Source organism: Elephantulus edwardii, unplaced genomic scaffold (assembly GCF_000299155.1).
Source record: "Elephantulus edwardii isolate Elephantulus edwardi_28Jun2011 unplaced genomic scaffold, EleEdw1.0 scaffold00168, whole genome shotgun sequence".
NCBI lineage: Eukaryota > Metazoa > Chordata > Mammalia > Macroscelidea > Macroscelididae > Elephantulus > Elephantulus edwardii.
In genome coordinates this window covers 5,538,545-5,591,730 of record NW_006399918.1, presented here as the reverse complement: position 1 = coordinate 5,591,730, position 53,186 = coordinate 5,538,545, and the positions used below count along the sequence as shown (strand labels likewise).

General features: G+C 45.0%; 1 protein-coding gene across 2 annotated transcripts; it reads right to left on the bottom strand.

Annotated features, from left to right (window-relative positions):
- Positions 1-7,844: 7,844 nt before the first annotated feature.
- Positions 7,845-41,018, bottom strand: VANGL2 (VANGL planar cell polarity protein 2). Of its 2 annotated transcripts, XM_006895471.1 has the most exons (8): positions 40,739-41,018; positions 21,996-22,256; positions 21,759-21,879; positions 17,001-17,608; positions 15,761-15,897; positions 15,128-15,263; positions 9,352-9,583; positions 7,845-8,590 (listed from the first exon to the last, which is right to left on the bottom strand). In XM_006895471.1, exons 2-8 carry the CDS (start codon positions 22,064-22,066, stop codon positions 8,330-8,332), a joined length of 1,566 nt encoding a protein of 521 aa, XP_006895533.1. In that variant the 5' UTR covers positions 22,067-22,256; positions 40,739-41,018; the 3' UTR covers positions 7,845-8,329. The 2 variants fall into 2 exon arrangements, with proteins under 2 accessions (XP_006895533.1, XP_006895534.1); XM_006895472.1 differs by lacking the exon at positions 40,739-41,018 and having other exon boundaries at positions 8,330-8,590; positions 15,128-15,256; positions 15,757-15,897; positions 21,996-22,066.
- Positions 41,019-53,186: the final 12,168 nt, after the last annotated feature.

The window sequence follows — 53,186 nt, the reverse complement described above, 5'->3', positions numbered from 1 at the left end:
AAAAAAAAAAGAATCTTTGATTTCTTGACATTGAGTTGCAATCCATACCAAAGGCTGCATTCCTTGATCTTTTGCAACAAGTGCTTCAAGACCTCCTCACGTTCAGCAAGTAAGGGAGTAATAATTTATTATACGTTCAGCAAGTAAGGGAGTAATAATTTTTTTATTATTAACTTTAATGAATGTTTACAGAGGCTTTGGATTTCCATTCATTCATTGTTGCATTTTTCTCCCTGCCCCACTCTCCCCCCAGTTCGCTCTTCTCTTTGAAAAGTAAAAGAAAAATTATTTTATTGTTATACAATCCCCCCTGTACACTCCACTATGCAGCCTTCATTCTGTATCCTTGTTATGATAATAATACCTAATCATATATCGCTTTTAAACAGTTCTCTCCCGTATGCATTGTTTATACCCTTTTTCTCAGTCTCCTCCAAACCCCAATATCAGTCCCATTTTACAGCAGTGGCACTATGCAATATTTGCCCTTTTGTGACTGAGATATTTCACTCAGCATAATGTCCTCCAGGGTCACCATTTTGTATACTATTTCATGAATTCTTTGTTTTTCAATGCAGCATAATATTCCACTGTGTGAATATACCAGAGCTTCTATATCCAGTCACTTGTTGATGGGCACTTAGCTTTTTTTCCAACTCTTTGCTATTGTGAACAAATCTGCAATAAACTCGGGTGTGTGTATAGCTGCTTGGTGGCGGTTATGGTTTCTTTGGGGTATATTTCCAGTAGTGGAATTGCTGGGTCAAATTCTATTTCTATTTGCAACTTTTTGAGAAAGTGCCATACAGCCTTCCATAGAGGAAGGGAGTAATAATTGCAGAAGCATGCTGGGCTGAAAACATAGTCATAGTAAGTCAAAAAGTTGCTTAGAAATGAAGAAATAAAGCAAAACTATACCCATATACGCCTGTTTACAAAAAGGACAGAGCTATGAGAACAAAGGATTTGGTTCCAAAGAACTAAGGGTGCTTTTGTTTAGTTTTTAATAGAAAGATTGAGTACAATTTTAAAGGGAGGAGAAGCAGAAATATCATCTCTATTGAGGATTTGTTTGGTTCGGTTTGGTTTGTTATCTTTTCTATATACATCTTAAGGTATATTTTTATTGTGATGAGTGAAGCTTTACAAAATAGCATGGTTTTAGTGGCAAGAAGCTGCACTGCAATCCCAGAGGTACGCAGTTTGAATCCACCAGATGCTCTGATGAAGAAGAAGGGACAATCTCCTCCTGTACCAGTCAGATCCGATTTGACAGACAGTACACACACACAAAATAATAAATTTTTTAAAAAAAAACCTTTTAAGGCAAGCCCTGGTGGCCTAGTGGCAAGAAGCTGCAATTGCAATCTCAGAGATTCACGGTTCAAATCCACCAGATGCTCTGCTGGAGAAGGAGGAACAATCTCCTCCTGTACCAGTCAGATCTGATTTGACGGTACACACAAAAAATAATGAAATAAAATAAATTTTTTAAAAAACAGAATGGTTTTTAATTCAATCATTCAAATATATTTTGTCTGATAGCATTAATTATAGTAACAATGTAATCATACTTTTTCCACTTCCTTCTTGTAATTAGGAATTACTCGCTATATACCAGAGAGCTGGACAATGACTAGGGATGATAGAAGGAGAATTGATACCTTTGAGCTGTGGTGCTGGAGAAGAGTATTGAATGTACCATGGACTGCTAACGAAACAAACAGGTTCATCCTGGAGAGGGTTAAACCAGGCTGCTCCTTGGAGGCAAGGATTCTGGGGCTTCGTCTGACATACTTTGGGCATGTTGCAAGGTGGGATCAGTCCTTGGAGAGGGATGTCACGCTTGGGAGGGTAGAGGGACAGCATACAAGAGGAAGACCCTCGACGAGGTGGATTGATTCAGCCAGTGGGATAATGGGGATAGGTGTGTCATAGACAATAAGATTAGTAAGAGAGTAGGGTTTAAGGCTGTTGTACATAGGGTCGCTGTGAATCACAGGAAACTCAATGGCACATAACAACATACTCTTTGTCGAGGGAGCTCTGATGGCCCTTGTGGCAAAATGCTGCCCTGCAATCCCAAAGATGATTAAAATCCACCAGCTGCTCCATGGGAGGAGGGACAATCTCCTCCTATGCAGTTAACTGTCCCTGAAAACCAGCCATAGGGTCCACCATGGGTTGACTGGGTTTGATAGCACACAGTAACAACATACTTTCTAGCCTATTCCTTCCTGCTTTTTCAAGGTTTTATCCTTGGCTAGATGCTGTTCTTTTGACCTTATAAAGTTGCTTAAAAGGAATGACTGTCTCCCTAGTGTTACTGTTCACCTGTTAGGCATGTCTATTGTTTGAAAGTTGACTCATTGAGTTTAGGAGTTTATTGCTGGTGTTGTTTATTCATTCATTAACAAAAATTGTTCTTGAGAACCAACTCTATTTGAAGAACTGGTGTAAATTTTAGGGACAATTGGATAATAAAGTTCCTCCCCACATTTATCCCTTTTGGATTTTTAAGTGATCTCTTTGGAATTTTGTCAGTGCTGGTCTCTTTCAATCGTTTCTTATGCATCTGAAAACTGGACAATGAATACAGATGATAATAGAAGAATTGATGCCTTTAAAATGCAATGTTGGAGAAGTGTAGTGAATATCTCATGGCCTGCCAAAAGAACAAACAACTCTGTCTTAGAAGAAGTGCATCCAGGGTGCTCCTAGAGGCAAGGATGGTGAAACTTCATCTCATACACTTTGAGCATGTTGTCAAGAGGGGCCAGTCCTTGAAAAAGGGCATTATGCTGAAAATGGTAGAGTGTTAGAGAGGAAATGGATTGACCTGGTGACTAACAACGGACTCGAGTGTGTTGGTGATAATGAGGATAGCGCAAGTTAGGGCAAGGTGCAGATCTGTTCATAGGATCATTATGAGTCATAGTCAATTCAATGGCACCTACCAACAATATGCAGATTATAAGAGACGATTTGGCCTGTGGTCTCCTGTAGACTGGGTGTTCCTCCAGGACATGGACCAACGCTCTCTCATCTTTCATGTCTCAGTTGTACCAATTGCCACTGAATCAATTCTAATTCATGGCAACCCCATCTGTAGGTCAGAGGAGAACTGAAAACCACAGGGTTTTCAATGGCCGATTTTATCATCAGCTTGCAAGCATCTCTTCTCTTGAGAGACTTCCAGGTGAACTCACATTGTCATCTGTTTGAACAGCAGTTGAGTGAAATGAAACCTTTGCATCACTCAGTACAACATTCTCAGGGTCTGAGAAAGTTTGAGATAAGATAGAGAATGTTTGTTTTTAATCTTAGAAGACTGTTTTCTGTTTGTTCTGTTATAAGCACTGCAGTTGTTTCTGTTTTTGTTGTGTACCATAGAGTCAGAACCAAACCATAGCTGACCAAGTGGGTTTTCAGAGGCTGTTAATCGCACAAAAGATCACCCATTCTTCTCCCAGCACAGAGCAGCTGGTGCCCTCAAACTACATGCTTTCGGGTTTGCAGCACAGCTTCTTGCCACTAGGCCACCAGAGTTCCAAATAAGCACTGAAGTACCCACACAGTAATTTTTCAATTGTGATTTGAATGAAAGTTTACAGAACAAGTTGATTTTCCCTTCAATCACTCATCCACATCTTGTTTTATTGCATTACATACATGCATACAATATCTACCTTTTAACAGAAATCTTCCCAATTCTTCTCTGTGATTCTTCTGTCCATTAATTTTCTATCCTACTCCTTCTCACCTTCTAAGTTTTATTTCTGGGAAAACATTGCCCTTTTTAACTTTATCCTACGGTGTGAGTACCTCCTTGGTGTTACTGTTCACCATACACAGGCCTGTCTGATATTTGGTTGAAAATTTAACCCCAGAGGCAGTCCAAGCTCAAGGGTGACAGAGAACATAGCCTCAAGGAGTCTACCAATCCCTATCAGATAACGAAGTCTAAATTACTTTTAGTTTTGTTCCCCATTTTTTCCCCACTCTGTCTAGGACCTTCTCCTGTGATGTGGTCAGCAGTGGTCACCAGGATCCATCTAGTTCTGGTCTCAGAGTCCTGGAAGTTGAGCTTCAAATAGTTCATTAATCCTTCAGACTAATGAAAACAATTTCATTTTGAACAAAATGTTGTTTTTGCTACAATGTTCTTCTGCATAGTGTCTAAAGGGTCAGATATAATGATACACATATTTAAAAAGAAGACATGTTTCCCGATTTTTTTCCTAATGAAATGTGATGTTCTGAGTTCCTAGATGATCTGTATCTGTCTTTTCTTTCAGCTGGAGACTTAAATCATCAACTGTGTCCCCTGAGAAACAACTGCCTCTCTGAAACTGCTACAGGTTTTTCTGTCCTAGAGACCCCCTCCTCCATTCCCACTTCTCACCTTGAGTTACACAGTCAGGAGTCATTCCAACTGTGCCAGAAAATCTACACACAAAGTAATCCTCCCTTCTTCCTTATCCTTACAACCACCACAGGTAGCAGCAATGTGATTTCTTGCCTTCTTCTGGTTTTGTCTCTTCTCTGAATTAGGGTTCAGAATAAGCAATTTCCTTTTGCATCTGACACCTGCTGCTAACAGGGCCAGAGGAGCTTAAGAGCAATGACAGGCTTACACCGCCCCCTGCTGGCCCATCCGCTCCCTGAACAAAGTGTTTACTCACTCGGCCCTTTCTCTTCCCATTTCTACCTTCTCTGCTCCCACTCCCGTGACAAGAGCAAAGCAAATGAATGCCCCCACAAAAGTCAAATGTCTTTATTTTATATAAAAAAAATTTGTACAGTTTTAGTTCCTATGTTTAAGAAAAAAAACCAACCTAAATTTGCCATCATTTTTAGATTCACTGCAAACTGTAAAAACAAGCTTTTTATATATTAAAAAAAAAATTTTTTTACATTTTACAATTTTCTACATGCATGCACAAGGTCTCAACTCTGTAACCCAAAAAAGAGGAAAACAAAATCTAGATCCAACAGTGGAAAGTTCTACATTTACAATCTCACTTGGAGGGGACTGGGGCTGGGGAAACCAACACAAAACAGTAACACCCTTCCTTTTGCGCACGGAAGGACAACTCACAACAATCACACACCAGGATTGAATCCATCAGCAGATACTGCCCTATGGGGAGGGCAGAGGAAGGAAAAGAAGGACTAACAGACACCAGGAGGAGCCCAACGGACAAGGAGAGAAGCAGAAAGCCTGGGCAGCCATTGTCTCAGAAGAGACGGTCCCAAGGATCCTGATGTCTCATCCCAGGTGTTGTTCCCAGGACTGCAGCAGGAATACCGAAGGGAGGAGTTGGGGATGGAGGAGAATAGGAAGAAAAGCAAAGGCTGCAGATGGAAATATAAAAGAATAAGTAGCAAGAACACAAACGGCTGGTTAGGGAGAAGAGAACTGGTGGCGGCAGCGGCAGAGTGGCGAGGTAGGTGAAGGATTGAGGCACAGTGTCCTGGTGTGGAGGGGTGGAGGGCGGGCTGGCCACAGAAATAGGTAAGAAGGCCTAGCTAGATGTCGTGGGATGGACTAGGATGCTTTATAGTCATAGAAAACAGAAGCCCGGCCACACCAGCCCCTACAGCAATATGGGGCCCAGGCTGCAACTGGTGAACACACCCTCCAACCTGAACTGAGGCCCCGGTGGAAGAAGAAGATGTAAGCAGTGGGACAGGCAAAATGGGGAAACTCTGCTCAGAGGGCCTGAGTCCGCTGCCCGCCCCACAGTAGTTCACAGCATGAAGACAACTCCTCATGTAGGAGACGTAAAAGACAAACACACACCCGCACACTTGACAGGTCATCCTGACACTTGAACAAACAATAATAATAATAATAACAAGGGGAGACAAAGATACCACAGTTCTGACACAAAGGACCAAACACTACCATTCTCAGTCACAGCCCTTAGTGCTTAGAGAGATCCTTGGGGGAAGCAATTTTTGTCATAGGAAAAAGGAATGAAAAAGTCACAGTGATTAAAAACATGGCAGGTTCTTAAAATTAACACTCTCCCGCCCCTAACCCAGGGCAGCCAATAAGACCCCAAACATATTCCCGCTCCCCCCAACAACCGACTCTTCAAACTACCCTACACTCAGCTCCTGCCTCAATCACCATCCAGGTCCCATTTTCCAGGATAGTGAGGTATTTATAAATGTGACCCAAAGGGCCTCCACTGAAACCAGGTTTTCAAAGAGAAGAAAATAAAGCCTTCCCAGGAACTCCAGAACAGAAGGTATTTCACATAAACCCTGCCTACGGCAGCCTACAACCTTCCCCACAGGGACAAGGCAGTCAGTGGCTGAGAGGGCCAGTAAGTATTGGAGGGCATGCAGGGGCCTTTTCTGAAAGAGTAGCAGATAAACCCTTATCAGGACTGGGCTGGTCATCCCCAGGGCTATCACGACAGTGAGGTCTCCCCAGGGAGAGGTCAGTGGGCATGTACTTTGCAGGGCAAGGACCAGTGACCTCCACGGGGGAAAGGAGGGACTATCAAGGGTGTTGTGAGAGTTCAGAAGACTGACCTGGTAATGTGCTTCTGTAAGGATTCAACTCAACAAACTCATCGCCAACAATTCAGAACCGACTCATGGCTGACCCACTGTCAGGTTTCCCAGGCTGACAATCACAAGGGAAATGACCCATCTTCCCCCTCCCGTCCCCACCCCCCCAACCCCCAGCATCTGGTGGATTTGAACCACGAGAGGTGCGGTCTCTGGGTTAGCAGCACAACTCCCTAAGGACTGCGCCATCACAATCAAGAAAATCCTGCGGAGAAGTTCTACTACAAACACTTGAGGCCAGTAGAAGTCAAAAGCAACCTGGTAACAAGCCTGTTGCTTTGCGCGTTTGTTTGGCCCAGGTGCAGGCTCCACCATGGCCGTCAGAGGCAGTCCTGACTGAACGAATTCTAGCTGAGGAAAGATGAGAGCTGCTTCATGCTGGTCCCCTTGGCTCAAGCCACCTAATTTAAAGGTATCTGGGCTCACTCACAACATATTTAGAAGGCTTGTAGATGTTCCCCCCAAAAAAGAGCCCTAAACTATCAACAAAATGGAATCAGTACAGAAAATCAGGAAGCTAAACCGGGAGAGGGGCTGAGCGCCCACAAAAGGCAGCAATCCTGGTCCCTTACCTCAAACAGGGAGAGGCCAAAGAACCAGGCAGGGAGAGTACAGGAGGGGACCCTGGACCCAGGAAAGGAAAGCCCTGAGGCAAAGAACTGGATTTAAGGCAGGGGATGAGGAGGGGCTGCCAGCTCCTCTTCCACAAAGAGATGAGGGCTCCATCTCTGGAGCCAAGAGGAGAGACGGCGGGTGTGGGGCGTCTGGAGAGGGAAAGGAAAACACTTGTGTAAGACCACGGTGGTTGAGTCAGGGTCTGCTGCCACTAAGTCTGTGTGGCAGGTCACCCTTCACTGGGAAGGATGAGGGTAGGTTCAGAAGGCGGGGGCCAGCAATGTCCACAGCGTTCTTCTCAGACCCCAGAGTTACACAAGCTGAAGGAAGGTATCTTTCTCTAAGGCCCAGAAAAGTGGTTAGAGGGGTTCTGCCTGCTAGCCTTTGGTCGCTGGTGACCACACAAATCAGAAAAGAAAAGTGGAGATTTTAAGGGTTAAAGAAGGCTCTTCCCTTATAAGTAGATGCGAATAGAGAAGGAGGCTCTAATAGACAGAAGTAAATAACCTTGGGAGGGAGAATCCTAACTCTGGGGCAAGGTGGGAGAACATAGGAGCACCCCTGCCACAAGATCTCACGGTTTGTAATGGTCGGGGTGAGCAGGCAGGATAAAGCATCATTTCACCCTCCCTCTGGAGCACGGGGTAGCGGCTGCCCTGCAGGGGGTTTGGCACAGTGGTTCTCTGGAGTCCTGTCCTTGTCCCTCAGGGAAAAACTTGCAGGGGCTATGGGAAAGAACTTCTATAAGAACCTGTGTTTGTGAGTGGGGTCTCAGAAAGGAGATGGTACAATTGGGAGGGCCCTGCCCTTTCAGAAGAGACTGACAATTGGACAAAGGGAATGGAAGGAGATGGTGAGAGGCACTGATTCCTGCAGGGCCTGGAGGGATATAAAAGTGAAGGGGGGAAAGAAGCAGGACTTCTCAGGTACTGCTGGCAGCAGGATGGTCTCTCAGGGTTCACATCGGGGTAAAGCAAGGAACAAGATGGGGGTAAGTTAATTCAAGTAAAAAAACAAGAGCAAGAGGAAGAAAGGCAGCAGGAATGTGGCCAGGCCTGAAGACAAGCCCCTCCCGCCACCCTCAGGAGCCCCCCCAGAGTCTCCCCCTCCCCCTCCTGCTGCACAGTCACACGGAGGTCTCCGACTGCAACCTCATAACAAACTTGTGCGACTTGGGATCCACAAATTCCTCGGAGAGTTTGAAGAACGGGACCTTCTTGGTGCTGACCACCAGGCTGAAGTCCTGGCGCTTTAAGAGGAAGACGATGCCATCCTTGAGGCCGTTGGTCACTGGCTCCTCGCTTACCAGGGTCCACTGTTTGGCCAGCCAGCGCTCCTTGTGGTATTGAATGGTGGGTCCCGCCGCCAGGTAGCGCTCCAGGAAGGCCTGAGGAGAGGAGAAGGGGCTACATGGGATTTTCTCCCCCCATCCCATTACCTTTCATGCCCTGGGGACACGGCTTATAAAGCCAAACAAGATGTCCCAGCTTATTCTGTGTATATGATGTAAAATTAGAATGTCAGATCTCCTCTTTAGATTCTGGTTTAATGAATGAAGAAGCTGGGTCCCACAGAAGGGATGTGGCTCCATGAGACAGGACTGGAGCTCAGCCTTCCTGAACTCTTCACCCCATATCCACTATGCTATGACCACCCCACCCCTCGGTCAGGCCCTTTCGACTTCTTCCTCTTTTGCCAAACTTTTGGGATACTATACCTCTAGTGTGGCTATTGTCAAGCTCTAGTTAGCACCAGAAGGAAACCAAAGATGACATTGTTAAATTGCAATTAAGTCACCTGTTCAGAAAGGGTGGCTTGGGGAAAGCAATTCTAGCAAGCTGGCAACAAAGCTGGGAAATGAGCAACCATTTCAAGTGAAGAAAGATTGTCTGGTGGAGGTAAAGGTGGGATTCTGAATCTGGTAAGGAATACTGACATCTCAGCGCTCTTAGAGATAAGGCATCAGTCTCCTCCATCCCGCCAAGAATCCACCTGAGAACTTTCTCCCATACGGAAATTCTATGTTGGAATAGGGAAGAGCAGAGATAATAATGAGGAGGTGAAGAGACAAAGACTTGAAAGAATAAGGGAACTGGAAGGGGCAGAGCCGCAGAAAGAGAAAGGATGGTGGGGGCAGACCGAACCTACCTTGGGTGTCATGTCATGTGTGATGCAGAACTCAAGGTGCTGCAGGATGCTCTCCATGGTGTGGTAAGGCTGCTGCTTGGTGGTCCGAAGGTACTTCTGCATGGCACGGGCCATGGATGCAAAGATGGCCTGGGCTGCCTCCCGGGGGTCCATCACCTCCCTGGGGTTCTTCTGCTCCTCTTCCTGCAGCCGCTTAATGTGAGTGAAGGCCTCCTCCACTGCCACCACAAGCCTGGGGGAGAGGGGGGGTTCTGAACACTCACTTCTCCTTTTCCCTCCAAGCCTTGGCCCTCCAGCAGCCTGAGCAAGGCCAGGTCTCTACGCTAGCCCCTGAAACACACACAATAAGCTGATCTAGCGCCAAAAGTTGGACCCTTAAGGATGTGTGTGTGTGTGTGTGTGTGTGTGCACGCATGTGTATATGTGTCCATCCTGAAAGACAAGAAACATCTGTCAAGCTCAGTGACCCTAGCCCAGGGTCTCAAAGAGAATAAACTTGGTGTCAGATGCAGAGATCACTAGAAACTGACTGTGGGAAAGACTGAGCAAATAAAACAACCTTCTTACATCAGATCCCAGGGAGCTCTGATGGCTTAGTGGTAAGGAGCTATGCTGCCAATCCAAAGGCACACAGTTCAAATCCACCAGCTGCTCCATAGGAGAAAGATGGGCAATCTCCTCCCATGCGGTTTACTGCCTTTAAAATATTGCTGGAGGGTCAGCTATACGTCAGTTCAAACTCAACGGTATACCATCACAACGACATCAGATTCCAGAATCAGTCCTCCACCTGAATCCTGACTGAATGAAGATGGATCTCCTTTGTTCTATTTCTCTTGGCTAAAACTAACAAATGTGAAGGTATCTGGGCTCCCTGATAACATATATTAGAAATCCAGTGAATGTTCCCCAAAATAAGCCCTAAACTATCAACTAATTGGAGTTGGTATAGAAAGTCAGGAAGCTAAACAGGGTGAGGTGCTGAGTGCCCACAAAAGGCAGCAATCCTGGTCCCTTACCCCAAAGAGGGGAAGGCCAGAATACAGAAAATCAGGCAGAGAGATACAGAAGGGGCCCCTGGACCCAGGAAAGGAAAGTCCTTCAGCAAAGAACTGGATTTAAGGCAGGGGATGATGAGGGGATGCAAGTTTCTTAAGATGAAAAAGACATTAATAAAGTTACACCAAAATGACACATTTTTTCAACATAACAGCACAGACAACAAGGAGTTTCTATTTAGACTATATGTAGAATCCACTACAAGTCAAGAGAATGATAAGAACTCTGTAGAAAAAAAACAGGCAAAGGAGGTGAACAGCCAGGTCACAAGAAGCCCAGCTACCAAAATTAGGAAGCAGTCACTTGCTAAACATAAGAGATAAAAGATTAGGAGGTACTACTTTTGCATCTTTGGACATGTTGTCAGAATGGGTCAGTTCTCAGAAAAAGATATAATGCTGGGGAAAGTAGAGGGTCAGAGAAAGAGAAGACTCTCAACAAGATGGGTTGGCATAGTGACTGTCACAATGAACTCGAGCGTGTCAGAGATCCTAAGGATGGCACAGGACAGGACAAGATCCCAATCTCTGCTTCACATGAGTCTTAGTCTACTTAATGGCACATAACAACAAATTATGCATCAAAATGAAAAAATTAGGAATGTGTTTATAATCCACATATTCTTGATGAGTCTAGGGGGAACAGTTTCTGAAACACCATCAGCATTTGGATGCAACAAACTGGGTATAAATACGAGTGTATGTCAAAACAGAGTAGACAACCGTGAATTACAAAGGAAAAAGCAGTATATTTACTTTTAAACATACAAACAAACGATATTGAGTTTGTAGGATACACAGAAGTTTCAAGGAATCAAACACTGGCAAGGGTACCTAAAATCAGGGGATCGAATTAAAGGGGAGATTGAAGACGATTGTTGGGAGAAGATTAAACAGCAGAGAAGCAGCCAGTAGTGTACTGAGAACCAAGGAAGCGTGATGATTCTGGCTCTCTGCACTTGTGGCCCAAAGACACAAAGTCCACCAGGACCAACAGCAGAACAAGCTTGAGACGGTAGGGCAAGGACAGAATGAGTCCTGTACGACCCTCACTCAAACCAAACTCATTGTCATTGAGGCAATCCCAATTCATAATGACCCTTTAGCAAAAGAACTGTTCCATGAGGTATCTAAAGCTGCAGATCTGAATAGACACAGACTGTCCCCTCAATGCAGTTAGTGCATCCCAACCACGGGACTTTTCAATTAGCAACACAACACTAAACTCACTGCAGCACTACAGCTCCTTTTCCATATGCCCAAGAACCCAGAAACCGAGGACCCTGTCATCAATTAGCCTGGACTAGGGTTTTTTTTTTCTGCTTCAACAATAAATTCACTTTTATTTTATTTTTTATTCTTTTAAATATGTTACTGGAAGCGGGAGTGGCATCCACTTCCATAATAGCTTGCCTCCGGAAAACCTATGAAACTGGAGAGAGGATGAAAGGCACCCAAGCGTCGAGGACTCTCCTTCATAGGGTCGCTATGAGTTGCCTGCGACTCGACGGCACTTAACAACAACAACAAATATGTTACAATTAATTACATTAAGTGGTATCGCCAAATAATTTTTAGAGTAGTTAGTGAAACTATTACTTTCCCATATGCCCAAGAACCGAGAAACAGTGGACCCTGAGAACATCAATTAGCCTGGACTAGGTTTTTTTTTTCCCTGCTTCAACAATAAATTCACTTTTATTTTATTTTATTATTATTTTAGTTTAGTTTTTATTCTTTTAAATATGTTATAATTAATTACATTAAGTGGTATCGCCAAATAATTTTAGAGTAGTTAGCGAAACTGTTACTGTGAGGACTAGGATATGTCTGACCCAAGTCATGATATTTTCAGTTGTCTCATAAACATGTGAAAACTGGACACCTCTGAATGATGGTAAAGAATGTGGAAAGCACCACAGGCTGTCAGAAGAACAAACAAATACATCTTGGAAGAAGTACAGCCAGCGTGTTCCTTAGAAAGAATGGTGAGACTGCATCTCACATATTTTGGGTATGTTGTTGTCGAGTCAGAACTGACCCACTGAGTCAGAACAGATCCACAGCTGTTCCTCCAGCAGGTTTTCAGAGGCAGTAAGTCACACAGGAGGAGACTGCCCATCCTTCACCTGCACAGAAGTCGGTGGATTTGAACCACGTGCCTTTGGAATTGCAGCACAACTTCTTTATCAGTAGGCCACCAGAGTTCCCAGGATATGTTATTAGAAGGGACAATGCATGGTTCATAAAGCAGAGGGTCAGTGGGGAAAAAAAAAGATTCTCAACCAGATAACTGACACAACAGGTGCAACAAGGAGCTCAAACATAGTCATGAGGATGGTGCAGGACCTGGCAGGATTCCATCATTCCATCAGTCACTATGAGGCCGAAACTAATGGCATCAAATGTTGCTGGTGTTGTTAACTGTCATTGAGTCGTAGACAACTCATAGAGACTCTATGAATTAAAAACCTGCACACTTGTATAACTTTCATTGTTTCTCCAAGTTCATAGGGTTTCCGGAGGCAAGCCATTTCGGAAGTGGATGCCACTCCTGCTTCCAAGCTTGTTTTAATCAGGAAGCTCCAACAAACACTGTCCACCATGGTTAACCATTAACGCATTTGACACACCAGTGTCACAGTGTTTAGCATCACAGCAACTAGGAGTTGCTAGCAAATGGACAGACCTGTGCTATACCACCTAGAAGAATGTTTGACCAAAAATTATTAAAACTAGGCCTAAAGGCTGCAGATTAAAATCACCCACCTTTGGCTTGGTGGCATAACTTTCTCTCCACTAGGTCAACAGAGCTCTCTCTATGTTGTTGTTATTGTTGTTTAGTGTCATTGAGTCATAGATGACTCATAGCAACTCTATGAGTAAAAATCCCAAGTGGTGTAGCAAATGGTTAACACTCTCAGCTATTAACCAAAAAGTTAAATGTTCAAGTCAAGAAGTGCCTTGAAATAAAAGCCTGAATATCCACTTCTGAAAAAGTAAGGCATATAACACCCCAAGGAGTACAGTTCTATTCTGACATGCATGGGGTTGCCAAGAGATGGAATCAACTTGATAACAGACTGAGCAAATGCATGTCTTTGCAACTGGTTGAGCAAAAACATGTATTTGTGAATGTTCTCTTGTTTATATTTTTCTTCCTGTGTGTTTCTCAGTCAAGTTCCTTTTGAAAAGACTCCTGAATTCCAGGTGAACCAAGAGGAAATGTTTCCTCTCTGTTATAATTAATGCCATGAGAGAAGGAAAATCACTCTTTAGGGGCCAACAAGGTGATGGTAGCACAGGAAACCAAAAGACCTTGGTCAGAGCAGAAGATAGTGGGCCAAGGGAGAACCTGATTTCTTCCCAAGAGGGCCATTTCTATGACAGTGGAATATGCGCTATAATGTCACCACAGAAATGGGGTTGTGATCTCTGATCTACTGCAGAGACAACAGCCATGTGTAAGAACAAGATAAAGACCATCCTTCCTCCTGGGAGTAGAGGCAGAGGGAAGGGTGGGCAAGAAGGTCCCTGAGCAGAAAGTAAATGATGCACTCTGCTCCTTGCTGTGGAAATCTCAGTAGACTAAGGTAAGGATTTATCACCAGAAAAATCCTTCAGACATGACTCAAGAGTGCAAGATAGTGTGAGCCAAGAGAGAGAAATGAGGATAGCATTTAAAAGTTTGTCATGACATGAGTCCTCAGCTCATTTCCTTTGAGTTGGTTCTGACTCATAGCTGATGCTCCAGCAGGTTTCCAAGGCTGTCAGTCACACAGGAGGAGGTCTTTCTCCCTTAGAAAAGTTGGTAGATTCAAATAGCCTGAAAAAGCACAGCCACTGAGATAACAGCACAAATCTCTAAAGTCTAAACCACGAGGGCTGCCTACATGGGTACCCGTTGTTGCTGATTCTTCAGCAGGTTTTCAGAGGCAGTAAATTGCATGGGAGGAGATTGCCCATCATTCTCCCACTGAACAGCCGGTGGATTTGAACTGCTTATGTCCAGGACTGTAGTTTAGCTTCTTACCTCTAGGCCACCAGAGCGGGCAGGATGTCTAGTGTCACCTTACTCCCTGCTGCTGCAGGTGAGACTCACATCTCTTTACTGGACTCTTAACACACTATGTAGACAGAATTCTAAAGATGTTCCTCTCAAGACTCTCAGCCCCTGGTTATTCGACCAACTGTTCTACATATTGTTGTAAAGGGATTTTGCAGATGTCATTTAAGTCCCAAGTCAGTTGACCTTAGATACAGAAGATTGTCCCAACGGGCCTGATCTAATTACACAAGCCCTTTAAAAGCAGAGCTTTCTCCAGCTGGTGACATAAAAAGAAGTCATGTTCTTGCTGGCCAGAAAGGAAAAGCGAGCTACCATGCTGTGGATTACATATGAGGGTCCTGTGCCAAGAACTGAATTCTCAAACCACAACAAACTTGGAAGAGGACACCCCCAACTCAGAGAAGACTGTCTGTGAAATCTGAACAGAGGATCTCGTTACCTAGAATGCTTGCAACTGTGATATAATAAATATGTGTTGTTTTACCGCCCCTCTGGGTAACTGGCAACAACAGAAAGCTAACATGCACACATCCCCCACCACTCACATCACTGTCTTTCTATTTTCAGCAGTTACCCACACTTCCCCTCCCCAGCCTGTTCCCACCACACATGGCCCCCACAGCAGCCCGTCCTGCTCCCCAGCACTCACCTGGCCCTGCGCTTGCGCACCCTCCGCTCGTGCTCAGCCTCCTCGTAGTAGTACTCATTGTGGCTGTTGTCCCGCCTCCGGGCTGCTGCGGCAATCACAGCCCGGGACTGGCCCGTGGAGTTGTTGGTGCTGTTTTCTGCACAGGAGCAGGGTAGAAAGAGGAGGGTCATATCAGAGCATGGCCTCACTTCCCACACAGGAATTCTGGGGATAGTAATCTGACAAGTGCCATGTCCAGAGAAGGCTGTTCCTACCACCCACAATACCTCCCATTCCATCCCTCCTGGCCACTTCTGGGAGTGGCTCATGGGAAAGCAATGAAGAAGGATGAGTCCGCACAGGTTCCTCCCTGGTTCAGGAGACTCTTTGGTGGCCAAATGGCTTAGGACCAGGACTGAGGAGCAAACATGGGAGCTGAATTGGGAGATACATCATAGGATAAAGGGAAAGCAAATGAACCAGCAACCTAAGACCAGCCCCATGGAGAAAAGGGAAATGACAGAACAGAGGGTTTGGGACATGGACCAGAAAAAAGAGGAAAGCAAGGGAAGAGGGGGAAGAGAACTGAGATGAGGTGGCTTGGAGTCCTGCTTGGGGAGACACCAGGAGGGGCGGAGGAGCAGGGCCGCTCACCCTCTCCGAGGGAGTACACCTTGAAGCCAGACACTTTCTTGGCCAGGACGGACTTGGGCAGGTTGAGGAGGGCAGGGTTGTAGACAGGGAAGTCATGGTAATACTTCTCCAGGATCCACACTGCCACGCGCTGAATGCTGTGGGGGAGATGGCGGGAAGGGGAGGGAGAAGGGACAAACAAGGAGTACAGGGGAAGGGATACATCAGGGCAGGTTGGTAGGTCAGGAAAGGACACAGGACAGGGACAAGCTGCTTCCAAGAAACCTGGCTCAGGGCCTGAGGTCTACTTACCAAGCTCCCAACATGACCCTTCCCCAGGGCTGAGCCTGCTAGTCCTTTCTTACTGAAGCCCAGAGGATAAAGGGCATTGGGCTGGGCTCCCAGCCACAGGTCATTTCATGCCTATATCCAATGTCTTCTACACACCTACCCCAAGATTCTACAGGTCCTAAGAGACGGTACTGAAACTCTGCGTAGCCTAGGGGGCATATAACCCACAGACAGTAAGTCAATTCCTACTTAAGTCAAAGCCCCTCGGGGTCTTTAGGATGTAAATCTTAACAGGAGCAGACTGTCCATCTTTCTCCCAAAAACCAGCTAATGGACTCAAAGTGAAGGTCTTTTGACACACATCATCCTAAGCCGCCAGAGCTCCTCACAGGGCCTCTGTTGTTGTTGCTGTTGTTGTGTACCACAGAGTTGGAAACCGACCCACAGCTGACCCTTTGGCAGGTTTTCAGAGGAAGTTAATCACATGGGAGATTGCCCATCCTTCTCCTGCAGAGCAGCTGGTGGCCTCGAACCACGTGCCTTCAGGATTGCAACACAGCTTCTTGCCACTAGGCCACCAGAGCTCCTCAGATCAGATGCTAAAGAATTTTCTCATTATTTTTCTTCAGGACTCACTTCCTACAGCCAGCTCATTTCAGTGGCCCCTCTCTGAGAACCCACAAGAAAGAGAAAGAGCTAGAAAAGAAATGTCAAACCCCTGTACATATGCCATATACCTATTTCCTCTTTAGTCTGTTCTCTGCATTCCCGATCTTTCAGGGTCTGTTTCATCCTCCCAACTCCTAACTCTCACCCTAGCTCACCGTTGGACCCAGTACACACAGCTGCATAACAAGCAGCACTGAAAACACACTATGTGCACAGCACTCAACTCCTTCCTCAGGCCTTCCTGACCTAAGAAGCCTCACAGCCACCCCTACTGCCCCCTCCCTGCTCCCAGGCACCATACCTGAGGTGGCCGACGTTATAGAAGCGGCTGGCCCCATCCGTGGAGCGCACGACCTTGAGTGTGAACTGGGGCTGGAGCTGACGGAGCTCCAGCAGGACCACCGCCAGGTAGTGCACGAAGAGCAGGGCATCCACCAGCGACACGGCAAACTGCACCACACCCTGGTAGCTGCGCTCCCGGGCGTCCAGGATGCGGACGCCGTAGAAGAGCCAGTAGGAGACGACGAGCAGGAAGACGAGCACCATGAGCAGAGCACGCAGCACGAAGACGCGGGGCAGCGAGGCCTTGGGCCGGCGGAAGAACAGGGCCCAGCTGCCCAGTAGCAGGATGAGCAGCTTGAAGGCCACGGAGATGAAGAGGCCCTCACAGGCCGTCCCGCACGGCTCGAGCTCCTCCCGCCACAGCAGTGGGGGCAGCAGCAGGAACGCCAGTGGTGTGAGGAAAGACAGCAGCGCCAGAGTGGCCCCCGCCGCCACGCCCAGGTGCCGGGAGCAATCCAGCGGGACACTGTCCTCCATGTCCTTGGCAATTCGAGTGAGGTCATCGTGGGAGATGCTGTGCTCTGAGGTGCCTGTTACTACTGTTGTTGTTTCCCCCCAGTTGTCATCCTACAGGCAAGAGGGGGCCACACAATGAGGGAGGAAGAGAAACAGGACAAAGGAAGAGAGACAGACAGAGAAAAGCAACAGAAAAGGAGAAGACAGAAAGAAGGTAATCAACAAATATGCAATTATCTAAGTATTTAGTGAGCTGCCCTGGGTGCTCAAGCCTGGCCTCAGCAGACATCCGAAGGATGCTGTTGTTGGCGGCTGTGAAGTCGGCCTCCAACTTAGGGTGATCTATATATCCACAACAAAATAAAATGCTGCCAGATTCTGCACCATTCCCATGACTGGTTGTAGATCAGAACCTTGAGATCAGTAAAGTTTTCATTAGCTGATTTTTAGCAGTATAGCACCAGGTCTTTATTCCTAGTCTGTGTTTGTCTAGAAATTCCACTAAAAGCGCTTCAGAATCATGATGTGCAAGTCTCTACTGACACACTGATGGTGACTGTGTATGAGGTGTGTTGGCCAGGAATCAAACCCAGGTCTCCCGTATGGAAGGCAAGACTTCTGCCGCTGAACTATCACTGCCTCCTATAGGAAATAACCAAATCAAAAACTCCAAACCCACTGCTATTGAGTCAATTTCAACTCCAAGGGGGAAAGACAAGCAATTCCTCTCCTGTGACTTACAGCCTCTGAAAACTCACTGGAGCATCAGCTATCAGTCAATGCAGACTTGATGGCAATGAAGGAATGAGTGTGAGTGAGCCTGTCAGTTTGCTCAACACAGTACACAGCCCTCAGCAAAGGCTCTCATCAGAAATAAGCTGTTCTTGTTCTGTGTCGTCAAGTTAGAATTAAATCACAGCAGACCTTCCAGGTTCTCAGAGGCTGTAAATCACACAGGAGGAGATTGCCTATCTTCCTCCCTCAAAGCAGCTGGTAGATTCAAATCACATGTGTTTGGGTCGGCAGTGCATTTCCTTACCACAAGGCCACCAGAGCTCTCTTATCAGAAGTATAAAAGTGGGTTACTCAACCATAAAAAGAATTTAAGTTCTGACATGTACTATGTCATGAATAAATACCTTGGAAACATTATCCTGAGTTGAATATGTTAGACAGAAAAAGAGAAATACCTAGAATAGGCAAATACATAAGGACTAAAATTTATTAGTGATGTCCAGGAATGGGAGGGAGGAAGAAAATGAGATTGCATGAGAGGCATTTAATTTGTTAAGTCTCAGGGGAAAATCTGAAAATAAGTAGTGGTTCTACAACATGGTGAAGATAATATCACTGAATTGCACACGTTAAATGGTTGAAATTACAAAAATGTTTTGTTATATGTATTTTATCATAATCAAATAAATTCAAAACATAACAAGGGGAAATTTAAAAAAAAACATAACAAGGAGTAAAAGGCTTGGGCCCTCGGGAAACATTTACACAGGTCAGTGAAAGAGGACAGCTATGCGTGCAGGAGATGACCTTCAGAGCACAGGGCACAAGAGAAATGCCGCAGGAACTGAAGAAAACAAGCTGCCAGGAACCTGGGGGCTGAGATGACCCTGTTAGGCAGGAACAGCTAGCTAAGTTGCTGCATCTATGAAGTGACCTAAAGAAGTTGGGCTGAATTTGTGATTTCCAGCCTAGCTGTACACACTAGAATCACCTAAAGATCTCAGAAAAAGAATATCAGTGCCCAGGTCATACCACATAGAGTGAAATCTTCGTCTCAACCTTTTTTTAATTTATTTTAATTTCTTTTATTTGAATAAATGTTTACAAATCATATTGGGCTTTTATTCAATCATTTATAGATACATGGTTTTATAACATTAACTGCAATTGCTTAATATAATTAATTTATTAAGATATCTAATCAAACCCTTATTCAATATTGTCTTTCCCTCCACCAAACTTACCTAGTTCATGTTTTTTTTTGTTTTTGGTTTGTTTGTTTGGTGTTTTTTGTTTTGTTTTGTTTTTTAGCTCCCCAGAGCTAATGATTCTAGTGCTCATCCAAGGTGGAGAAGCACTGAACCATATGATCTTGATGACCTAGCAGCTCAAGATGTGTTCTGTGGGGCAGCAGCCCAGGCATCATATGAGAGCTGATTAGCAATGTAGAATCTTGAGCTTCAGGCCACACTTACTGAACTAAAATCTTTTAACAAGTTCCCAAGAAATCGTTCACACAGTAAAATATTAGAATCCTGCCCTAAATCTACTCCAGCCTCCACTGCATTCCATGATTTCAGCAGAAGCTAAAGAATGAGAGAACACTCAGATACAGGAGAGGCATGAGCAGGTGGTCCACACCCATGAGCATAGTGCAGCAGGGAAGGTGAGGCCAAAAGTGGCCAGGCCAAGCTTGGGTGGGACACACCGCAATGTCAGGCTGAACAACCATATTGATTCTTCAAGAATTAGAGAGTGCCTCAAGACTTCTGATTAAGGATGTTACCTGACATAAGCTTTCTGGTAAAGAGAAGAAAACATGTGGGGGAGAAATCAGGAAGGAAGAAAGTGAACAGTGAGTGAAAGGTGTGGAAGGCACAAGTGCAGACGTAAGGTGGCTTGGGGTCTCTGGTCTATCCAGAGGCTCTGCTGGACTATCTGAACATCCAAAGGACAGGGCTGCCTGTTGGAGGCACAGGCTGGACAGGTTAAGGTCTCCAGATTCCCTTGCAAACTTAGTTCACTCAACTCATTGCCCTACAGTGACTAGAGGTCATCCCACAGAGGAGTCCCAAGACCATAATAGACTTTCAGTGTACAAACTCTACATCACTCATTCAGTCTGGGGATGTTGTTGCTGTTGTTAGGTGCCATTAAGCTGAGTACAACTCATAACAATCCTATGAACAACAAATCTGAACCCTGTCCTATCCTGTGCCATTCTCATGAGAGACTGAAGCAATGAGCTTCCTATCTGGGAAGAGGAAGTCCTAATCTTCCACCCAGGAGATTTAAGCCACCAGGCTAAAATACTGAGGATGAAGTGGTGGGAGAAAATTCAGCAGGACCAATGGTTAGGGAGGCTGAGGGATCATTTCACACAAAGAGTGTACTTGCCAGTCCCCAAATGGGAGAGAAGAATCTGATTTGAAGATAGAAACTGGATAAAATGGCCATGTTCAGCTCAAGTAATTGGGCCTACTCTTCACCCTTGGTTGACCCCCAGATTCATGTGTATCCTCTCTGAAGAGTTCCTTTGCAGCAAGAAGTCAGATAAATATGTCTAAAAATCACTTCAAGAATTCAATAGACCAGGTCTCAAGGATTTCAAAATAAGAGGAAAAAATACATTTTCTTCAACTATCAATCTAACTAGATCCAGGAATTGCTAATGTCAATCAGACAGATTTCTTCTGAGGAAAAGGAGCTGAGTACTCTTATTTCCCAAGATGCTCCCAGTAGAAAAATAAAAGAAATGAAACACCACAGTCACCTTGTCTCTGTTTTATTCCAGGACTGTGTTCTTCCTACTGCCTATCTACCACATGAATCGTCGAGATTAAAAAAAGAAGCAACTAGCTTATCCCTGTCACAGAGAACTCTTTTCCTGGTTCCCTCTCCATCCTCTCATCTCTTCATCCACTCTTCTCACATCTCTCTTCCCCTAAACCCCAAGGGGTGCTGTTCCACAAAACAACACCAGGGTGCGCTACAGTTCCCACTCCTTCAGTCTCGATCTCGAATCCTGCCCGCCTCCCTCAGACCCCACCCACCTACCTCCTCCGATTCTCCAACAACGTCATTGGCTGGCATCTGCTCCATAGAAAACAGCCAATTCCCATTACAGTGACCAGATCCTCCTAACCACCCACCTTTCGGGTGCTCCCAAAGAGATCGTCGCTGAAATTCCCTACATAGCAAGGTCCAAGCTTGGAATGCTAAGCAGGAAAGAGGACACAAGACCCCTTCCCTGACCTGGCCTCTGACTGATAAGACCGCACTTCCAGCCTCATCCTTTTTCTAATGGATGGAGTTTTCAGCTTCTTCAATACAATCTGAAAGCTCTTGGTCTAGCCCTAAATTCTTCCAGCGTTGGGGCGGGGAGCGGGGGAGGAAGTTATTGATCAAGTTCAATCCCAGACACTGGGATAGGGACATTGGCCTTTTTTCAAAAAACTCCCTAGATAATTCGTGCACAAAGGTGGGCACAAGGGCATAGTAAGGTAGAAAAACAATGGATGCTCACCCGCTCATCCCCTCGCGTGGACTCATTGTCCAGCAGAGGTTCCCCTGGAGCCTGGATTGTCACTGACTTGTCCCCACGGCTCCCATCCCGGCTCTTAGAGCGATGTCGGTCCCTGCGGTCTCTGTAATACAAGGTGAGGGGAAGACACCGAATCTTCTCAGCAGCCACCCTCACCGACCATCTGAAATGCTTCCCGACCCTCCGTCCACCCCGCACCACCCTCACATGCACGCCCACCTGTGCTTGCGGGAGCTGCGGGAGTGGCCCGACTTGTAGGAATAGCCGGAGTACTGGGACTCGGTGTCCATGGCGTCCGAACGCCGCGCCTTGTAGCGCTCCAGGGCCGCAGGCTGGGGCCTTTTGGGGGGCCCCACAGCCACCTCCTTCAGTACCGGCTTCTTTAGGCCAAGAGGCACCTTCAGGAAGTCAACTGTCACCCTGAGGGACTCTATTTTGCTGGACGGGTGGGCTTGGCTCAGAGAAAATCAAGCGACGCTCCTGATGGGGAGGAAACAACTGATTAGAGCTCCCAGAGGACAAGACCATTCCCAGATAACAGCTGCCCAAAGTTCAGATGGACACACGCTGACCAAGAATATTCCCTCCCAGGTGCCTGCCAAGCACTGGAGTATATGGGGAAGAGGGTCAAAGTTTCCAGGGCAGAATGACCAAAATGACTCAATCCTGGACACCCTGGAGGGAGAATCTGGGCATCACTTTTCTAGCCTCAGCCAGGAAAATTGAGCCTTGCAGAAGGCAAGTGCTGGCCAAGCAACAAGCTGAACAGACGGAGACAGGAACAGAAAGCAGTTGAGTCTGGGTTCTGTCCAGAGACTAATCCCCTAATCCCCTACCTTCACTCTTGCCTTCCATTTTCCTTAACACACACACACACACACACTCTCACTCTCTCTCTCTCTCTCTCTTTCTCTCTTTCTTCCTTTCTCTCTCTCCCCCTATCTTCTCTCATACCCCCATAGGGGGACTGCCTAGGGCTTATTCTCTTAGCACAATGTCTTCAACATCTATGTCACACATACCCACAATTATTGGCCAAGTCATGTTGGCTGCTCCTCTAAAGGCTGTGTGTGTGTGTGTGTGTGTGTGTGTGTGTGTGTGTGTGTGTGTTGTGCACACTCACTAGGGGGTAGGAACAAGGAAAGAAACTACTGATGATGTGATGCGGACACACCATTCTCCCAAAGCCTAGTTACCTGAAACAGGCCATGGGTCTCTCTAGCTACTTATGGGCTGAGGGACAGTATCTGCCATCTGTGATTTTTCTTTTCTAATTCTATAGAAGAGTATGGCATTTCTTTCTCCCCATAGCCTTTTCTCTATCATTCACCCAAATTCTGCACATTCTTCAAAGCCCAGCACCCACCCTCTCAGATAAACGCTCTCACACCTAGCACCTAATGCTATCTTCCTTCTATATACTATAAAACCATACACTGAATTCTTGTTTCCTACATTTATCCATTGATTCATCACTTTAAAAAAAAAACAAAACAATCCTTTCTGTGAACTATGAATTTGCTGGATCTTGGGTATATATACATGGTCATGAGACAGACCTTATGTTGACAGTCTAGAGGGGAAGCTGCAGAGAAAACAAGTAAACAGATAAGTATAAAGGACTAATTATAGGACTGATAAGAAGGAAAACAATGAGAGAGAACTGGGGGTGGGGGTATACTTTAAACCCAATGGTTCTGGTTGGGGGAAATGACACCTAGAGAGAGACCTAGAAAAAAAAAGTTAAGCAAGCAAAGAGGAGAAGGAAAGCTAGTGGCACAGAAGAACCACACATGTGTCTCCTGAATGTGTCTCCTGAGATATGAAAGAGCTCAGATAGTAAGGGGAAAAGTCTATGCAGCTGGAGTTGGGAAGGGAGAAGGTTCTGGAAGCTGATGCTGAAAAGAAAGACTGGGCCAAGGTTTTTTTTAAAAAAAAAATAAGGCGGAGGGTCTAAAGAAGCGCTTACATCTTATTCTAAAGGCAATGGAGAATATTCAAAAGTAATTTATCTATGATGTAAAGACTGAAAAGAGGGTAAAAAGCAGAAATAGACCAATCAAGAAGTTACTACTGCAATGGCCCAGACTTGAACCAGGGTGGAGCGGGATTCAGGGGTGATACAGATAATGTCTGAGACATATATTAGTGCTCAATTTAGCAAGCCCTAATAAGGGACTGGTTAAGAGGGAGGAAGTGTCAAGAATCCCCAGCCTGAACAAGGGGGCAGAAGATGGGGAAAGAAGCTAGTTTGTGAGGAAGACAATGAGTTCTGTTCTCAGTGTGCTAAGTTTATAGCCAAGAGGCAGGCCGTCAAGTAGGCAGCTGGACTCAGAGGAGAGTCTGAGCTGGAGGTATCAACAGTATTCAAAGTCGTGGGAATGAATGGAATGTCCTAGGAAGATTATGTTAATAACAAAAAAAGGAAGTCCAGAAGGATTCCTGAGAATTCCGATGCAAATATGATGAGAGGAAAAGGAGCAACCAAGAGAGATGAGGAGGGGCACATGGGAGGAGCAGGAGAGGGTCAAAAAACTGCAGGCTCATAACAGCCAAGAACTTAAGGTGGGAATAGCCAAACAAGTCAAAGGCTGCTGAAAGGTCAGTTATTTTATGCATTAAAATGGATTTGCTCTGTGTAGTTGTTACCTTTGCTCCAATTAAGCAAAACCACCTGCCAGCAACCTGAGTAAAGATGATTGATACATAGTTGTATCTACCTACCTTCCCATGGGAAGACAGCAAATAATTGATGCCAACCTAGTAAATGAATATGCTTCTCTGACTCCCAGGGAAATGGCAACAATTGTGGGGAGATGAAATCAATGCTAAATCCATTAAGTTATTCTCCTAACGGAGTTATCTGGAAACAACCCACGGGTTAGCGACGTCAACATGCCTGTGTCAAGACAAGTGTGTATGACAGGGCACATTTAGGGGACAGAGGCTTAATCCAACCAACACTAAACTTTTCTAAACCTTTGCCACAAACAAGGCCTCTGTCATCCCCTTATATATAAATTACAACTTGAGTTTTTTCTACCTTCTCTCTAGAGAACCCATTCTAATAGTTGACCTCTAAATATAGTTAGATGGCTTTCCTCCATATCCCTTTCTGTGTTTTTATCCCATTCTTTCTGGTTCTCCTCTTTAAAACTGAATTTCACAGGGAAGTTCAAAGACAGGAAGTGGGTCACAGAGCAAGGGTAGCAAAACAAAGGAAGAAAGTCATGACAGAAAGGACTGTCACAAATTTGAATCTAGACACATTCCCAAGGAGCCAGAATCTCCATATTCTCCCTCTCACCTCATATCCACCACAGCCAACAGCTGTGATCTATATCCAACAGCAAACAGCTAGGATCTATATCTAAGGATTTGCATTCAAAAGCCAACTCTTCAACTGACTAGATGTGCAACCATGGGCAAATTACTTAACTTGTGTGTTCTTAGTAGTCTGATAGGCTCATCCGTAAATTAAAGAAGATGATAATGCTTACTTCATGGGATTAGTCTGAAGATCATGAGAGTGAAAGGAGTGCTTTATGAACTGCTCGGCTAGTAATTAGTTAAGCAATTAATAAGCACTGGCTCCAGAATCACTCATCCGCCAATCTCAAACACTTCCTCTGAGACGGGGGAAAAGAGATCATATAAATAAACCCTGTTGTTTGGATGACTAAGAACACACACACACACACACACACACACACACACGAAACCACTACAGACACATCCAGGAGGGAAGCTGATGCCATTTTGCTTTCCACCCATACATTCCAAATCCGACAAGGGGCTAGTCCCCTCCTGTTCATTCTGAGATGCTCAGCCTAGAGATCCCTATCTTCTTCCTCTGCTCTTTATTAAAGAATCAGCACAGACCTTGCTCCCCTGGCCCATCTCTTCTACCCTACAATTCAAGTCAGGGTGCCCAAAAACCAAAACATGGGTTTCTCTCATCCATCGACCCAGGGCCCAAAATTAACCTAATTGCTGAGACCCCTGGCCTGCTATTCTCTCAAGTACCCTCAGAGAACAATTCCTTCCAAGTAGTGGAGAGGCTAGGAATTGGAAGTGAGCAAAGAGAAGGGCAGGAGTTCCCCCTATTTAATCAGTCTTGGGAATTAGGGCTTTGGAGGGTCTCCCTGGTGGGCAGCGTTCCCAGGGAAGAGGGTGGGGGGAGGGGAATCCCTGGATGAGATCAACAAGTAGAAATGTCAGAGAGATGACGACGCTGTGCGGAGGAGGAAGTCCAGACTTGGTGGAGCGGGTTGTGGGGTGCTATTTTAAAGAAACTGTGTCCCACTGCTTTTTGCATTGGTCCTACTTTCCAAGACACACAAACACACACACTCAGATCTGCTCAGATCAACCATGGATTATCTGGGGTTAAAAGGAGGCCAGAGAGGAGAGAGGGAGGGGAAAGAGCCCATCACAAAAAAAGGAGACCCTTCTCCCCTCCAAAAGCCTTTCAGAAATAAAATTAATGGAATGTGTCTCAGTATCATCCCAAGGGGACTGGGGAGAAGGCTGGGGGGAATGTGGGGGCTTTTGTCCAAGCTGCCCAGCTTCTCCCACATTGATCACCATGGCAACCACAGCCCCCTGTTGCCTAGGTGATGGCAGCTGGGTCCTGGAACCCATACCCAGCATCCAAAGCGAGGGAGGTTATTGGGGGGGAGAGTTAGGGACAGAGGAGGAGAGAATGGGGTTTCTCTTCTGGCGGCCCCAGCTTTTGTCTGAGCTCTGAGATCAGGTTTCTTCAGGAAACAATCAAAGGGCTCTGAAAAAAAAAATATACTCAGAACCTGGCAACAAGCAAAGCAAGGCCCTTGGGTTTGTTGGGTGGGCGGGGAGATTGGTGTTGGCCAAAACGCAGACCAGAAACAGACCCTTCCCATCCCCCCACTGAGAAAGGGTGGAGAGGCGGACAAGGCCTTGGACATATACACAAGCCCCCCAGTGAGAGCTATGTCCTAAGGCCTAGTGACCAGGAAGCAATCACCTATGACCACTATTTCCTTCTCTCACTGCTGCATCCCTTGTCCACTCTTCAGGAACAACTACTTTAGATTTGGGGTAGGGAAGGGAGTGATGAGGTCAGGGCATGCAAAACGTGCCACAAATGCAGAATGGCACAGTCAGAGAAGTGATGGTAGGGAGGGGACAGAATACAGACATGCACCAGAAAGACACTTATTGTTCTTTATCGCTCCTAAAGTCTGGAAGCACGAACCATACAATACACTGAAGACACTTGGGTTTGGTTCTGTAAAAACAGAAGCAAAAACAAGAAGCTAAAAGTTATCTGATAGGGACAAATATCTGAAAGACAATGCTTTAGAGCAATGATTCCTCCCCTTCCGTCAGGCATCAAGGAAGGGCTGTCCTGTAAGGATGCAGAGGAATGGATATGATGACCTCTTTAGACCCCTTACTCATTAATCTCTGTATCCTAAAAAGCAGAACAAAGGACTAGATTTGGCTTTTCCTCTCTGGTTTTTGAAAATAAAATAAGAACACATGGCTGTGGAGTGGACTCAGACTCATAGTGACCCCACACTAAAAAGCAGAGCTACCCCATTGGGTTTCCAAGGCTGTAATCTTTACAGGAATAGCCTGCTTCATCTTTCTGCAAGTAGATTCAAAACATCAGTCTTTGGGTTAGCAGTCAAATGTTTTAGCTGCTATGCCACCAGGACTCTTTTCCTGAAAATAGCCCTTGGAATTCCCAGGATTCAAGATGTCTTGTTTTCAAAAAATATCCAGGCAACACTTAAACATGTGCAAATGAGCTGGAGCCCCCAACTCATCACCTGGCAACAGGATTGGGAAGGGAGGGGAACATGATGTAGTCATGCATATTCATCAAGTGCAGAGATCATAACTATGTAAGGCCCCTATATGCATATTCATGGAGGCCCCAATAACGAAGGGACCCCAGACCTAGAAGCTTCCCTTTTCAAGGTTTCCTGGATTAAAGACAACATCCAAGGCATGTGAGAGGGTGTGGCACATCCCAGAGGATAACGGAGACCTCATGACAGGAAGTCTCCCAGAGCTTCCTTGCTTGATATGCCTCTTCATTTATGTTCTTTCTGGACATAATAAACAAGAAAATTTAAGTATAGATAATTTTTTTTAAAATCTAACAACCATTGAGTACCGTTCAACTCAAAGCAATAAACATTAATCTTCTAGCATAAAAAAGAAAATCAAAACAAAAACTTCATTTCTGTTGAGTTAGAGCCAACACATAGCCAACTTTCCAGCAAGTTTCCAGAGGCTGTAAAACACATAGAAGGAGTGAGCTCATCTTTCTCCTGAAGAGCAGCTAGCTGGGACTCAAACTGCAGACCATCCGGTTTTTTAAACAGTCACTCTGTGTATTCTCTCCATCTTCTTTTGATGTTTTCTTGGATCATTTAAGATTTTGCCCTTAGCATCTCTCAGGATTGCAACTCAAGGTTTAAATTTGTTTTTCAGTTCTTTCAACTAGAGAAATGCCAACCGAGTTCTACCCTTTATATTCTCCTCCCCTCATTCCTGACACATTCCATTATAACACTTTGCTTTGTCCTCTCGAGCTGCCCTTTGAAATCTCTGTTCATCTCTTTTATTTCTGCTCTTTCCCCTTTGTTTTGTCTTCTTGACATTCTAGTGAAATTTTCAGGGTCTTCTCTCATTCATTTTGGTCTTTTCTTCCTTCTCTCTCTTTGTAAGAATCTCTGCTCTCTTTCTGGATTGTATCTTTGACGTCATCTCATAACTCATCTAGTCTTCCATCATTAATGTTCAATGTCTCAAACCTATTCTGGAGATGATTTTTACATTCAGGTCGAACAAAGTCACATTTTGGTTCTTGTGGACTAGTTACCATTTTCTTCAGCTTCCATTTAAACTTGCACATGAGTAACTGATGCTTTGCTCCACAGTAAGCACCTGGTCTGGTTTTGACTGCTGCTGATACTGAGCTATTCCAAAGATTCCTTCCACAGATGTCATCACTCTGATTCCTGTGCTACCCATCAGGTGAGATCCATGTGCAAAGTTGCCTTTTTTATTTCACAAAAAAAGATATTGGGGAAAAAAGTTTTAAAAAGGGATTTACTAGGAATAAATAATTGAACGTACAGAATTCAATCTTTTTTTCCATATCAATTCAATCTGTATGCTAAGCAGATCATTTAAGAAGCTAGATTCTATGAAGAATGTGAGATCAGCATAGTAGGAAGATTCATCAACCAGCACCATGCAGATGACACAAGCTTGCTTACTGAAAGTGAGGAGGACTTGAAACACCTGTTACAGAAGATCAAAAACTATAGCCTTCAATATAGATTAGATCTCAACAGCAAGAAGACAAAAATCCTCACTACTGGACTAATAAGCAACATTATGAGAGAAGGAGGAAAGACTGCAGTTGTCAACAACTTCCTCTTACTTGGATTCACAATCATCATCCTTGGTACCAGCAGTCAGGAGAACAGGAGATATATTACTGGCCAATTGAGCTATCAAGGACCTCTCCAAATTACTGAGGAGCAAAGATGTCATTCAAACCTTAGAGTAATGTATGCCTGATTCATTCAGATCATGGTCTTTTCAGTGACTTGTTATGCTGCTGAGAGCTGAGCTGGACAGTGAATTGAATAGGATGACAGAAGAATTGGTGCCTTTGAGCTGGGATGCTGGAGAAGAGTACTGAATATCTCATGGACTGCCAAAAGAACAAACAGATGTGTCTTGGAGAAAATATAGCCAGAATGTTCCTTGGAGGCAAAGATGACAAAGATCTGTCTCACAAGCTTTGGGCATGTGGCTAGGAAAAACTATTCCTTGGAGAAGGAGAAAGACGTCATGGTTGGAAAGGTGGAGGGTCACAGAAAAAAGAGAAAGACCCTCAATAAGATGGGCTGACACTGTGACTGCAGCAATGGGTGCAAGTGTGTCAGAGATGATGAAGGTACAGGATTCAGATATGCTGTTCAGAGGGTCACTATGAGTCATACTCAACTCAACGGCACCTACAACAACTTTTGAGTTAGCAGTACAACTCCTTATCCACTAAGAAGCCACCAAAGTATAGGTCTAGGTAGCTGTATCCATTAATTTTGTAAGTCATTATAGAGAATTATTAGATTCACAAGAGTCAATGAGCCTCTGAATTAACATGGAATGGCTCATTCAGAAAAGGGCTGCACATTTAGAAAAAGAGTAAAGGCTAAGCTCTCACTCATGAGGAACCAGCTTTCAGTGGGTGGTAAGCAAAGAGGGCTGTACCGGCAATAAATTTGTAAAGACCCAGGTCGGGGTGGCAAGGTGAAAAATGTAACTGGCAAATGATGACAAAATACAGTTCTTCTAGTCTGTGAATGTTAGCGAGAGAGACAGAGCTCTGGTGACCTAGTCTGTAGGAAGCTGCACTGCTGACCCAAAGGCCAATATTCAAATTTACCAGCAGCTTCAAGGGAGAAAAATGGGCAATGTCCTTCTGTGCCATTTATAGCCCTGAAAACTCACTGGAGGCTCAGATATTCATCAACTCCACAGCAATGAACTTATTTTTTTAATGATGGGATAGTTGGCTGGCTTGAATTTCAGGGAGTTGTAGAGACTTCTGAGCCGGTGGTTCATACTCAATGGCCTGGCTCCACGTGGCCAGAGACAAATTCTGACCTAATTACAGATGGTAAGAATTTGAGAAAGTGCCACAGAAGAAACAGTTGGCAATGGAGGATCATGGAGATGTAGAAAAATAAAAAGCCTGGACCCATTTCCATGCAGAAATCAGATTTATGGTGATCTTTACCACACACTAATAAGGGTTTTCCCACCTTGCCTCTTGGACAAGTTATCTCACATGGAGTCTTATGCATATGCCCTGTACCCCTTTCCCCATTATAAACAATGATTTATATTGATTATATAGTGGTAACCTCACAAGGGTCACCAGTAGTCCCGTCTCCCTCACGACATAACTTCTCCTACTTGGGCAATATGAGTGTGGCAAGAGTTTCCACACATGCCACTTACTATTTTCTAATTTCCAGTATCCAAAGGATATTAATGCAGGTTCCATGCAGAGCTCTGGATATCCACCTTGCTGGAATGTGAGAGTAGAATGGAGAGTAGAAGAGACAGGAACCAAACCCCAAGTCCAGCCTCTCAGTCAAATATTCAGAAGCAAATGTCTGACCTGAAAGAAGCCTTTGCTGAGTCCTAAGATGAAGCAGAGCAAAGATTCAAAGATGCAACTGCCTCAGTACAGACTTTTCCATTTTTCCTCTTTGCTAAGCTACTCTCCGCATTTCACAGGTATGCTCAATGCAGGATGCCCTGCCAGGCACTGGTGAGGAACAGAGGCGTCGGACGTAGGCTAAAAATGCAACCACCTAGCTCAGCTTTCACGGAGGAGATGCAAGTGCCCAATGCCCTCCCTGCCTATGCCTACATCACTCCCTGAATGTCCCCTTCCTCTCCCCCGCCAGGAGGAGACAGTGTGTTCTGCAAATTCTAGCACGAAGCTGGGTTAAGTCTTAGACGAACAATCCTAGGTATTACAGTTGAAAATGTATGGCCCAGAGGAAGAAGGTGGCTAGTCCACAGTTACAGTGCTATGATTGAAAAATTCCAAAAACAAGTAGCTCACTACTTCTAAGGATGCCCTTCCTCTCACTGTCAGAAAAACCTTATTAGCAAGGTGATGTGGAGATGTTCTCCTCTTTGATTGAGATCTGAGTCTTCCATGACACTCTTTCCAGACTCTGGTTCCTTAGTCAGTCAAGGCCAGGACAGGAGACAATTCATTGACTTCCACACTTCATCAGTGACAAAAAGGCAGAGACTAGAGAGGACTAAGCCAAGAAAGCCCAAGACCAAAGAGCTCCTACCACTCTCTTCCACAAAAGGATGATTTCCACGCTTACCCACTCACCACCCCTAAGCAAGGATCTTCATGGTCCTTCGTTCACTCCCCTCTACTACCACCATCCACAAGCCACCCATCCCAGGAGACCCATGCTGGGTTTCTCTCTACCACAAACAGAAGGTAGGCACTGAGGGGGCACACGGGCCAGCCCTGGACTTTTAGAACAAAAGTGAGATGGTAACTTTGACCCCATCTCATTCCTGTAGGCCATGTCCTTGCACAACAGTGCTGTCAGAAACGAGTTGGATCTCAGCCCACTGAGGGTAGAAAGAGCTGGGCACGAGCTTTCAGGAGCTGGTAATGAGTGCCCCCGCCCCCGCCCCCGCCCCGTTAACCAGGCTCTCTCCCAGCACAGCCCGAGACATGAGCTCACCATACTTATAGCCCCAGGGTGGGTGGGGGGCTGGATCCTTCTCCCAACTGGGCTGAACAGCAAGGGAGGAGTCGTGATTGGGTCACCCAGGTGTCTGTGCTTCCAGAGCAGCCTCTCACCACCAGACTTGGATGCAGGGAACACACCAGAGAGGAGAGGCCTACAAACAGGGCACCTGGCCAGAATACCTAAGCTTGAATTCTAAGTGAAAAGAAGCTGAGGAAGGGAGAGTCGGATCCCTCTCACTTACTTCCTTAATTTTCCTCAGTCTCAGGTGGTGAGGCAGGGAAACCTCCAAATGAACACACTCAGACACCCACACTCCTAAACCCCCTCTGAAACCTGGAGTGGTTCCTGCCTGCCACACCCAGCTCCACCCACCCTGGCCAGGCAGGTTCTGTAGAGACCTGCTCTGCTTTCTCGCTGGCACCCCTACCCCCTCTTCAGCTCTCAGAAAGTTACTGCTCCCCAACACACTACACACAATGCACATACACACACACACACACACACACACACACAGTCTCTCTCTCATGCTCGCACACCCAGACACAAACACACTGTAGCACCCCATCTCCTAATCTCCACAAGGACCCATTCCCAGCCAGGCTGGAAGGAGACACTAAGTGGGTAGCAGTGAAAAAGGTGAGTAATCCCTTTGGCATCTGTCCCAGATGGGGGCCAGAAGAGGGGAGACATGATGGTATTGGGAAGCTAGTGGGAAGGGAACCAGGACTTTAAGGAGCCTGGATGCTCTGTTTCATTTCCACCAATGAGAGGACCCCACAGTTTCCACCCACCAGGCTCTAAGCAGCTTTACCCTTTGGCTGGAGCTGAGGACTGGCCTCTGCCTGCCCAGCAAATGAGCTATGGTAAAGCAAGAAAGGAGGAAAAAGTACCTCGAGGTATACTCTAGGGTAGGGAGAAGATGGATAATGGGAGGTGGGCATGTTGTGCCAACCCCTAGGACGACTTCCGGTGCTCCGCACTCCTCACTGAAAACAAAAATGCTTCTCTCTTTTCATAGCCAACTGTCCAAAGTAGGTCCCAACTGTCCCTGACCCCAAGGTCAAAGCCTACTAGCCCCGTCTTGCCTCAGAGTAGAAGGAGGTGAGGAAAGATGCTTGGGAAGGGAAAGTGAGCCAACTTAGACTGGCATGTAGATGAGGAAGAGTTGTGTGGGAAGGGCTGTGGAAGAAGAGCATATGGGGAGCACTGTCAGGAAGGACTGGCTTGTATGAAAAAAGCTGTAAGGTGGGCCTAAAGGTGCTAGACAAAGTGTGAATAGGGGTGTGGGGTGAAAAGCCTGGGTTTCCCCATCCTGAAAACCTCCTCTAGGCTCAGTCCAAGGCCTCTCATCTGACAAGTCAGTCAATTTGATCTAGGATAACTGAGCTAGTTGTAAGGCCCAAAGTCAATCTCCAGCATCTTGAATAACCTACCACCCAAAGTTTTCATTTTTCCTGAGGGTTCTCCATGCCCCCATTCCATACAGCTTCCACCTCCATTCCTGGAGTAGAGCAGGCGGCAAATAAGCCTTTCCATTCACACTTGGTTGTTTTTTAAGTTACTGCATTCACACCTTGGGTTCAGCACCTGTTCCTCTCCAACACCTCCCTGTACTTACCCTAAAAAGCCAGAGCCCCTATCCCAGGCCCACCCAAGTATACTTATTCTCCTGATCAGATTGAGGATCTAATGCACACCCATGTTCATTGCAGCTTTGTTCACAATAGCAAGGAGTTGGAAACAACCTAAGTGCCCATCAACAAACGAATGGCTAGAGAAGCTGTGGTATATTCGCACAATGGAATACTATGCTGCATTAAAAAACAAGGAACTCATGCAATATTATTCAAAATGGTTGACTCTGGAGAACATTATGCTGAGTAAAATATCCCAGTCACAAAAGGACAAATATTACATGATGCCACTGTTGTAGAATGGGACTGTCCTTGGGGTTGGGGAGAGACTGAGTAAGATGGGTTCAATAATGTATACTGCACTGAAACAGAGGAGGGAGAGAACCGTCTAAAAGAGAGATGTAACTGGGTATTTCTGTCATCACAGGAGACTAGAGCGAGGGCTGCATGGTGGAGGGGACCTGGGGGAGGGTTTGTAAAACAATGAAAGAATCTTTTCTTTTACTTTTCCATAATTTTTGGACTCATGTACTTATAACTTGTTAGTCAAATTTGTGTCTTCTAGGTTGCAACAGCCCCATGATACATCTTGAAGGATATGTACATGTACAGCCAAGCACAATCAATAAGAGTGCATCTGAATTCCAAAATCAATCTCCATAATAGTCTATGTGTTTCCTACTGCCAAAGGGGCCCTTTAGAGTAGTGAGAGAAGATCTTCACCCTGAAACCCACAGCGTCCCTTTTCAGCAGGAAGTAGCTAAGAGAATACGCCGTCCCCTTTTCCTTATGACTCAGGGTGAAGTCTCTCTCAGGGAGGAGTGATAGGGAATGGCAAAGGATACACTGACAAAGAAGATTAATCAGAACTGGCTTTGACAAGCACTGTGGCATTTGGACAAGAACAAACTGGGAGGAGGGTAGAGAGAATAGTGCAACAATGAATGAGTGGAAGCCCAAAATCTCTGTAAATGTTTATGAAAATTAATAAAATATAATTATAGGAAAAAAAAAAAAAAGATTGAGGATCTAGGAACTGGTGAAAATGAGGGTTTGAGGGTTCTTCTCAAACTCCATTAAGAGTCTTCTGGAAAACTCCATAGACGGTAAAAGCCAGGTTCTTCCATGGACAAGACTTCCTGGGCGATAATCGATGGAAACCACAGTTTTCCCTTCCACATAGTCCTTATCTACAATAGTGACCCAACGAGGAGGAAGAGGCCAACCTCCAGGAGAGGTCGTGTCCCAGGTGGCTGCCCTAAGACTTCTCAAAACAAGGTGTTCTTAGAGGTAAGACCAGGTTCCTCTATGAAAGGCCAACGCACTCCCACCCTTAGAAATACATCTCTAGCTCAGATATACTACTCTATTCTCTACCCTCAAGCTTGCATTGAACTCATGTCTGCTGTTCAGAAGGAAAGGGGGATTATTCAAGTTCCAGATCAAACACCAAAACTAAGTTGACTGGAATGGAAGTAGGGAAAGATCAAGAGAAAATTTTGATGTGGGGAGAGGATGGGCAGGGAGAAAAGTGTAAGAATGAATGAATGGAAACCCTAAGTCTCTGTAAACTTTCATTAAATTTAAAAAAAGAATTTTGAAAGGATGAGCACTAATGCCTGCTAGGCTTGGTACAGTCTCCTATGAACTATATAACCTTACATGAGTCACTCGTCTTTTCTAAACTTCCATTTTCTCTTCTGTAAGTAAGAATAATATATGCATCAAGAGATTGTAAGTATGCAATGAAATAATGGACATAGAATATTAACATCTGCCACTTACTAGATGATAAATGTTGGTTCTAGGGTCTCTCTTCTAATCTGGAAAGTGTCCAGCCAATACCCTCCCCTTCCTGATGCCACAGCTTCATTGTGAAAGGTAAAACTTCATCCAGAATAAAATGGAATCACCTTTGGGTGCAATGTGGTCTCAATCCTCAAAAAAAGCATTCTCTAATTTAAACCACACCAAGGCCCCAGAGGAGAAAGCAGCCAATATCTATCTTCACCAAGGACTTCTTTCCTCAAAAGCTCCTGGATCCAGGCCTTCCACTCACCCACCTCCCGCATACTCAGAGATGCACAGCCAGAGCCCCAGTCACCTCCCACACTCCTGTCTAGGTTCTATGTGAACTGGCACGGAAAGAGACCCCAAGCCTCCTAACTCACTCCAGCCCCCAGCTTCTCGCTCTCCCCTCTCACTGCCCCACCCTGACTGCCAGGATATCCTCCACTGATTGCAAGCCTGCTTCTCCCAACCTACTCCCAGCTGTCATGTCTGTAATTACCAGCCTCGCCAGGGGCATCAGACAAGCAGAGCAACACCTCATTTCCAAAGGGCCCCACCATGGAGGGCCTCTGCCTCGTCCTTGGTACCAAGGTGCAGAAAAGGGATATCAAGATCTTCCCTGATTCATCTCAGTTCTATCCAGATCAGATCACAACCAGAGAGAATATGGAACAGTGGGCTGCCCAAGTCTAACCACCAAGGTACAAGAAAAAGAAGAGGAAGGTTGTTGGGGAGTAGAGGGAGGAGGGAAGAAAGATTTACTCCCAAGGCCTTTTCCTTCACCTGTGCTGCCAAGAAGCCCACCATGAACAGTGCTACCCCCCTGGAAAGGGGGAGAAGAGAAATGACAGGTCAGAAAGAGACAGGCAAAGTTGATGCCAAGTAAAACAAGAAGATGGGTACCCTCAGAAATAAGTGCAGGAAGGAGCTTTCCAGGAAAGTGGAAGAAAGAGCAAGTTCAAAATATGTCTCCATTCCTAAGTCTGAGAAGAAGCAATCCTATCCCCGTATTTCCATCTTTCCTCTCTCCTAATACCTCCCCCCCCCCCAGCCTCCAGGGACAAAGAAGGAAAGGGATGATTAACCTTGTTTTATAGGGAAGGAAACTGAGGCCAAGGCCCTGCTTCACGTATCAAGATCAAACTAACACACACGTGGTTCTCAAACACTTGAGCCGCTTCCTGCTCAGGCCAGGTGTCAACCAGCAGTATCCTGTCCAGCCTTCCATACCCTAACTCATCCTTTAAAATACAACTAAGGGCACATCCCCTATAGGTACCTTCCCTGGCGCCCCACCTAGGTCAGGCGCTCTTCCTCTCTGCTCCACTGGTCCCTCCAACACACCTCCACACAGTGCTCACTCGGTCACGGTAATCAACGTGTTCTTGCTTGTCTTCTCTGTGAAAGCAAGGAGTCTGTCTTAGTGCCCCTTCCTGCCCCATGCTTCCCACAGTACCTGGCACATAGTAAAGACTCAAGAGGGAAAGTGAGTTGCCTAATATGACCTCCCAGGAGAAAAGCAGAACCCAAATCTAGCCTTCCTATTCCACTACCAGGAACTCCTTCCTTCACAGAAATCATCAGAATTCAAACAGTAACAGTTTACAGATCGCTCCCTACATACCAGGCACTATGTGCTCTCTACTATTTCATTTAATCCTCAGAACTGGAAGAGAGGTTGTCCTTGTTGGCGTTGTTGCTGAATGCCACTGAACTGATGTGACTCTGTGGAACAGGATACGAATGGCCCATAGCATCTCCTAGACTATAATCTTTATGTGAGTCTATCTCCAGGTCTTTTCTCCCACAGAGAAACCAAGTGGGTTCAAGTAACCGTTTTCAGTTAGCAGTCAGTGCTTAACTGTTGTGCCACCAGAACCCCCTAAACCAAAGATGTTGTTGTTGTTAATGTGCCATCAAGTCACCTCAACCCACAGCAATCCTATGTACAGCAATACTGAAGGTTGTCCTGTCCTGAGCCAGTCTCTCTGATTCTGACTCCATTTTACAGCTGCGACTTTAAGAAGATACTTATTTTGTCTGAGGTCATAGAGCGAGGATGCAGCAAAGCCAGAATTTGAAAGCAAGTTGAAGCCCAGGAAATGAGGCCACTTAGGGACCTGAAACGCTCTGTGGAAGGGCTCACCCTGGGTTTAAGGATGATGCCTCGAGACCCCTGTAAAGCTAGAGAACAGAGTCTTAAAAACTTGTCCAAAGTTGCACAGCTTTTAAGCATTAATTCCAACCAAGTCTGTTTATTCCTCTGGTCTTGAGGTATGAAACATTACTAGAAGAATATGTAAAAGGCGAAGATGACTAGAGTCTCTAAAACTCACAGGGGATGACATAAGTCCCAGACTGCATCCTTTTTTCCCTAAACAGCTTCTAGCCAAGTTCATTTGTCTAGTAAATGAAGGGATCTCTTGGCTTCCAGTCTGTCCTACCCTAGGGCCAGAGAAGAGGGGCCCTACCTGGAACCTAGAAAGATTGGGGACAGGAGGCAAGCCAGAAAAGCCTGCCCAAAAAGAGAGGAAACAGGCAGGAGCAGGACAATGGGGAAGGAGGGGCTAAAGTGGACACTTGTTCTCAGTCTAGAACTTTTGTCAGGGATGGCACTTCCTATTTTTGAGCACAGTTCCTCCCCCCTTGTAAGAAAACCCCCACTGGTATAATATATTCTACATCAGGCGAGTGTATACAGAGTAAATGAGGTATCCTAGAAGACGAGAGAGCCCGCCTAAGAGAGCCTAAGTGCTTTGCTAGCCCTGGGAACCCTAACAGATAGGTGTTGGGTTTAAGGTCTTCTGCACTTTTTAAAAACTGTCTTGCCTTATCTGTTCTCTTTCACTGGTCTCAACATTTTCCAAACCTGACTACACTTCTCCTCAGGCCTTAGGAAGGGTGGAAACCCTGACAACCAAAGACAAGAGCAGAACAATTGCCGGGAGATCCCTTTGCACTCGCTCACTGCCTTTGAGTCTATTCCAACTTCTAGAAGAAACCCTCCCTCAAGGCTGTAAATCATAGCAGGAGGAGACTGCTCATCTGCTGCTAGATTCCAACCAGGACACATGGGCTTTGTGTTAGCAGCATAACTCGCTACAGATAATGCCATCAGGTCCTGTCCTTTCATGTATGTTCCTTCCTTCTAAAGACTCTAACAGGCATATGTAATCATAGCCTCAGCTTCTAAAACTGGTTAGGTATCAGGACCTCACCTCTGACATCAAGAATACAGCTAAGGATGTAATATTGGGCATAAGGGCACAACATATGAGTCATAAAGATGTCCAGCCCCTTTCCCATCACCTCAAAAGTGAAAAGATGAGAGAGGAGAGAGAGAAAGGAGGTACTACTGCTGCTTTTCTGAAGAGAAATGTATCCTTTGCCCAGATAGTTGCTGACTTTCCACCAAACAAACGGCGAGTACAGCCTTTGACAGGGTATCTGCCCCTTCCCAGCACACAGTATTTGTCCTTTGACCCTGCTTCTCACCTTTATATCAACAACTCCAACTCAATCAACACGTCTTTCCAGGAAAAAGGAAAACTAAGTGACAGACTACATAGGCACACCTGTACAGATATCAAATGAAACACCCTCTCCCTCTCTTTCCTGAGGCCCTCATGGTCCCTTCCCCACCCCTGGACAGGGAGCTAAGCTATTCTCACCAAGTCTCATCCCACCAGACATGCTCCTTCCTTCTCACCACGCCAGGATCCCAAGACCCCTCACGAACTTTAGGATTCTGGAGGCAAGCAGCACTGGAGGACTAAAGTAAACTCCAAGAAGGTTTTCCAAAAAGAAATGACCTGACTTAAGAGGACTGAGAGGAGAGAGGGTTGAATTTAGGCTTAGAAGCCAAGATTGAGGTCTCTCCAAGCAATCGATGGGTTTGTTCTCTATAATGATGCAGAAGGAAGTTCCTCTAATTCTTCTCCCTGAACCCCCCACACATTCTTCCAAAATAATTCTCCACATCACACCTTGTCCAGAAAATCCATCTCTGAAAACAAGCACCTCAAAAGACAGCCCTGCACTCCCACCCTCAGGTTTCAGATAAACACTGATCTACCCTGGAGCATAGGCAGGGCCTTTTAAGAATCCTAGAATCTACCACCAGACAACGTTCCCTTATGGGCTTCCAGCCAGAAAAACCTGACTGCAGAGACAAGAGAAACCCCCACCACGCACTCTGAAGCACCCACAGTGGATGCCTACCCACCAACATAGGTAATACACACAAGAATACAGGTGCGAACACACCCTTTTCCAGTGCACAGATGCATACACACCTCTTCCATATATATGCTCCATTCTACTCTTGCATACACCCATCTTCCTCCTAGTTCAATCTCTTCGCCAGTGCATACACACACCCCTTTCACAGAGTGTACACATAAACATACATTGAAACACACAGCTGCTACATGGTCAGCAGCTTCCTGGTCTCCAGTACAGAGAAACACCTACATGTCCAACCCAGGGGCCCACCTGCAAGAACACGCAGCACGTCAAGGCGTGTACACACACACACACAAACAACAAAGAATCATGCACACTGGTCCTCCACCAATCCTTCGAAACTCATAAATGCAGGGCCCACTGTCCCCATTCCCCGCAATGGGTAAAGATTAAGTGTGGAGAAGGATGCCGGTGTCGGTCCCCTTGGCCTCCAGTGTCCAGGTTTCCTGCCTGCCAGCCAGCCCCATCCTCGGGCTGCACACACACTCTCTCTGCTCTCCCAGGACGGCTCCCCAGACTCCACACTACACCCTGAGCGCATACCTGCCCCATCCCTCTTCATACTCCAGAGGTATTATACACCCTTAAACACCCCTTGGTTTCCAATACCTCCAGCCTCCGATCCTTCCATCGCCTCTCCCCCCACCTCCAACACACAATCCTACTCTACAGCTTGAACCGGCTCCTCTGGGATCATTACAGCCCCAGCCCGGGCCCCCGGCCCCGGGCCCAGGAAAGTCCCCGGCTCTCCAGGCCCGGGCTCCGCCCCCTCCCCAAAGTTGAGGGGGGGCCTCTGGCTGTGTGGTGGGGAGCCGACCGGAAGGGGGTCGCCTCGAGCTACCCCTCCCCAGTAAGCCATCCTGCTCGCAGAGGCCGGGCACTCCCCGGCTTCCTTGCACGATTGTCCTCCTTTTCTGTTTCTTTTTTCTTTCTCTTTTTTTTGCAAACTTTGCCCGCGCCCCCGCGGCCCGGCACTCACCCGCCGCTGCGAGCTGCCCGGTGGGCTCGGCGGGCGCCCTACTCGGCCCGGCGCCTTTGTATCCGCAGCGCTCCGGGTTGCTCCGAACTCCACGCTCCCGGACGGGCAGCGCGGGTGATGGGGGGGAGGTGTTGAGGGGGGCTCCTGAGCCTGGTCACCCCCTGCTCCGTCCCAAACCGCTGCCTCTTCCCCCTCAAGGCCCGGGGACGGGGGGCCAGGGGGGAACAGGGGGCGCTCAGGCTCCCATGGCGGGACCAAGGATCAAGGAATCAGATCAGGAGCCGGCGGCGAAGGGGGGGTAAAGGGGTGGAGGGGGAGGGAACGAGAGCGGGGTGGGGGGAGCAGGGGGCGGGGGAGCGCGCGCTCCCGGGTGCCACCTCCCGGCTGTTCCTGCAGTCTCCGCCCCTCCCGCCGCTGTGTCCATTGTCTGCGGCCTCGCTCTTCTCCGAGTCGCTGCTTCCCCAGCACTTAGCCTCCAGGTGTCCCAGGGCCATCCTGGGTCCTGGGAATGGGCCTTGGGCCTGTGACCTGGGGCCAGGATGATGAGCCCGAGAAGGCCTAGATGTCTAGCCTGGACCCAGTCGGCAGTTCATTTCAGGGCTGCTTTCCCCGACCTCCTTGTTGGAGTCAGAACCCTCAGACCCTCGGGATTGCCGTAGTGTCATCTGAAGGGCCACAATTCCAGCTGCAGGAAATCCAATGGAATCCAGGGCATTAGAAGATTGATTCTCCCCTACGACTGTGAGAAAGGAGGGTCATCCATGAACTTAATTAGTGGAGAAAGAGACTCCCCCTTTCCTCCCCACGAATACGGGGATTTCCCTGATAGGATCCGCACCATACTCCCCCTTCCAAAAATAATTTAATTACTCGGTGTTCTAGCTGCGAGCGACGACCGCCCAGTCAGTCTGGGATGCTCCCTCATTAACACTTTTTTCCTCCCCTCTGATTTGAGCGTAGGGATTAATTACAAAGGGAACCCTGCCCTGGGGAAGCGGAGGTGGGAATAAACGTCGAAGATACCAGGGGAGTTTTGATGTAGGAGGCAAAAGGGCCTTCCCGTATAAAACCAAGAATTTTGAGGCTCCGTCTCACATACTTTGGGCATGTGGCCAGGAGGAAACAGTCCTTGGAGAAGGACATCATGCTCGGAAGGGTGGAGGGACAGTGCAGGAGAGGAAGACCCTAAAAGAGATGAATTGGGACAGTAACTGGGGTAATGGGGATAGGTATGCCAGAGGCAGTGAGATTGGCTCAGGATAGAACAGAGTTGAGAGCAACTGCGTATAGGGTCGCTGTGAGTCGCAAACGACTGGATGGCACAACGAGAAGAATGAAGAATGTGTGAGAAGAATGAAGAATGTGTTAGCCGGCAGATTCCCTAATCCCAAATAGGTAGAGCTCTATCCCAGGAACTTTAGATCCTTTGGAGTCAAGGGTACACAGAAATTGTGTTGTCAAAGGTCCTGAGATCAGATTCACAGCGACCATATATATATATATGTGTGTGCTAGGTACAACAGAATGAACTGCCCCACCCTGCACCATCCTCACAGTTCTGCTGTGTTTGAATCCATTTTTGCAGCCACTATATTAATTCATCTCATAGTGATCTTTCTTTCATTGATCATCAACTTTACCAGGCACAATATTCTTCTCTAGGGACTGGTCCCTTCTAGTAGTATATGCAAAGTAGGGAAGACAAGGTCTTCAAAATTCAAAATTGCTTCAAAATTCTCCTTAGAGAAGGGAATTCAGGCTATACTTCTTCCAAGTAGGGAATCACAAAATATGGGACACAGCTGCGACATTGTTTCTGCTTCAGAGAACACGGAGAAATCCTGTTGACTGAGGTTCATGAAGTCAAATAATAGATCTGAACCTCTCAAGAGTGACCCTCCACCTTTCCATTGAGCTGTGGGAAATCTCTGCATGTGAGGGAGTGAATGAAGGCAAAATAATTATATTATCATTAGTGTTACTGCTGTACAACCCAGCACTTACATGTCAATTAAAAAGCACCTTCACACACTTCTCCCCAGGCAGAGCAAGACTCTCAATATCTCTACATCCTCCAACTTCCAATCTATACACCTTTCACCCAACCCTGTGATTAAAAAATCCCAGGAAGGGATACTCCCAGCCACTCTTCCTGAGGTGGTGAATTTCTGCTCCTCTTTGATGGAAAATTTTTCCTAAGACTTACCTTCTCACTTTTGGCCACCCATTTTACCCTGACTAAAGATGGGGTGGAGCACCCTTTATCTGCTCTATGACCCTTTAGAGATAAAGAGCCTAAAGAAACATTTGTATTTTCCTTCACCTAAGCCTTTGCTCCCTATTCTCACAGTATAGGTCAGTAAGCAAGTCAGCATCAAGATGTCATAGATTATACAGAGTCACCTGGAGTCTAATTCTTTCATGCCCACTGTGCACCAGGCAGGAAAGCCGGGAAGGTAAAAAAAAAAAAAGAAAGAAAAAAGCACTTTGGGTCTCCCCAGCTCTGACAGAGCACACCCCAGTGCTCCATAACAATTGTGTGATTTTATACAGTCCTGGGCTGCCATGATACAATCTGATTATACAGTAGGTTTAGTGTCAACTGTGTTCACACAATGCTATCCTCCTTCACAGACCTCAAAAGAGCCTAAAAATCAGGGCTTCCAACACCAGAATTACGAATAATTCTATGAGCTGGTCTCATCTAAAGCTAGAAACCTAAATCGGGATGTCAGCAAATGAGACTTTAGGATTAACAGACATCAGGCTAGAAATAAATTCAATTCCTCCTTTCTCTTGACTCTGAGTATAGGACTGGGGGTTGTCAATTATGCCTCTGGATATAATTTGTCTCTGCCAATTATGTATCACTAGATTATGGAGGAGAGGCCCAACATTAAATCTAATTGGTGGGTTAGGTCCCATCAATCAATTCTCTAGACCACACTTTACCCTTACCCCTAAGATGGAAACCCATCTGGATAGGAGACCAAAAAATAAAGCCCATGTGCTCTAGGGCCCAAGAGACCAACCTAATTCTTTAGGAGATAGGAGGAACAGAGGCCCAACCAGGATTTTCCAAAGGAAGCCAATCTCTGTGATAAAGGAAGGCTAGAAATTGGAAGGACATACAGTCAAATAGTTTGTGCTTTGACTACTCAGCTCTACTTTTGTGATCCTGAACAATTTTCTTAATTTCTTTAAGCTTTCATTTTTGTTTGTCTAAAACAGGATTTATAAAGTGTAAGGAGCTCTGGCAATATATTGCATTGCTAAACAGAGATTGCACTTCTCCAGCACTTCAAATCCACCAGTGACTCCATGGAAGAAAGATGAGTAGTCCCCTTCCATTAGTATTTGCAGCTTCGGAAACCAAATGGAGGGTCACTATAACGTCAGAACCAGCTCTATGACAGTGAGTTTGAGTAAAGTAATAAAAGGAAATTTCTCAGTGAATAGTCTCAATCAAATTTCCTTTTTTTTTTTTTTTATTGTCTATCCAGGGGACTCCTAGTACTTTTGAAAATGTCCCTTAGTGGCACAATTGGTTTTTGATTGTCTGTTAAACAAGCGTTGGCAATCCAAACCCACTCAGTAGCTCCATACAAGAAAGACCTGGCAAACCGCTTGCATAAAGATTACCACCAAGAACACTTATGAATCTATTCTTCTCTGTCACACATTAAAACTATAAGCTAAAGTTCTTTCACCTTACCGGCATAGGAGTGGGGTCATCAGTAGGACAGAGGTCTCTCAGGAACCATGAGGGGTTAAGTCTCCAAGAGAAAATGCAAGAGGTGCAAGAAGTAGCAGTGGATTTAGGTCAGGCCAGACCTTGATAGCAAAGGCTGGTCTTCTGCACTAACAGGGGAAAAAAAGCCTTTTCACAGTATTACTGATACTGTTGTTGGATATCATCAAGTCTGCTCTAACTCATAATCACTCCATGTGCAACAGAAAGAAATTCTACTTGATTCTGCACCATCCTCACAATACTTGTCCACTGTTGAAACCACTATGTTAATCTATTTATTTGAGGATCTTTTTTTTTTTTCACTGACCTACTTTACCAAATTGTTGAGGAGCAATAATGTCAGTTTGAAGACAAGGATACATCTGATTCAGGCTTTTCAATCAATTGTTATGCATCTGAGAGCTGGAAATGAATTAAGATGGCAGAAGAATTGATGCCTTTGAGCTGGGGTGTTGGAGAAGAGTATTGAATATCTCATGCACTGCCAAAAGAACAAGCAGGTACGTCTGGGGAAAAGGGCAACCACAGTGTTCCTTGGTGGCAAAAATGGTGAAGCTTCGTCTCACATACTTTGGATCGTTAGAGAGGCTATTCCTTAGAAAGTGATATCATATTTAAGGTGGAGGGCCAGAAAAAGAGAGAAAGACGCTCAACCAGATGGATTGACACAGTGACTGCAGCAAGGTACTTAAGTGTATCGAGATGTGGGTGGAACAGAAGAGGACAGATTTCAAGTCTGTTGTTCATAGTAGTTCTCAACCTTATAGCAGCTAGCAACAACAGCAGCAACTACTTTACCAAGCATAATTTTCTTCTCTGGGCACTGACCTCTCCTAACTAGATACTCAAAGTAATAGGCCCATTCTCACTTCTAAGGGACATTATGACTACTTCTTTTCCAAAATAGAATTTTTAGTTGTTTCTTTTAAACTTTTTTTAATTGTGATTTGTGTGAAAGTTTATAAAACATACTGGGGTTGTTTATGATTGGTTTTTTTTTAAGTCAATCACTTTGTTTCATGTTGTTGTTATGTGCCGTCGAGTCGCCTGCGACTCATAGCGACCCTATGTACAACAGCCCTAAACTCCGCTCTGTCCTGTGCCAATAGCACTGTCTCTGACACTCCCATCCCAATTATCCCAGTCACTGAATCAATCCACCTCATAGAGGGCCTTCCTCTCCTGCGCCGTCCCTCCACCCTCCCAAGCATGATGTCCCTCTCCAAGGACCGGTCTCTCCTCACTACATGTCCAAAGTAAGTTAGACGGAGCCTCAGAATCCTTGCCTCCAAGGAGCCACCAGGTTTAACCCTCTCCAGGACAAATCTATTTGTTTTCCTAGCAGTCCATGGTATTCTCAGTACTCTTCTCCAGCACCACAGCTCAAATGCATCAGTTCTCCTTCTATCCTCCTTGGTCATTGCCCAACTCTCTGATGCATAACAGGTGATTGTGAAGACCATGGCCTGTATCAGACGCACCTTAGTCTCCAAAGAGACACCACTGCTCTTCAGCACTTTGGAGAGGTCCCTAACAGCAGACTTTCCCATCACAATGCGCCTTTTAATTTCCTGGCTGCTGGTGCCAAGACTGCTGACTATGGAGCCAAGCAAACTAAAGCTGTGTACAATCTCAATCTCTTCAATATCCATCCTGATGCTGCCGATTGGTCCAGTGGTGAGAATCTTTGTCTTCTTGACATTGAGCCTCAATCCATATTGTAGGCTGCAGTCCTTGACACTCTGCAGCAGGCGCTTCAGGTCCTCTTCAGTTTCAGCAAGCAGGGTTGTGTCATCCGCATAACGCAGATTGTTGATAATTCGTCCACCAATCCTGACCCCACATTTCTCCTCATAGAGCCCAGCCTCCCGGATAATCTGTTCTGCATATAGGTTAATTAAAATATGTTGTTGTTATGTGCCATCGAGTCGCCTGCAACTCATAGTGACCCTATGTACAATAGCCCTAAACATTGCTTTAACTTGTGTCAATTTTATTGTCTCTGACACACTTACCCACATTATCCCAATCACTAAATCAATCCATCTCATTGAGGTTCTTCCTCTGCTACGCTGTCCCTCCACCCTCCCGAGAACTGATCCCGCCTTGCAACATGTCCAAAGTATGTCAGACGAAGTTGCAGAATCCTTGCCTCCAAGGAGCAGCCTGGTCTCACCCTCTATAGGAAGAACTTATTTGTTCTCCCAGCTGTTCAAGGCTTATTCAATACTCTTCTCTAGTACCACAGCTCAAAGGCATCAATTCTTCTTCTATCCTCCCTAGTCATTGTCCAGCTCTCTGACACATAGCAATTAATTGCAAAGGTCATGGCCCGGATCAGGCTCACTTTGGTCTCAAGACTGACATTGTTGCTCTTCAGTACTCTGGAGAGGTCTCTGACAGCAGACTTTCCCAATGCAATTCATCTTTTTATCTCCTGGCTACTGGTACCAACAGTGTTGTAGAGTCAAGCAAACTAAAGCTGTTAACAATCTCAATCTCTTTGCCATCTATCATGATGCTGCCAATGGGCCCAGTGGTAAGAATCTTTGTTTTCTTGATGTTGAGCGTTAATCCATATTGAAGAATATATAATGCTAATTAAAATATACACAATGTCTGATCTTCTGCTCATCCCACATTGTCCTTTCCTTTCTTTTACCCATTCCAATAAAGTGGTCATTGTCTATCCATACATTTTTTTATTTTTTAGATACTTTTTTCATTATTTTATTTTATTTTTATTATTTTTTTGTGTGTACCATCAAATCAGATTTGACTGGTACAGGAGGAGATTGTTCCTCCTTCTCCAGCAAAGCATCTGGTGGATTTGAACCGCTCACCTTTGGGATTGCAGTGCATCTTCTTGTCACTTGGCCACCAGACCTCGCCCTATTTTTAAATACTTTTAAAAGTTATTTTTTGTTTTGTTTTTGTTTTGTTTTTTTCAGGTCACACAGGTCTTTTATTGGCAAACACAAAGAATTTTTACCGAATCACTAAGTCATGAAGGGAAGGTGTCCCTCATCACCAACGGAGATGAAAGAGTGAGCAGAAGGTCTTGGACTTGGGAGGTTTTTCTCTTGGTGTCACGAAAAGGTCAGATAGAGATCAAGGCTTGCCTAGTGTTTTAGTTACTTAGTGCTGCTATTTCATAGACACCACAAGTCGTGGCTTCAACCACTATATATTTATTTTCTCGAGGTTTAGGAGGGTAGAAGTCTGAACTTAAGAATGCTGACTTTAGGGTGAAGCCTATTCTCCCTGCTGGCTCTAGGGGAAGAACCTTGCTTCCTTTTGGCATCTTTAGCCCAGCATTCCTTGGAGATCTCAAGTGTCTTGTCATCCCTGGGTCTAGAAAGTTCTCAGCACAGAGACCCCAGGTTCAAAGGATGTGCTCCCATCCCTATCTCTTCTTTCTTCATGGTAGCAGATCCCTCTTAAAAGTTAAATAACTCTCAACACATTCTACTCATAGCTGACTCTCCAGTAGACTTACAGAGGCTGTAAATATATAAGTTGGGTTATGGGGAAAACAATACACAAAATGAGTTGACTCAAACTTAAAATTTCAAATTGATTGCTGTGGAATTGAAACAAACTCACAACTAACCCTCCAGTGCTTTTTTTTTTCTCTTTTTTTACAGTGAAGCTGTAAATTGCATGGGAAGAGATTGTCCACGTTTCTTACTTGGAGCAGCTGGTGATTTCAAACAATTCACCTTTGGGTTAAAAGCACATTTCTCTACTGATGATGCCACCAAAGCTCCCTACTCTTTTGATAGTTCCTAGTATATTCAATTTAAAAAATGAGGCTTAAAAAAGAGACTATTTCTGGGAAAGGGAGACCATGTTTGGAAATGTGGAGGGTCAGCAAAAGAGAGGGAGATCCTCAATCAGATGGATTAACACAGTGACTGCTGCGATGGGCTAAGTGTGCCAGAGATTGAGGACGGCACAGGATAAGACAAGGTTCAGATTGTTCATAGGGTTGCAATGAGTCGTATTCAACTCGACAATGCCTAACAGCAACAGTGTATTCAATATTCTTCTCCAACACCAAAATTTGAAGGCATAAATTCTTCCTCGATCTTCTTCACTCATTTTTACAACTTTCACATGCATATAATTCAAACTCACTGTCTTTGAATGGTTCCTAACTCATAGCAACCCCACATCAGGTTTTCAGACTTGGAAAACATAACTGAGGAGACTGTCTTTCTACTGGTATATTCAAACCACCAAAGCAAAGCAACCTTTGGATTAGCAGCACAACTTGCTACAGACTATGCCACAAAAAAATCCCAACATGGCATATATACTCACTCAAAAGCTTATTGCCCAAGAGTCAGAATAGACTGGTAGCTGACTTAGCAGGGGATTTTGTGGAGGCTGTAAATCTCACAGGGGAAGATTGCCCATCTTTCTCCTGCAGAGCCACCGATAGATTCCAGCCGACAGAGAGGCACTGCATTGGTGTTAGCTCTGTGACTTCATCCCTACCACACCACAAGAGCTCTCTGTATGCCTAAAGTATGATTGAAAATACTGGCTTGGGTCAGGCAACCCTAAGTCCTGAAAGTGGCATCCTTGATCTTCAACACTTTTTTGTTGTTCTTCTTCTTCAACACTTTTTCAGCAGATTTGTCCAACGCCGCTGAGAAAGGTAAATTCTTAATAGCATGCACAACGGTAGAAACCTCAGACCTATCCAAGTGTCTTATTGGTAGTGACAAGCAAGAGCAGCACTTCTCGGGTACATCCATTTTGGTCTTTTCTTTCTCCTCTGTCTTTGTAATGGCCTTTTACTTTCTTCATGGATGAGAGCCTTGAGGTCATAACACAACTTCCTTCCATCATTCGTGTTCAATTCATTGAATCTATCCTTGAGAAGGGTTGTTTTTTTTTAATTCAGATTCTATAGACTCAAGGTCATAGGTTGGTTCTTGTGGACTTATTTTCATTTTCTTCCACTTCAGTTTTCATTTACACATTAGTAATTGACAATATGTCTCACAGTCAACACTTGGCCTTATTTTGACTGCTAATATTGAGCTTCTCTATTGACTCCATAGATGAGGTCAATCTGATTCCTGTGTAGTCCATCAGTTGAGATCCATGTGTATAGTCACCACTTACAATATTAAAAAAAAAAAATTTAAAGAAAAGACCAATATAGATGTCGGAAGAGACTCTGAAAAACCACACTAGATTGTATAAAGACCAAAATAAAGGGAGGAAATGCTGAAGTAAAAGAGAGGAACAGAAGATTTCAAAAGGCAGATTTTCTTTGTCTTTGAGAAGACAAAGAAAAGTAGTATAACAAAATGTGCAAAGAACCGGAGTGAAAAGGGAATAGTATATTCAGCATTTCTCCGGCTGAAAGAACTGGCAAGCAAATTCAAGGCTTCGATTGAAATACTGAACAAAATCTTTAATGATCCAGGAAAATAAAGAAAGAAAATGCAAGGAATCTACAGAGTCATTGTAGCAAAAAGAATTGTTCAACACTGAACTATTTCAGGAAATAATATATAGTCAAGAACCATGTAATGAATGAAGAAGTTCAAGCTGCACTGAAAGCACTAACAGAAAATAAGGTCCCGGAATTGATGGGATGCCAACTGACATATGTCAAAAAACAGATGTACTTACGATTCCAAGAGACTCATATTTGTTCCCCTTCCCAAAAAAAGTAATCCAATAGAATGTGTTATTCACTGTTGCAAGAACATGGAAACAGCCTAGACAGCCAAACACAAATTAAAGAATTAAGAAATTGTGGTACATTCATACAATAAAATACTACACAACATAAAGAAGCAATGATCTTGTAAATTGCTGCCTAGCTTGAGAGGGACTGGAGAGCATTATGCTGAGCAAACTAATTCAGTCTCACAAGGACAAATACTGTATATAACCATTATTGTAGAACGAGTATGAGGATCCAAGGGGGGGAAGATGGAAGCAGAGAGCTGAGGATGGAGGGGTGGGTTGTTAATCCTAGGGTTGCACAATTCATTGGGTTGAAGGGTGAAGGAAAAAGGATCTTGTGTGAAAAATAATGTATTAAAACTCTGTAAACAAATCAGGATAAAAGAAAAACCTTTAATGTAATTTAAAAAAAAACCCTGGAAATTATCAAACGGGGAGAGGGAGAGAGGAAAATGTACATGAATAAATGAATAATAATTTTTTAAATGGAAAAAAACAAAACCATTGATAAAATCTTATAAACCAACCAGTAAAATTTTGCTGAAGATTATTAAAAAATTACTAGAATAGTACATTGACAGAGGACTGCCAGAAATTCAAGCTGAAGCCAAAAGAAGCTACAGCATGAGAGATATCATGCTAATGTCAAATGGACTTTGGCTGAAAGCAGAAAACACAAGAATGTCTGTGTTTTATTGACTACCCAAAGGCATATGACTGTGTGAATCAAAACAAATTATGGCCAATATTGAGAAGAATAGTAATCATGTAACACTTAATTGGACTCACGAGTAACCTATACATAGAACAAAAAAGCTGTTGTCTGACAGAACAAGGGATTAGTATCCTTTTTTTGTATCTATTTGATCTGCAAATTGAACAAAGAAGCTGAACTATGTTGAAGAATAATGGGGGTATGAGGATTGGAGAAAAAACCAACAACCTGTATTATACAAATGACACAACTTTGCTTGCTAAAAATAAAGAAAACTTGAAGTACTGACTGCAGAAGATCAAAAATTAAAGTCTTCAATTTGGATTACATCTCATTATCAAGAAAACAAAAATCCTTTTCACTGGACCTATTGGCAACATTGTAATAAATAGAAAAAAAGATTAAAGTTGTCAAAGATTTCCTTTTATGTGGATTCACAATAAACATCCAGCAGTCAAGAAATCAAGAGATGTGTTGCACTGGGAAAATTTGCTGTCAAGGATCTCTTCAAAGTATTACAAAGCAGCAATGTCGGTTTAAAGGCCTAAGTGTGCCTTATCAAGCAATGGTCTTTTCAATTACTAGCTATGCATCTGAAAGCTAGACAGTAACTGTGGATGACAGATTTAATGCCTTTGAACTGTGCTGTGGGAGAAGTTGTTGTTGTTGTTGTTGTTGTTGTTGTTGTTGATTGTCTTCGAGTCGAGCATGACTTTTAGCAACCCTATGAACAAAAGGCCTCAAGCCCCTATCAACATTAACCAAAGTTCACAGAGTTTCCAGAGGCATGTTATTTAGGAAGTGGATGCCACTCCTGCTTATAAACCTGTCATCATAGTATTTTATTGTTGTTATGTGCCATTGAGTTGCCTGTGATGTATAGCAACCCTATGTACAGCAGCTCTGAGCCCTTCCTTGTCCTGAGCCAGTCTCACTAATTCTGACACTCCATCCCCCACCTCCCCAGTTACTGTATCAATCCATCTCATTCAGGTCTTCCTCTCCTGCACTGTCCCTCTACCCCTCCGAGCATGATGTCCTTCTCCAAGGACCAACTCTCTTGATCATATGCCCAAAGTAATTGAGGCAGAGCTTCAAAATCCTAGCCTCCAAGGAAAGGCTTGGTTTCACCCTCTCCAAGATAGAGCTATCTATTTGCTTGGCAGTCCACAGAATGTTCAAGACTCCTCTCCAGCACCACAACTTGAAGACATCTATTCTTCTTCTGTCATCCTTAGTCACTGTCCAGCTCTTTGAAGCATAACAATTTATTGAGAAGATTATGGCCTGGATTAGTCGCACCTTTGTCTCTAGATTGACATCATTGCTCTTCAACACTCTGGAGAGGTCCATGACAGCAGATTTTCCCGATGCAATTAGTCTTTTGATTTCCTGATTGCTGGTGTTAAAAGAGTGTTCATTGTAGATCCGAGCAAGCTGTTGGAGAAGAGTACTGAATATTCATTCCATGACCTGCCAAAAGAACAATCAAGTCTGTCTCGTTGGAAATGCAGCCAGGGAGCTCCTTAGAGTGAAACTTCACCTCACATACTTTCAGCAAGAGGGTCTGGTTCTTGGAAAGGGACATCATACTTGGAAAGGTGGAAGGTCAGCATAAGACAGGTAGACTCCCAACAAGGATTGACATAGTGTCTATAATAATGGGCTGGAGCATATCAGAGATCATGAGGATGACACAGGACAAGGCAGGGTTCTAGTCTGTTGTTCATAGGGTCGTATGAGCCATGGGTGATTCAAAAGCACCTAACAACAACTCAGATACTAATAATTCCAACAGCACACTCATATTGCAGACCAGAACCAGTCTTGCTGAGAAAACTCAAAACATTCCTATCTCCTGGGATAATAAGAGTTCTTTCCCAGTGCCTATTTTTTCCCGAAAGGATACTCTCAATGCTTACACAGTGTATATACTCTGAAATAACTAGATTTTCAAAAAAAGCAATAATTATAACTAGTCAAGAACTTTGTTACATCACAGAGTTATTATTTCTCTCCTAAGAAAGGGAGCTCTGGAGGTAGGAAGTTTCAGTGCTAAACCTACAGTCACATCTCTTTGGCAGTTCAATTACTCCAGCAGCTCAAAGGAGGGGAAAATGAACAATCTTCTCCCATTTGATTTACAGCCTTCAAACCCAACAGAGCGTCAGCTTTGAGTCAGTTCCAACTTGATGGCAACGATATCTTGATTTTTTTCCTTTTTAAATGATTTTTTAAATTTTTTTCTATAATTATATTTTATT

Bases quoted from the DNA above. Each gene is read 5' to 3' on its own strand.
- VANGL2 (XM_006895471.1), bottom strand. From the start codon at position 22,066: ATGGACACCGAGTCCCAGTACTCCGGCTATTCCTACAAGTCGGGCCAC. The intron at 21,880-21,995 runs GTGGGCGTGCAT...CTTGTATTACAG, and splicing joins CGCAGCTCCCGCAAGCACAG to AGACCGCAGGGACCGACATC. The intron at 8,591-9,351 runs GTAGGTTCGGTC...TCCTCTCCTCAG, and splicing joins CACATGACATGACACCCAAG to GCCTTCCTGGAGCGCTACCT.